The following is a 72,089-nucleotide window of genomic DNA, read 5'->3' on the forward strand; positions in this document are numbered from 1 at the left end:
GTCAACAACTCTCGCAAGGTAAACAACATCCTCAAGGATCATTAATCTCACAATGTTGCTCTCCTCAATTAATTCATGAACATTCTCACCTTCCTTCGTTCCTTCCTTGTGCTTGCATGAAGATTAAGACAAGCAAATCAATGTATACCACTAGAAAACAATCAAAGATGTCCTTTAATACCAACTGCTCCCCCAGTGACACTTTTCCTAGTAGTCAAATCAAATATGTATGACCATGACCAAATGAACGTGAGGATCCTCCTCCTTAATTAAACAACTCCCACGCAAATCCCCAGGAAATAATTATACATTTATTATTGATCACAATCACTTTTTGATAGGAAAATATGCAGACAAACTTTTTGAAAATAAAGCTTTCTCTCTGTGGTGTGACGATAATCTGTTGCTTTGTTTTTGTCATTTTCATAACTTTCTGAAAAATTTTAACTGACATGCTTTCTCTTGCTTTTGCTAGACTCTTTCCATTTTTTTTCCCAATCACTTGCAGAGATATGATTAACTTGCAGAGAAAGTGCAGAGATATGATTAACTTATTAATCACGGCATGCTTTTCTGTGGCACAATGTTTTACTATAGCATGTCTTCTTTTAAGGACGCAACCTGACAAGATTGTTTATTTCTCATGACTGTTGGATTCGTTAATCTTTTGATAATTTAATCAGTTAGCTCTAAAGGAAATTTCCATCAATTAGCAAATGCCAATTGTCAATTGTCACTTAACCCAAAAACAATTTTTTAGCAAATTAATCTAAGAAATGGCAATTGATATTTGTGAGAAACAAATTCCTTGCTGACATGGGACAGAACAGATGTACACTATCCTGTGACCTTGGAATTTTTTAAACCATCATCTTTACGTTTGAAGAAATTAAGGTGCATATGAAATTTATGAAAAGGGTGAATTAAAATAGTGAATTAATAGAAATTCGTGTGCATAATTCTGTTTTTTCTTTTTCAATACAAGGCTTTTCTTTGAAGTCAGTGGATATTTCGAATTGACGGGGAATCTAAACCTTACACAGGAAAGGGGGAAATGGAAGGATTTAAAAGTCAAATCAGGAATCTCGTGATAACTTGATTAACATCCCAATCGATTGGTCTAGATCTTTAAGACAAATTAGTGGATACTTCACCAATATAAATTGGAAGATTTCAAATTTTACAAAGTTAAATTTTGAAAAGAAATAAATTCATAACGGATATTCTTAAGGCACTCATTAATACATCTAATATTACAAATTATTGGATACTTTTTTACCACGTGGACAAATGCCACTGACCACTTCCTAATGAATATTCTTAAGGCACTCGTTAATATATCTAATATTTACCTAATCTACTATATATATATATATATATATATATATATATATATATATATATATATGTACATACACTTCTTAGAGTTTCTACAGATGTATACAAAACAACCCATCATTTTGGGGGAAAAATGCATTAGTGACCCGTGCAACTAATATTGAAACTTGCAGAAGACAGTGGATTTGGTCTCTCCTTAAGGATATGAGAGTTTAACACTAGGAGCATAAATGGCATTATTTGCACAGGTTGGGTCTAAAAAGCATCTGTATTGGGAGGGAGCAATTAGTAGGATTTCGACCTTAGGAATAAGGGTGTCTAATTATGAGACAGACGTAGACGTTGAACTGTTATAGATCTTCCTATGTGAACCACGTGGCCATGAAAACTATAAATTCTGGAACAATTTCTACGTGCATACATCTGTAATTCACTTCATGAAATAGAGTGATGTAGAAACAAGAAAAAAAGTAATGGCTGAATTTTTGTTTACTTGAGTTGAAATTAACCATTAATCAGTCCCCACATCCCACTGTAACCTTTTGAGCATCTTCTTTTGAAGAAAGATCAAGAACAAGAGCCCAAGGTAAACGGCCAGAACATTACGCTGATAAGCAAAATCTCAAACTAAAGTCATTGAAAAGAAATCAAGAAATGATTTACAATTTGAAGTAATTAATGGTGTATACAAGGTAAACTCATAATTGCACAAGTAATTTTTGCCAAGACAAAGTAGTAGGTAACTATTAAGAATTTACTATATGATGAACAAGAAAATAATTACCTTTGCTATACTGTGTATATATATATATTCTTCTTCTTGTCAAATTTGAGTTTTTAAATCCATTACCAATTGGGTTGGTGAAACTTAATTTTGTATAAATTTCTTCAGTTTTCGTTTTGTCAAAATATAGAGCTTCCTTGTGGTTGTTTTGTTGTATTTGTTTTACTTTGATTGAAAAGATTGTCACCAAAAAATTAAATTAAGATGCCTGCTGTTGATTGCAATATACTCTTGTTTGATCAACAAACCCTAGTTAGGGTTAAAAAAGATTAACCTTCTTAAATTCCCTCCCCTACTTGAGGGGAAAAATATTAACCTTCTTAAATTCCACCACTTCTCCACGAGGACCCCCAAAAAAAAATTGATTCATCTTTTTAATTCCCACCCTTCTTGCATGAAAAGAAACTATTGTCGCTGTTAAATCATACTAGTATGTATCCAGAAAATATTGTACTAGGAATGTAGCAGTATATTTAAAGATGAAGAATGTGCGTGAAATTTTCGAAAAAGGTGAAATAAGATAGTGATTAATAGAAATATGTTTGCATATAATTTATTTTTTTCAATAAAAAAATTAAATTGACATCAGCGGATACATTGATTTGATGGAGAATCCGACCCGTATGAACCTGAACGTCAAATTAAGAATTTAATGTCTGTCCTAGATAAATTAGATTATGATGACAAATCGTTATTTAAGCAGTTACAAAATTAAAGATTTATTAGAGTTCAACACGTTTTCCACGAGGATAAATGTACTATTCTTGACTAATTGGGCGCTAAAAAGCATCTTTATGAGTATGGAGTAATCAGTAAAACTCAGTCTAATTGTAAGACAGACATAGACATTGAAGCTATTGAGAATCTTTCTCCTGTGAAGCATGGCAAGATATTAAATTCTGGAATATGCATTTCACTTTCCAAAAATGATATATATTTGAATTCTAGAAAAATTTGGATATGCAATGCATTTGTAATTTACTTCTTAAAAGGCCAAAATTGCCTGATGTAGAAACAAGTGGAGAACTTAAAGAGTTGGAAAATTTATTTAGTTCTGTTGAAATGAACCATTAATCAATCCCTATGTCCCGGGGAAGGTTAGGTTGGGTTGAATGGTGGTAAGGTTCGGGGGTGGGGGGGGGGGGGGAATGCACTTTTTATCCCCAATGTTTGGAGTGTTGAACAATTTCGTTCCTAAAATTTTAGGCAAAACATATTTTATTCTCGTAGTTTTATAATTTGGATCAATTTCAATCTTGAAATTTCATGCAAATACATTTCATTCTCATAGTTTCATAAATTTGATCAACTAAGGACAATTGAATGATTGCTAACCAATTTGGACGGAATATCATCACATCACTAGCATGTCCCATTAATATTTGTATTGCTAATAATTAATTCGGTTATCGAATTAATTACATAAATAATAATGAGTTGTTTGGATAGGAGATTTTTTTTTTAAAATTCATGATATGATATATGTGAGATAAAAAAAATAGATTTGATAAAAGATAAACTATTTGAAAAAACATGTATATGATGCAAAAATACAAAATTTTGCAAATAAATGAAAATCAAAACAATTCTTTTTTCAAATTAATTTTTTTCTCCAATTGGTAGCAATGGGATTGTTTCATATTTTTTTCTCCAATTGGCTATAATGGGTTGTTTCTTCTTCACAACTTCGTTTCTTCTTAATCTTTTTGTTCAATTTGTCATTAAAAAGAGAGTAACTTTAGTTTTTTTAAAGAAAGGAGACAGTAAATTAAAATATGATTTTTGAGTTTTTTGTTAATCCAATTCTTTTTAACTAATGAGCATGTCGTGGTCAAATGATGATATTCCATTCAAATTAATTGGCAATCCATTAATTGTTCTCAATTAGTCAAATTTATAAAAATATGAAGATGAAATGCATTTGCATGAAACTTTAGGGACGAAATTGGTTGAAATTATAAAATTAAGAGGATGAAATGTGTTTTAACTGAAATTTTAGGGATGAAATTTTCTCATGCCCCAAACAATAGGGATGAAAATTGTATTTTTCTCTAATAAAATGGAACAGATTGTAAGTAAAAAATCATGAATCGAGGACCTTCCACTAGAGAAAAATATGCGTATCCCACTCTGCCTTTTGAGCATATTCTTCTGAATATAAAATCAAGAATTTAAAGAACCTAAGTTAAACGCCCAAAACCGTACGCTAAAATGAGAAACCACAAACTTAGAGACGTCCCCATGGAATTGTCACGATTCTCGGAGCGCGTTGACCTAGACTCAATTTTTTGTGGCTCAAATTGAAGTCCTTGGAAAGACATAAAAAACTAGCATACAATTTAAATTAAGTCATATACAAGGTATAATTATAATTATTTTGTAAGTAATTTGTGTTGGCTCAAATTAAAGCCGTTGAAAAGACATAAAAAAATGGCGTATAATTTGAAGGAGATCTTGTACAAGATATAGCCATAATTATACAATTAATTTGTGTCAAGATAAATTAGTATCCTTACAATTAAATGCTTACTACGACAAAGAAGTTAATAATCATTACAAAGACTACCTTTTTTTCTTAATAACAAGAACAAAAATTCATTAATTAGAAACAGAAGGAGTCGATCAAACTTAATATTTAGGATAAGTTTCTTCATATATATATATATATATATATATACTTCAAGAACACATTAATTTTTTGTTTAAATTTTCTCTTGTTGAACAAATATCAACAAAAACTTTGTAAAATAAGGTCTTGTTTGGATTGCATTTTTTGGAGTTTTTATAGAAAATGTACTGTAACGATTTGATATATGTGAGGTAAAAAAATTATTAAGAAATGTATTCACGAAAAATGTAAAAAAATTTTGGTGAAAATTGACTTTCTAAACAAACCTAGATAAAAAAAAAAAAAGAAAGAAGAAGAGTTAACTATGACCTTGTAGTATTTTAATTCACATGCATGCAACAGAACATTCTAAAGAAAAAAACATCAGAAGCTTCACAGCCACGTCCAGGGGACATAGACTCTTCAAGGGTAAAGCAGATATGGCCCATTGGTTTTTCGTGTGAATTTCACCTGCAAGAGAAGTACAAGTTTGACCATTGACCAATGACCAATCCATTGGGTGTACAAGAACCTTCAATGAGCACAATGACGTACATTTTTAACACACAGAAAAACACACACTAAACGTGATGATTTTAAAAATCAAAATGACCAATTAGAATTGCAAATTTGACCCGTCATATTAATTATCCTAAGCAAGCAATGGCTGCTGCTAAAGCTAGGGAATCCTAATTGAATAAATAGGATGAAAAGTATTCTTCAAAATTAAAATGGCATTTTACCACTTTTAAGTTGGAAAGGTATTCAAAGAATCTTGGCAAATCCATTCATCATTGACCCATATTAGTAGAAAACAAAATGATATAAAGTGACATATGCCCATTTTTATATATATATATATATAATATATGATCTTCTTTAAGGATGTTTGATTTGATGTGTTGATTGTCGTCATTAGTGACAAAATACATTGCAATATCATGAATTCTATAAAGAAGATGATTAGACTTTGTAGAGTATGGTACCTAATTATTTGACTGGTGATTGACATTAACTTAAGCACAATTTATTACAAGGATATCCATTAGTCACTTCTGTTAGTGAAAGATTTTTATAATTGCCCAGAATCAGACAATTGTTTGGATAGAGTATTATTTGGAATAATTACTGTAACACTTTTTACGATGTGATGTATGTGAGATAAAAAAGTGATTGAAAATATAAAATATGAGTTGAAAAATATGTTTAGAATGCAAGCAAAATATTATTTGAGATATTTTTGCTATTTAAACACGCCACTGATCACATAGGTAACAAGCATGTCCATTTGGGCAACTTTTAATGTACTGATCTATTTGCACCAGTGTGATTGAAGAATAATGGTGAAAGCTAAAAACCAAGAAATCTTGCGACATCACTGATAATGGACCTTCAAAACATTTGGAACTTCTATAATAGTTAGAGATAAGCAAAGGCTTAATCTATTGTTTTCAGAAAAGGGAAAAATGTCACTTCAGCCTCTTCAGCAAGTTTTGGATGGTTTTCCTTTATAAGATTACAATTATTCCGTAATTTAAGAAAATTACCTTGTTTTGGATTGCTTTAAATACATCTAAAACAAAGGTGTGAAGGGCGTAAAATAATTACCAAAAAATTATTTATTTGTATCATAAACACATTTTTTAATATATTTTTTTATTTTTTAATCACTTTTTTTGTCTCACATATATCACATCACAAATATATTACAGTAATTATTTTAAATAGTGTCCAAACACACCTGCCTGGCAAACAAACAAACACATCGTACAACAAAATTTTTCCCATGAAGGCAATTTGATAATTACAGTTACATCTATTATATTCTCAGTAATTGTTCGTAAAAAACGAAAAGTTCTACGAGGGTCGAAATTGTTTTATACAAATAACCATTTTTAATGTTTTAAAATTTTTTTTTTAAATCAAGTGAAAAGACCATTCAGCCTATCACTTGCTAAAACGTACATGTTGACATCTGAAGCTATAACTGGAGTACCAATCAAGTCATTCCATTTAAGACCAAAAATCCATTTTCGTGACCAAATGAACAAAATCCATTTTCATGACCAAATGAACCAAACATGACTTGTCGATGACGAAGCACAAAACCATCTTTGCTTTTGTCATTTGTCCCTTCCTAATTTTGCCTAGCCGGTTGTTGGGAAGGGGAACATTTCTAGTACAATCATATGTTTTCTTGCTCGGATCCTTATTTTTCACACTAAAGGAAAAGAAATGTCGGAGATAGCAAACATGAGAATCGACATAATTTCGAATTTTTCAAAGTTTGGTCTCAGGCATCGGATAGTTTTTTCTTTTTCACCTCTTAAATGAAGTTTCTGGATGGGTTATTAGTTTAAAAGATATCCATATTTTTCAAATAAAGCAAAACTTACTTTTAAGCGTCCGGTGCCTGTTGAACAATCATTAAGATGTAATTCAGGTATTAGATTTTTTGAAAGGTAATATTAATTGAGGATAGTGTATTAATATAAGGGCGGGTAGTAAGTGCTAGTGTGGGTGTATCTATGATAGGTTAGATGAGATTTTATGTGTAATAATGAGCATTCAATGTGCACTTGTTAAAAAAACTTATTTTTAATATGATGTGGAATACATCCACATCTACAGCAAATAGACCAACTTTATCATTAATTCTTCTTGTTCAATATGCCTAGTTAAAATATCAATTAATCTTTCCTACACTGATAGTGTATACATTATTATAATTTTGGATGAATGACAACTATATAAAATTTGAATTTGAAATCCAATATGTGCACATGCGTCATAATGATGATAGTATATACACTGTCAATGTATATAAAATTTATTCTTAAAATATCTCGTTGAAATCCCGCCATCTGTGATAGTTTATAATATGAGCTTATGGCATAGATGGGTCATTAAGCACTTCATTGCTTATATGTGGTAATATTTTACTTTGTATGTTTTAACGATAGTTTTTTCCTAATCGGTACCCTTTGAATATTGTGTAATTAATTGATGGATTTATTTTCTATACACTGATGTTGTATACACTTTTACTATTAGATACATAACACATAATTTGAATTTAAATTTGAAACGAAAATTTTGCATATGAGTCAAGTATCCAACAGTAATAGTATATACACTATCTGTATATATAAGATTAACTCTTAATTCATACCAAAATTGTAAAATGCTTGTGCACACTTATATTTATTGTCCACTTTTGTACTTATATACTTTTCCTATAATATTTTAATTTTCTACCACCTATTGCCAACGTCCCTTAAAGAATGCCCAATCGTTAAACAAAACCTCTACAATCAATATGTGATATAGCATCAAAAAAGGGAAAAATAAAAAATGAAAAAGCAAAAAAAGAAAACCCAATGTGGTACAACTCACATAAAGTTAGGTTGTGAATTATAAGAAGCATAATTCTCGAAGGTTGGATCTCGAAATATTTTGTTTCTTAAAATTCTTGATGTATAACTTTTTAGCTTTAATTGTGATTTATATGTCTTGGACATCTACTGTCTTAATTTTGACTTAAGTGTAGAATTTTACTTAAGCAAAAAAAGAAGCTAGGGAGAAAATTAGGCATAATAAATCTTTCTTGCACCAAAAAAAATAAAGAGGAAAATATAATTTCCTTCAAACTCTAGGCCACTTTGATCTGCAACTTCACATTACCCAATCTTATCTTATATTAAAGAAAGATCTTACAACTCAGAGGGAAGTGAAATTGTGGTGCACGTACTTACAGTAACATGAGAGATTAAATAATTAAAGCCCATTTAATTAGATTAATTCAAGGGATATTTGGGTTAATTTCGATTTTGTTGCAACTAAGCCACACACAAAGCACAGAAAAACGTGTCATATTCAGACAATATTTTTAGCTTAAGCAGGAGTACGTTCATAGGTAACTAAAGATAAGTGATGAAATTAATAAACAATTTAGTTTAGTTTTGATTAAGGATGCGTTTGATAAAATTGAAATATGAAATCTGAATTTATTAAGTTATTAAATTATTAAGTATTAAATTTGATACATTTGAGTGTAATTAAATGATAAATGGATAGTCTATTACTTATTTTTGGACACAAGTTTAATCTAGGAAATTTAGTGCTATTAATTCAAATATTTAATTTTTTATTATCAAACACGTCTGAACATGTTAAGATCTAAATCGATTAAATTTAAATATTAAATTGAATTATCAAACATGACTAAGATAATAACAATCTAATTTACGTAAGACAATTTCTTAAAAGTAAAAAAACAGAAAAAAGAAAAGAAAAGAAAAGAAAAGAAAGGACAAGACAATATAGTCACGGTCAACTTCGGAACTGGATGTTAATATTCGTGTCCGGAACTGGATTTTAGTATTCCAAGACCATTTGAGACCGCCGCCGTTGCAGTCGGGGCGTTTAGCGTGGGATGCACAATGTTTGTATATTTTGACCATATTATCCACATACATCAAGACATGATAATTGTCAAAACAAAAAAAAGTAATAAAGTTAAGGTTTTTTTTTTATCAATTTATACCTACAAGATAATTGCACCAAATAAAAAAAGTTACTCTGAGCCTATAGGATAGAAGAACCCCCAAATTATGAGAAAATCAAAATTAGGATGCTAGAATTGCACATGAAGTGGTTGGATGTGCTTTTCTGCTTTTTTTTTTTTTTTCCAAGAGTTATTGTGACATGTGCCCTCTAATTGAACTTGTATTGTGAATTTTTTTTTTTGGTTTTTTGAATTTTTAAAAAAAAATTTATATTTTTCGTGAATATATTTTTAAATTATTTTTTTACCTCACATACATTAAATTGTTACAGCACATTTTTTTTATTATAAAAATTTCAAAAAATAGCCATCCAAACGGGCTTCATTTGATAACTGCCAAACATTTGCTTGATTTGATGGATCACAAGTGGAAGGTCCCATATTTGGTTATTTCTAAAAAATAACTTGAAGTTCGTTAAAACACAACTTTGAGGAACCCAAACTTAACTATCAGATGGGTGTGGCACCAATTTCCTGAAGTACTGTTGGTCTCAATCGACTTCAAACTTCATATCATTTGCAAGAAGATATCAACAAGTTTTCTTTAAAAGGTAAGTAAGGCAAAGGCAGTAAAAATAATCCATAAGATCCTATTTAGTTCTCAAATAATAAAAAGATATTCACCAAGCTTCTAAGGTTTTTCAGGTAGTCTAATTGGCTTTTGCCAAACCTCTAAACCAACTTGTCTAGACATGTAACTTCGAAAGGTTTGCAAGAAATCCAATTGAGATAATCCTTCTTGAAGCTGTTGACAATTTGATTGATTGTGAATATTACTCGATTTTGCACCAATACCGTCAAATGAAGGGTACTTGTAAAAGCAAAATAGCTCACTCTTAAGAAATCCAGTTGGACTTTTGGCCAAATATGCTGTGGCAAAACTCCCAGATGAATCAGAATCAGTAGATCAGCCATTTGGGCATTTGGCATATAAAATCATGGCTCTGTCTGTATACATATTTCAGGTATTCTATTTTTTTGAAAATATAAAATTAATTAGAGAAAGTAAATAAATGTAAGGGAGGATGAATAAGATTAAATAGAAAAAGTATATAATTGTAAGGGAACGTAATAATTATTAGTACATATATATATATGGGGTAAATTAGGTAAATCTTAGGTGTATAAATGAGTGCTTAACGGGCATCCATTAGAAAAATCCTAATATCATGACAATCATAATATGCCACCAAATTAACCATATTATTTGCCAAGCCTTAAAGAATTAATACGTGCTTTAAACTTGACAAATCTTTAAATTGCCCAATTGGTCCGATTTCCTCAAATCAAACTCCCTTTCGTAATTAAAGTGTCAAACTGATAATTCTTGCAACAATTAGCAAAGCAAGGATGTCATTATAGCTCCTTGGCCATTGGCTATTATAGTAAATGGACAATATGTTGTTCTTCTTCATCTATTGATCCATCTTTGTGCATATTTTGATTGAGTTTCATGTGATTTGAGCTTCTATTCTCTTTCGTCAACCCCATATGCCAAAACTAATGAAGCAAACATTGAAAGAAGAAACCATGACATGATAAGATCAAGACTGATTAGTGGGAATAAGATAATGCAAGAACAAAGTCCATTCACAAATTCTAAGTCATTACCACAAAGATTGGCCCTCTTCATTCTAGAATATAAAATTGCCACCTCATCACATAGGTAAGAGCCAAAGAAGTGAAGAGAGTCCTTGGTCAACTCTTCCTTGCTTAATCTTACTCTCCAAGCCATTAAACTGCAGTCACAAAACAATCTCAAATTGTTCAAAATTTTCAACCCATCTTAAAAGTAGAACCCTCTAGACCTCCAAGACCTTCAAGAAATTTCATATAATTCAAAACCCTTCCTCTCTTTATAAACCCCCTTCCCATCCAATTTTCCATCCAAATCCCACCTTGTATATTTGTTTGCCTCTCTCCCTCGCTAACCATCCCAGTCCATTCCTTTTCTCCCACACTTTTTTACCCTCCTTATTTCTCTCTTTCCAAGGACAAAACACCCAAGCCAAGCAAAGCAAGAAACCTCAAGCAAGCAGCTCACAAAGCAGGCTAAGCTAGAGCAGGTCCAGCAGGATAACAAGATGGGCACTATGGTGGGACATGTGGCACCTGGATTTGGCTTCTTCCTAATTGGGCTCTGGCATTTAATCAACCATGTCAGGCTTCACTCTCTCCATCCAAAATCCTACACATCTTTGCCATGGTTTCCCACTTCAAAAATCAGGTACTTGGAACATTTCTTGATCATGGGAGGCTGCCTTGCCTCAATATCCATGGAGCTCTTCATTGGTCCACACAGGCACCAACCATTGGACACTGATGGCACCATCCCATCATACCACCTTCACAACTTTGAGCACTCAAACATATCCTTGACTTTCTTTGTCTATTCACTTTTCTCCATCATTCTTGACAAAATCCAGCCCCCAGCCCATTATAGCCTAACTCTAATGCTAGGAGCCATTGCTTTTGGCCAGCAATTTCTCCTCTTCCACCTCCACTCCGCTGATCACATGGGTGTGGAAGGGCAATACCACTGGCTTCTGCAAATTGTCATTTTTGTCTCACTTTTGACCACCCTTTTAGGCATAGGTTACCCCAAGAGTTTCTTGAACAGTTTCATAAGGTCTCTCAGCATCTTGTTCCAAGGAATTTGGCTGATGGTCATGGGAATCATGCTTTGGACACCAGAGTATATTCCCAAAGGGTGTTTCATAAACGAAGAGGGTCATAAAGTTGTCAGATGCCAAAATCATGAAGCCCTTGAAAGAGCCAAGTCACTAGTGAATATTGAGTTCAGCTGGTACCTGGTTGGAGTCACAATTTTTGGCATGTGTGTTTACTTGGCACTCTACAGAATGTTCCCTGAGAAAGTTGAGTACCAATCTTTAACAAAATTTGAGGATCAAGAACTGGAAGATGATGATTTGGAGGCTCAAAAAAGGAACAAAGTTGGAGGGACCAAGGCAAGTTTTCTTCCTCTGGGAAAGTCATTGGAACTAACTGATATGGAAAGGTAGTAGAAGTAGAGGGGAAACAGGGGAAGAAAAGGAAAGGGGAGAAGAGGGGAAATTTGATTGTTAAAGAGTTGTAAAAAGATTAGTAGATTAGTTGGTGTGTGTCCACTTTGTTTAGTTAAGCCTACAATAATATTGGCTTAGTAAAACCCAGAGTTTGAGGGACCAAAAAAGGGAAAAGGGGAGGAAAAAGTTTGTGGTGTGATATTATTGTTTGGTTTGCTTTGATGCCTTTTAGTTGAGACTAAATTTGGTGTCTTCTATTTGTTGTAAAGTACAAAGGAGGAAAAAAAAAACAGAGAGTTGTTTATAGGAGAAAATTTATTACTTTAATATTTTGCTAAACATTTTTAGTCAAATTTGTAAATGTCTATATATATATATATATATCCAATTCTGGATAACCTTTTCTCAAATCAAAGTCTCTGTTCAATTAATATGGTCCGTGCAGATCTTTTCCTGCAAAGGTTGTTACTTGTTGGGACCATTACCAACTGTAACTTTGAATTTTGAATGTTGAATCTTGATCAGGATTGTCCTGGTTTATTTATTGGCAGAGTAGATAATATCTCACCTCTGCTATGATCTTCCTCAATCCTTCCAAGTTCCAGCATTCGGGCATGGCATTTGTACTTTTGTTGATTTGACAACTCACATAAGAATAATTTTGGACATTCAATCTGTAAAATAATTTCAAGAATTAAAAATTGTTTACAAAGACACGTTTGAAAAAACAAAAGAAAACAAGAAAGCAAATTTCAGAGATGCATGGAATATTCATTATGAGCTTATCCAAGCTTCTCGCCAAAGTCACACCAGAAGCAGCAGCAACTTCTATGAACTTTAGAAAGCAATATGAAGAAATTTCTGAGCAATTTGAAACTTGAAAATGACCAATTCTATTCTATTCAGTGCCTGCACTGCTAATGTCAATTATAATGATACTAATGAATGGCCCTCTGATAAAGTGATGAGTTAGTGTCAAGCCCCCAACAGGCTTGAAATTAGGATTAGATACTCTAATGTAGGCCAATGGGCTGCCTATTTAATTGTGTTTGTAATAAGCAATTATTTGATGCAACCTTTCTCAACTTTCCTTACTGCATCTTGCTCCCACATTTTCAGTTGATAAAGCATGCAAAACAATTGTCATTTTAACTGCTAGATTAATGAGTAGATGTTTGGAAAATTATGTCAAAAAGCTACCTGTAAGTCATATTATTAGTAGTCAAAATCAGTCGGATAAGATTTAACAGTTTTGTAGGCAACTTTTGGTTTAAAATAGCTTGTGTTGTTATTATTCCATTTTAAAAGAATTCAAGTAGTTATCAGCTATATAGTCTAACATGGTGGTGGATGAAATTTTGAAGGATTTCCTAATGGTTAACTATAGCAAAATGTTACACGTACCCTTGTTTGGATTTCAATTTTTCAACGAAAAATTTTGACGTTTTTCATGATCATATTTGTCAATCACCTTTTAATCTTACATATATCGAATCGTTATAATATATTTTTTCTATAAAGCTCCAGAAAAAAAAATTTTAAACGAGAGTAAAATAGCAAAGATGCGTGGTTATCAAATTGGATGTGCAGATATCATTTCCCTACGGCCATGAATTCATGCATTGAAGGAAGCCTAATTTCTCAATAATTTGGATTAATCCGGTTGTTTAACCGTTTAAAAACCATAATTTTAAGCTCTTGAAGCTCATTTTATTTTTTGGGCTTGAAGCCAGTCTAATTAGGCGTGACTTTGTGATGCATTAACTTTTATTTGCTTATCTGATTGATTTCTCAATTCTCGTATTTACAAGTAAACTAAATGGTTTCACTTTTAGCTACTAATACATTGAGTGCATCCAAATGAACAGAAGAAATTGGATTGACAATTTTTCTGATTTTTTAAATATTAATCTTCTATATACTGACCGTGTATACACTTTCACCATTAAATACATGATATATAAATATGAATTTGAATTTAAAATTCAAATTTTGCATATATGTTATACATTCAACCGTGACAGTGTGTACACTGTTAATGTATAGAAAATTAACTTTTTTTTTTATTCTATCATCACCACAATTTTTAATCATCATTCTCTTTTTTCTATCAACTTTTTATCTCACATTCTAAAAAATTCTAAAGAATTTTTCAAATAATCCGCTACCCAAACAATATGTTTCTCTTTTCATAAATGAGCATGAAAACTCAAAAGTGGGGAAGCGACTAATAGCATTACCATTTCGGTTCCAGAAACTTAGGTGGAATATAAATATTGCAAGGAACAACGTAGAAAGAAACAACGTATAAAGAATGTCAGAACTCAACTATTTCGTGCCCATATCGGTTATAGTCAAAAAAGACTTTGTTCCTTGTACTCAATCCTTTCCCACAGTTTTCTTCAATTCCTTGTACTCAATTAATTATTATTTTGTTGAAAGTGCTATTTTATAGAAGTTTAAAATCAGGACTGAAAGAACAAGTGTTGTAGCTTCTGATTTTGGTTTTTTCTTTTTCTTTAGAAATAACAAAGGCAAATGACTTTTTCTATATATAAAAAAAAAAACCAGTTTAAAGTATCAATTGACAAAAATTTCAAAATCAAAAGCTAAAACTAGGTCCCAAAAAAAAATCAGTTGAGAATAGGTTCTATATCTCGTCTAGACTTTACTCTATATCCAAAAATTTATTTTTGAGTGTAATTTCTTTCTTTTTGGTTTATCTTTTCAAAAAAAAAATAACTCCAATTTAAAGAAGATTTTTTTCGGCACACTATCATATATAGCATCCTTTTTTCCCCTTAATTTAATCAGGATACAAGCTGAAAGGAATCGTCATTAATTCATACATGTACATCAAAGCCAAATGCTGTAATAAATTGCTAACATAAATACTCATACGTACAGTGACGAAACCAGAAAATTTAATATGAGGAGACGAAATGCATCCATATTTAAACTTTGAAGTAGACCATAAAATTTTTTGAAAACTTTATTTTGGGACAAATAGTTATATATATATATATATATATATATATATATTAATTTTCTATACATTGACAGTGTATATATTTTTACTATTGAATGTATGACACATAATCTAAATTTTAATTTTAATATATATATGAATTAATCTTCCATACACTGACAGTGTATATATTTTTACCATTCGATGCATGATGCATAATCTGAATTTGAACATATGTGTTGTGCATTTAATCGCGATAGTGTATACACTGTCATTATATATAAGATTTAGTATGTGTGTATATACATAAATATCTATATTTATGAGAAACTTTAAAAAATTTAAAGAAAGAAAACATGAATTTGTAAAAGTTGGGATGGTGACCCCTCCCTTTAGTTGCGTCCTTCATTATGTATACACAATAGAAGACTTCGAGTGAAATGTACAAATGCATTGGTCGCTTGAAAGCCACAAAGTAGTTGTAAATGAGTAAGAAGATGCCACCAAAAACTTGATGGAGAATGAGTTAAAGACTTAATAAGTCTATATGACATGACCCAAGAAAGCTACATATGTATTGCGAACCACGAATCCCATAAAATAAATGGGTATTGTGTAGTAGTAGTAGTAAACTGTCATTCTCTGCCGTAATATCTAATCCATTAATTCTTTTGAACTTTGATTCTTCTTTTTGGGATAAATTAAGATATCTGATCTTGACCAGCAAGCATCAATTAGGTGTGTTTCACAAATTGTGCCCCAATGACGACTTCTAAAAGGGGATATTAAATTTATCCCTCCTTCACCAACAAGGCAAGCAAAAAAAAACAAAAAAAGATAAAGATTCCAAATCAATTTTCTTCTGCCTTTTACAATACTCTACATGTTTATACATTCCATGCTTGACCATTTGATTGGAAAGTGTAGCTACTGAAGTTACTAGATATTCAAAGGAAAAGCAATAAGAATAGTTTTGATTTAGTTGTTGAAACTCAATATAAAACCCCAGATTTTTTTTTCTTCAGCAACAAAAATCAATCAAGATCAGTCTAACTTATGCTCTACTAGTAGTCCAAAAGTGTCTTTTTGGTTAGCATACTTTGCCAAAAGTTTTTCTAAATATTTAGTTTGCATTATAAACACAATTTCCAACCATCATTTTATCATATATACATTACATCATAAAAAGTGCTAAAGCGTTAATCCTAACCTCTTTTTTCAGATAAATCTCCTACCCAAACACACAATATTCATCACCGAAATTGAGAATCTTGAATCTCATCCAAGTTCTGATTATGATTTTTTCCGTCCATATAAGTTGAATCATGATTTTTTCGGTTCAGTTTGCTCGAGTTATTAATACATCAATATACGTGGCAACTATATAAACGCAAGACAGATAGGACAGAAAATAATTTCGGGATAGAGGGTTTGAAACAGAATACAGAGAAACTTATTGGACATCTCTCACAAAAGCAAGATTGCTGAACCTTTACTTTTTCCAGTTTTCTTCATTTTAGGCTATTCTTGTTTCAAACTTTATTTGCACAGAATAGAATTCCGTAACGAGTCAAACTAATTATTAATATCATAAAAATTTTTAAATGCTGGAAAAGGCATTCACCTACAGCCAACATATATTTTTTGGCCATCAACAAGTTTTATATCAAAGATTAAGATGAAAAACAAATCAACAAAAAAAAAAAAAGTAAAATTAAGTGTGCCATATTGGAATTCCATTTTAAATAAGGAGCATAAATGCATAATTAGCTGTATTGCTTTCGTAGAAGCTTCACTAACTATATATTATACGTATAAAGTTTATTCTAGCCAAATATCAATATATAATTTAATTTGTTTAGATTGTGATTTTTTGCAGGAAAACATTTCCCATGAACACATTTTATAATCATCTTTTTACCTTACATACATCAAATAGTTACAGTATGTTTTTCTACAAAAATTCCTGAAAATAGCAATTCAAATGGGCCGAATTTATGTGGATAGTCATTGAAAAAACGTGTGCAATGAAATAAATTCGTTATCTCTAGTATTTGCTGGTCCAGTCCCTTTCTCCCTCTTTTGCCTTTTAATTTCCCTTTTTCTTTCATAATTTTTAATGAAATATGTAGCTGCTTTTAGTCTCCAATCGTTTTGATGACGGCTTCCTTCTATTATGGCAGCTGGGAAATGGGATATTTTTTTATTTTTTCCATTAGTTTTCGAACCCCAAAAATAAAAAATAAACATAGAAATTAAATTCATGTTTCTTCGGCTGGACGAAACTACTCATGCATAACAGTTTAGTTTGACAAGTTATGCTGACCTCTTAATAATATGTAATTATAATATCCACAAAGATTATGTGAAAGACCTCCTAAATTTCCTCGCTGGCAAGAATATCCAATTGGAATTACCATTCATAAATTTGCTATAGGCCATTTTTTCAACAAAAAAAAAATTGTTATAGGGCATATTCTCATGTTATTATATGATTTTTGAAGTGCTAGTTTTGGAAAAGTTCAAAATCAGAATTGAATGAACAATTGTTGTAGTTTCTGAATTTGGTTTTTTTTCCGTTAGCTATGGAAGAAAGCCAAATGACTAAAAAAAATAGCAGTTTAGAATATAAAAATAAAATTTTTTCCAAAATCAAAAGCCAAAAATGGGTTCAAGAAGAATCAGTAGAGAATGGTTTCTATATAATTCCTTTTTTCTTGAAGTGTGGATTTCTTTCTTTTGGTTTAGCTTTTCAACAAATTAGCTCCAAATTAAAGAAGATTTCTTTTGGCAGACTAGCATATATATAATCTATTATGTTTTCTTCTACTTTATTAAAGGATAAAAGATGAAAAAAGTGATAACCTAATAGTCATAATTAAGTATCTAAAAAGGAAGCCACAAAACGTGTATAAATACAGTCGTCCTTTAAAATCTAATAAAAAGAACGAGTTATAAGGATTAATTTCAAAAACCTCCCCTGAGGTTTCTAACAATTGCACTAACCTCCCTCAAGATTTCAATAAAAATCTAAAGACCTTCCCTGTCAAAAAATTGGATTCAAATGCTTGCATCAGCTGCAGTGAAATGAGTGTAGTAGCATTACAACTTACAAGGCATTTGGCAATTACGTGGAGTTAGTCAATTAAATCAGTAGTTAGCTGAATTAATAGAAATAATCACAATTTAAAACTAAAAAAAAAAATAATTGGCCACGAGAGAAGGGCTCCAATTTGAAGATTCACTATGAAGGCTTGAAGAGGCCATAATTTGTGACTGTGGTTCATGGTTGAACTGATTTGATTTCATGCTATATCACAGTGATTCCACTCCAATTCTTGAATTTAAATCCTTTGGAATTTGCTCTCCAATTGTTTATTGTAACTGTTATATAAGTTGCTCTTGGATGTAGCTGTTATAAAAAGCCGTTGCAAATAGTTGCAGAAGTCTGAAATTGATGACTTGCATTTGTCACTTTTTGCGCTTACACCTCCTGATCTTTGACTGTGTTAAAGTAACAATTTATGCTTTTCTACTAGATTAACTAACCAATGTAATATGGAAGCGTTTTTGGAATCACATTGTCTTCTTTCTCTTAAATTTAAATTTTTATTTTTATTCTTGAAATAGGTGTTTCAGGCAAGGTTTTGCAAAATTTCAAATCTCAAGAGAGGCTAGTGCAATTGTCAAAAATCTTGAAGGATGTTTCTGAAATTAACCCATTTTTTTTTATCATATTTATACAAGTAGACATGGCCACGCCATGGTTTCAAAACCGTCGGTTTTGGTTTAAAAATTGAGGGTTATATATATATTTTTTAAAAGTGGAACTTAAATGGACCCTTATTGGGACAATTACAGTTACGTTTCTTAAACCTCTAGTTTCGGTCTTGTTTTGATTCCTATTTTATTCTAGTCATGGTTCCAATTTCTTTTGGTTATGGTTCCGATTAGTTATGCTTAAGTTGTTGTAAAATTGATTCTACAAAGATATGATAAATGTAGGGAAAAAATAAGAACTTTATTGTATTATTATGTGGAAGAAAAAAAAGAAAAGATGATGCAAATCTTATGAAAAATACCTCATTATTGATTAGATTAAATTGGTCTTTGATTTAGATTAGTTATGGGATCTAACTTACTAATAGGATGAGACAGTGGGTTGTTAGATTAGAATTGAAATTGTTGGTGTTGGGTTAGGATTGAAACTATTGGTGTTGCGTACTGACTATTAATATTGAATTCTAAACTTATCAAATAGGTTTAGATAACAAGTGTTTTTTCTAAACGATTTGAACCGGTCCTAAACCGTCTGTTCTGGTTCCGATTTCAGTTCAAATTTTTGGTGAAGTTGAATCTGAACTTTTAGTCATGACTATGATTTCGATTTTCAAAATTCAGTTTCCGTTTTGGTTTAACAAATTGCCCGTCTATTCCGGTCCAATTACAATTAAAAGTTGAACCGGGCTTGGGATCCTCTGTCTACTATTTCTGTCTAACTTCTCTAATTAAGAATGGACGACATCGTTAGCTTATGCTATTGATATCGGTTTTTAACTTCACCATGCTGCCTTTAAAAGCCACGGGTCACTTCTTCTAAAATCTCAAACTTTCACCTCTTCTTTCTCCATGCTCTATTTTCTCATTGAAATTAGAAATCTTTTATAGTCTCCATGTCCTTTTTATTTATATTTGTTCACCAGTAGATCGACAAGTCTTATTCGAAAATAAGCAAACCTTAAACACTTTTGATAGACAATCAAACATTTCTTGGGACAAATTACAATTATTTAGACACAAAATCTTTTGTTTATCATTAAAGAACCGTGACCGAAAATTTCCCCTAAAAAAGAGTTCAGATTTAGTGACTTGTTTAATACCAACGATGTATTTGTTTACCTTAATAGATTGACAAGATCTGAAGAGCAAAGAGGGATGGTGATAGCAGCAATTGAAAGTAAAGAATGAACAGGTTTGTTTGGATAGGGTATTATTTAAAATATTATTTAAAATAATTACTGTAACACTTTTTGTGATGTGATGTATGTGAGATAAAAAAGTGATTGAGAATATAAAAAGGTGGGTTGGAAAATGTGTTTATGATGCAAGCGAAATATTATTTGGGATAAGTTTTGTATCCAAACACTCCCGTAACAAGATCTACACCGGAAAAATTGATGAAACCCCCCACATCCCAAAAAAAAAAAAAAAATTAGATGACATGGCGTGAATTTTGGGCCAAACGATGTCACTTCGTATTAGACAGAGGATTTTAGACTGAGAACTTAGGCAGGGGATCCGGACCAGTTGAACCGCGGCTACTCCTAAGTCCTAACGAGTTAATAAATGAGAGAAACAGTTTCCACAGGGAATTCAATGGAGTATAAGTTAAAGTCATGACATGACCAAAGAAAGCTACATTTGCCTTGCGGACCACGAGTACCATAAAATAAGTGGATAATGCGTAGTAGCAGCAGGCATCTGTGCCGTCGTATAGCATCCATCATTCTTTTGAACTTTTATGCTTCTTTTGCGGATAAATTTAAGATAGCTGATCTAAACCAGGAAGCATCAATTATGAGTTTTTCACTAGTTGTGTCACAGTGGCGACTTCTAAAAGGGTATATTGATGTGTCCCCCCCCCCCCTCCTCTCCTTCAACAAGGCAAGCTAAAGATAAATAATAAATAAATAAGAGATAAAGATCCCAAATCAGCAATGATCTTCAATTAATAGTACGTGGAGAATTAGGTTGTCAATTGTTGGGACCATTTCCAACTTTATCTGTGAATTTTGAATCTTGAAAAGGATTGTCTTGTTTTTCTCACGGGTAGAGTACATTGCATATCAGCAATGATCTTCCTCAATCCTTCCAACCTTGGAGCATGGCCTTTGTACTTTTGCTCGTTTGACAAGTCGCAGAAGATCAAACGTTTGGATATTGATGTGTGAATTTAACTGTTGATAAAGGTAAGTTATGTTGTAAATACAGGAGCGTTTCAAAAGATTTTGTCTCACGTTGAAAAATTAAAGAGACTTCTCATCATTTTATAACGCTTAGTTTTTTATTAGGTTTGTGTTAGATTGGTAACTAGTGTGGGTTCACACGCATGAGAGAGAAATTAAGTTGGGCCGTTTCAGTACAAACTGACAGATTTGCACCCCCTGCGCGTGATTCAAACACTGCCCAAGATACGTTCGTGGGTTTTATTCTGGTCAAATGTTAGTTTTCATCCCAGGATATGTGTATTATTGGTTGTATTATTGCTGAATTATCATTTGTCTTTGTTGATCTTACCATTGTGGATTATCTCCAAGTATATATATCAAAAACAAAAGACGTTTGAAATTAGAAAACTAATTTCGGAAAGCATAAGACATATATTATGTGCTTACCCTAACTGTTTCACCAAATTCACATCAGAAGCAGCACTTTTCTGAAGTCCAGAAAGCAATGTGCTTGAATGGTATCTCCAAAGCCGCCTTGCCTTCAACTCCAATATGAATAAAAATCTAATTGATTTGAAACCTGACAATGACCAAATTTTTTTTCTATTCATAGCCAGTAATGCTGATGCCAATTATTATGATATTAATGGCCTCTGACTAACTGATGAGTTAGTGTCAAGCCTATTGTAAACAATTATATATTTTAATGGAGGCCAATGTGCTGCCCATGTCATTATGTTTGCAGCTAGTAATTATTTGATTTTTCAGTTAATAAAGCATGCTAAACAATTGTCATTTCCAACAATCAGATCAAGTGTTTGGAGTGGATATTATGCGTAAACATTATATGACTCACATTATGAACACGTTTTTTAATAATATTTTTATTTCGCATATATCACATCATAAAAGTAATACAGTATTTCTATATACTGACGCACGTTCAACTTGGAACATATTGTTGGGCGAATGGGTCCAAAAACTGCCTGTAAGCCATGTGATTAACAATCAATGAGTTTAACAGTTTTTTAGGGCAATTTCAGGTTTACATTACACATCTTGTTATTATTTCTTCTTAACATGACACTGCCCATATTAATCCAGCAGGTGGTGGGTGAAATTTTGAAGTATTTTTTTTTAAGTATTAATTATATGGAAATGAGATATTTGCACAACACCCCTATTTGATATCTACACATCCTTTAATATTTAATTCTTTATTACATTCTAAACCAATTTTAAGATAGTGAGCAAGCGTGAATATCAAATAGGGGCTTCCCTATGAGACTCGTTTGCCATAATTTGGATTAATCTGATTAGTTAACTTTTTCACGACCAGATATTATGCTCTGGAACTTCTTTTCAGTGTTCGGATTGCAGCTAAACTAATCAGGTTTAGCAATCTTTTTCTTTTTTCTTTTTCACGATCATTAATTTTAGGGGTTCTGGCTTGTATTTTATGTGCAAACAGAGAAGCAACCTGATTATTTGATTATTGTACACACTAATAGTTGAGATTGTGTTCTAAATGTGACAAACCTGGTAAGGTGCTACTGTTGCTATTCGTTATGATTCTTTAAAATCTCTTTAATATGTAGTTTTAGCAATATAAATTCAGTTTACGAGAATAACTCAAGCTTTTACTGCCAATTCATTTTTAGCCCATACGTGATGAGGCAGCGGATGCGTGAATATTAGATTTGTTTCACGAATGAAATCCATAGAAGAACAAAGAGTGAATTATGTTTAAACCCATGAATATGAATCAAAGATTCGATGATAACAAGAGAAAATTCTCAACAATTGGAATAACCAATCAAAGTTTCATTGATATTTGATAAAAGAGGAAAGGGTGAATTATGTTTAAACCCCTGAACACAAATCAAAGATTCGATGATAACAAGAGAAAACTCTCAACAATTGGGATAACCAATCAAAGTTTCATTGATGTTTGATAAAAGAGGAATCGATTACAAAAGTCTTAATCATGCCTGTTTATAGGTTACAATGAGTTTTACTCTAAAAAGAAAACAAAACATACATAAAACCCTAAACGAACAAAACTATGTTCTGACCGTGCTGAACGTGAGAAGTGGACAACTTGAGGTGTGACAAATTCATTAAACTGCCAAAGTCTTCCCACCCTTGTACTTTGTGTATGTTCTAGAAGTCACATTAAAGAACAAAGTTTGCACTTTGAAATCAATTTGATTTTTGACAAAGAGTTTCAGGCTAGAGAAGTAGAACTATCTGAATTGTCAATTGGTCATAATTCTATTGTACCTACCAGTTCCTGGATTCTATTGTACCTACCAGTTCCTGGATGCTACAGATTGCAACTTATTTTCTTTTAATTCATTCCATTTCCAGTCAAAATTGTTTAGGTCCTCATAATTCCTAAGCTGCCAATGAAAACTGAATTGGCCCGAATTTGGTCAAACTTATTCGCTGGATAAATTTTTGACTTGAATACTTAGAAAATTCATACTCCAGCTTGTAACAGCTAACAAGGTATGCTCGACTTTATGACTATCTTGTTTATTTTGTCATGAAGATGCTTATCGAATATGTCAGAAAGATTATTCTTGATATTCAATGGTATAATTACTGCACTTATCGAAGTTTCTAACCAGGTGTACGCATTAGTTTGGCTGTTTTCATTGGTTTATGTTGTCTAATATTAACTTCTTAATGGTTTAATACCTTTATAGTTTCAACTTCTTTTTAATCTCTTCTTACGGTAATCTTCAATCAAATTTTTACAGTAAAAAAGGGGCAACGAAGGGATCAATACACTGCCTAAAAATACAAAAATAGAACGACCATTTGGATTATTATTTTTAGGAGTTTTTGTAGAAAAATATACAGTAATGATTTGATGTTGTGAGGTAAAAAAGTGATTGGAAAATGTGTTTAAACGTAAAAATTTTTCTGCAAAAAATCACAGCATTCTAAACTAAACGATAGACACAAGCATGAAAATTCCTAGACTCAAGGAAGTGGCTTATCATTTAGTTTGTTCCTGTTGCTTAATTATATGTTGCTTCATATGGAATTTCCCTTTTAATTGGAACAAATTACTCCGCGAGCTAGCTCTTTTTCCTATTTCTAGTACAATTCACAATGAGAAAAAAAAAATTACTTTCACTATGTCTTGTTAAATTAAACATTTATGAAGACATGATGACCTCTGTAGAAACCGATATGTTATCCAATTCATTGGGAAAAAACAAAAGAGAAAAATTGAAAAAAACTATTATAGCTTGTTTTGTTTTAATTAGAGGTATGGAATAATCACGGGATAATATCATTACAAGTACTGCTAAGTTTTGATTTGGCATATCTTTACCACCTATATATAGAATATGAAACTTCAAGAATAAAGCATTCATAGTTGATAATGGGTTCATCCTATGATATTCAATTATCAAATATTCAAAATTTGTTAATTTTGCAAACAATATATTCGCTTTTATAATATTCATAGGTAAATTATTAGAGCGTGTTCGGATACAAGTTTTTCTTTTCTAGATATTATTTTACTTACGTCATAAATACATTTTCTTGAATAAGTGGAGTCCCTCCACGAAAATTGAATATAAAGTGAGGTGAAGTAATTTCATTTCATGGAAAGAGAGTTGGAGTGGAGATTTGAGACTCCATTGGATGCATTAAAGTGGCTAGAGGTAACGTGGGAATGTTTCTTATTGCTGCAAGCAACACAATCACATGTATGTCACGTTTTAGTCACAAATCGTGACAAAGGATAATTTCCATCTGTTTGACACTTTAAGTCAAACCACTAGGGGTTATGTATAATTTTTAAATCATACTGGAGTTATGCGAGTAAGTGAAAAATCACAGGGACAAAGTATATTTTGCCCACTAGGGGAAGGACCCAATTGATAAAGGGCACAAAATATTTTTGTCAAAAGTGTAAATTTAGCATTCTCTAACCATGTATTAACTATTAAAACTTAGGGATAATTTCACAAACCTTCCCTAAGGTTTGCCTTAATATCACGTTACACTTTAGTAGTTTCAAAAATTTCTCTTTCCACCAATTGATTTACATGTGTTATAAAATTGTCAATCCCTACACATTAAAAATTCATAAAAAGGAAAGATAACAATTTACTTCTATTTGTCTTGTCCTTTATATAAATATTAGAGCAGCAATTAAAACTAAAATAAATCTAATAGGTAAAAGACAAATTGGGAGAGATACAAGTGCAATAAAGAGAAATTGTGGCAGATAAGTAGTTTTACAACTGTGCAATAACTAATATTTCAACTCTAGGGCAATAATGGTAGCAAAAGGATCAGCTTAAAGATGAATTTAATAGAATTTAATATGTCAACTCAAGTTTAGCATCAAAAGGATCAATTTAAAGATGAATTTAATAGAATTTATTGTACCAAATCATAACAAGTTTTAATATTAGAAAGTACTGTTATAATTCACCAACATTATTTGTATAAGGAATCGATATTATAGTTACAATACAAAGGCAACAATCAAAATTCAGAGAGCGAAAGAAATCCAAATAAACAATATTTGCTTTTAATGTCCATTTGTTGTGCTTCTGATGTGTTAGGTAATAGTAGTGTTAAAAATTCCTTATTTTGTATTGCTACAGCTAGAAAAAGTTGCTATTATAAATGACAGTTTTGTTAATTTTTTGTCCTAATCTTTTTTACTTTCCAAATTCATTTTTTATGCTAATTTTATATAATCAATTAGCAGTTTTCTGTAGGGTAATATTATTAATTTACTATCTATAATAGAGATATCTTGTCAATCTAATAGGAGATGTAAGAGAGATTTTTGAAATTATGGGGTACTAAGTAACATTAAGAAAACTTTAGGGGAGGTTTGTGAAATTATCCCTAAAACTTACTTGTTTGCAATCTTTTTCAGTTTTTTCTCCCCCTTCTTCCCCAGATGTCCACAGTCAAGACACGGAGACTTTCCTCTCTCCAGTAATTTCAATTCTCACAGCAGGTTGAAAAGCTTTCTGATGTGAAAAGCTTTCAATTCTCAGGAAAATCGTGAAAAATGGAGGATAAGGAGCCCGAAGAACCGCAGAAGAAGCGGCCACGCTCTGACTCTGATAACTCGAAACGGGTAATAATCTTCATTCGCACTCTATAAATTTCTGTATGGAAAAGAGTAAGAAATAGAGCAAATTTTCTTATTTATTATATGCATTTAATTTGGATATTTGAAAAGTGCATATTCAGTTGAGTAGTCTACATGCAAATAATTTTTCTTTTTCGTGCAGTAATTGATTAATATATCTGTAGTCCAGTTGTACTTCGAAAGTAGGGTTTTTTTTTCATGGCACGCGAAGAATTAAATTGGTCATATCTGCTTGGATGTTTTGATTTGCACTCGGCAATTGTGAAGAAAGTTGATAAACAGTTTTTTTTGTTTTTTTTTTTCTTTTTGGGACAAAAATGAAGACTTTGGAAAATTCTTTGGTTTATTGATTGGTGTAAGACAAGAAATGGTGTAATTGGTGTTGGAATGTGATAACCAGTTGGATTCTACAGACTGGAAAATGTTGCTAACATTATGAGTTATTGACTTGAAGGCATTGGATACTTCGCAGATGGAATTTCAGGAGAACTGTATGATAGACAATTATGTGGTTTCAGTACAGCTGTTTTGAAATTTGATTCCAAGGCCGGTGGTCTTGTAATAGGATTTGGGGTTCACAGTGTTTTATTCATATGTTCTACCAGCTAGGAGCTGAAAATTAGTCAAAGTTTGAGTCTTTTTGTATATATATATTGAGTTAGTTGTGGAAATGGCCTTGAAGTTGTTGGTAAAATTTTGTACTCTTTTTTTAGAGAAGATTTGGGGTGGGCTTCAGTAAAAACCATAAGTAACGTTTATTACCATACCACATAAACTAAAGGATTAGTGACCTCGACTTTCTGTAGCCTGTACAAGAAGTGAAAAGGGTGTTCTAGTCCAAATACCTTTTAGATATGAATAAAAATTAATCATGCAGTAATGTCATGGTTTTCTTGTAGACAGCATTTACTTGCTTTTCCATGATCTTGAGACTCGATATTTCCACCAAAAACTCTTTAGACATTGTTTCTGTAAAGAGAAAAAGGGAAAAGTTTTAATCTTTGGTTCTCAATGTCTAAATGCCTGAACAAGTTTTGTTGTTGGGGAGAGAAAGAGGATATTAAAAACTTACAAGGTTCTGTTGTTTGTTAAGATTGATGCTGCACTTCTCCAGTATCAGAATCAGAGACTTGTTCAGCAATTAGACTTGCAGAAGCAGGAGTTGCTTGATCTGGAAGTCAAAATGAAAGAGCTGAGAGATAAACAAGCCTCTTATGATTCAGTGTTGATTACAATTAATAGACTCTGGAATCAGGTAACTGTTTTTCACATGCACTCATATATGATTTGTAGCTCTTTTCTGCACGATATGCATTAATAATGGTTTTCTGGATGTATTTCATGTAGTTAGATGGTGAACTAATCCTTCTGGGAGTACGAGCTGGGGCTGGTAAAACAGCTCTGCACAGTTCTGATCAAGTTGATCGATTACAAGGTTGCCTTTACAATATAGAGAAAAAAAAAAAAAGAAAATGTATTCTTTGCAGCTTTTTTAAACTCATTGAGCAGGGATAAAGCTCTTTTGTAATGCAACTTTGAACTGTGCTTCCACTATTAGGTCCAATGCCATCATGTCGTGCAGAAGATATTTTTCTTTGCAGGCTACTGCAAACAAATGCAATTGAAAGCACCGGAAGTGATGGAGCTAATGGATATATCAAAGAAGGCCTAGCTCGGCGTCAGGCTTCTACAAGGGCATTGATGAAATTGTTGGAAGATGCTATTGAAGCTCAGAGAGCTAAAATAGAGAACATATCGCAGGCTTTTCATGGAAAATCATCTGCAGAAGGTCAGTAGACCTTAATAAATGGTCCATTTAGTTAGAATAATTTCTTTGTACGCTTTATTTTGTCATCTCCTATTCCTATTTTTTTAGTCATTTATTCATATCACCATTTTCGGCTATCAGATTTTGTGCTCATACTGGGAAAGATTGATGCTTTAATGAAAGAGGAAGTTGATAATCTGCACAAGGTGATGGATATCCTTCATGTGAAGCATAAAGAATATTCTGATGAGATCCAGACCTGTATTGAGAACAACTCAGTTGATCAATCAGAGATAAAGAGACTTAATGGTATGTTAAATTTTAGTACACCATTACCTGCTTGTGTGTTTGAAATTACAGACAAAGGTTCTAGTTTCAGCTGATAGATATTTTTTTTGGGTCAAAGGATCTCTCCTTTTTGTGCTTTTCTTCCACATAATGTAATTTTGGTTATTTCTTTTTGTTATAAAGAAAATGGCAAGCTTGTGAACCTTATTTAAGACAGGTGGTGTACTGCATTTTTATAGTTATAGGTCAGTTGTGTATGATGTGGTCATCATCTTTCAGGTGAGCTGGAAGAAAGCATGGCAGAACTTGAGGAGAGTAGAAGAAAGCTTGTGAATCTGAGAATGCAGAAAGAGGGGCCTTCTGCAGTACAATCCCCCATATCAGTTGTTGCAAATGGAACTGCATCTCCTGAAAAACCTGCAGACAGGGCCAAACGTTTACGAGGACTGAAGGATTCGATTGAGGAGACAAAGGTGTTGCTCTCTTTCTCTGTGATTGTGCGTCTCAGTGAGTTTTTGCCTGTTGTTCCATCTCTGTCTCTGTGTCTCATGTTGTACTTGTATTTTTGCATGGGTTACTTATTAGATATTACATGGTGTAGGTGTCCTTCTAAGCAAAGCATAATATGATGTAGGTACTTGCAGATGATCGTCTTGCCGAGGTTCAAGAGATGCAGGAAGACAATCTCAGCTTGTTAAAGCAGTTGCAGGACCTTCAGGTTCTAAATTTGTATTCCCTAAGTTGAAAGTAACCGGTCATATGCTACCAAGCATTTTCAAGACTTCTTGTTTGCAAATCTAATTCGATTTTTAAGTAGCCAAACTGTCTTTTTTGTTGATGAAATTTGTTACTTGATTTTTCTTTGTGCAGAATGAACTGAAGGATGATAAATGTGTGTATTCTTCTCGTCCTTACACCTTACTGAATGATCAGCTCCAGCACTTGAATTCTGAAGCCGATCGGTACAAAGTGCTTGCAGAGTCAGTGCAGGTCAATGAAATGAATAACAGAATTGTTTCGAGAAGTGCTATCCATTTTTGGCATCAAACTTTTTGTATTAACTCTGCAATTGATTAGCAGGCTGAGAGATCTTTGATAATCCGAAGGGAGAAGGAACTTTCTGTAAAAGCAGAATCTGCGGAGGCTGCAAGAAAGGGGGTTGAGAACTTAGAAGCCAAGATTGAGGAGTTAGAGAATCAACTTCATAAGTCGATTGTTGAGAAAAATGAGCTGGAGGTTAAGATGGAAGAAGCTTTGCAGGATACAGGTTGAATCAACTGCGACTTGTACTACTTTCAGTTTTCTGGTGGTTTTATATCACATTCTCAATAGTCCTGGCTTTTCCAGGTAGAAAAGATGTTAAAGAAGAGTTTCAGATTATGGCTTCTGCTTTATCAAAGGAAATGGGAATGATGGAAGCTCAATTGAATCGGTGGAAGGAGACAGCCGAAGAGTCCCTTTCCTTGCACGAAGAAGTCCAGTCGCTGAAAGCTTTGGTGGACAGTAAGGTTTGATTTTGCATATGTGATGGTTTTTTCAAACTAGATGTTCCATTTTACTGTTGCCAAAGGGTAATTTGTTCTTGCCTTCAGCAGAAGCTTAAAGTTTGATGTTTTCTCTTTAATTTTTTTTTTCCGTTTTAGAACCAAGCATTACTTGGTTAGGCTATTTGCAGTTAATTTTATTTGAAAAAGTTTATGAAGAAGTTCAAAACACGTGATATATCTATAATTTCGATTTCCTAGAGCAACCCGCATAATGTTGTGGGAATGCCTATTGCTTAACATTTTAAGAGGCAATGGGAAGTCAAATATAACCACGAATCTCCTTTAGGCTATGTCCATCTCACTGAACATGTAAAATTGACAATGACAATGTTCGAAGCTGTTATGTTCAAATTCACTGTATGGAGTGAAATTGCTTTGCTTTCAATTAATAGAGCACCTGGTTTTGCTTCACATAGAAAGTCCTTCAGTGATGGTGCAGCTAATTGTTTATGTTTAGGTGAATTTTAGCTTTTCAATTCAGAAGATTGAGTTAGAGGCTTGGTTCTGTTTGTAGCTTACCTTGCATGTTTCTAGGTAGTGACACTTGTTCTTTCCTTCTCAAGACCATCAACTTGGTTAAGATCCATGCTGGATTTGATTTTGAGATATGACATTGTTATCTCAGGCAGCATACATTTATTTAAATTTGTTGTGTTGTTGCTCCTTTGTGTGGACATGCGGTATCTTTGCTTTTCAGTTGTGGATATTTTGGAATTTTTGGTTGTTTTACCTTCTTTTAATTTGTAGACTACTGAAGAGAAAGACTTGGCTGATAGATGTGCACATCAAATGGGAGTGATCAAGTCTTTGAAGGCATACGTAAGTCTGTGGATGTTTATATGATCTGCACATCTACCACATTTAAGCAGTGTGCTTGCTTCTTTATAAGAATGCAGATACTGAAAATTTGGATGAATGATATTGACCTATGAATATGAAACCTTCGCAGATTGAGAAGATGCAGAAGGAAAAAGAAGAGCTACAAATATTTGTGGACATGCTTGGTCAGCAAATATATGACAATAGGTGAACCATTATATGTTGCTTTTGTGGATTTGTTAGATAAGCATTTCAATCATTTCTTGGCACAAGCAAATTTGATGAGCCAACTCCCAGTGCTCATCCTTGAAAGTGCGCATATTTTAAATGCAGAGTATGATTTGGTGTATATTGAACTTTGGAATGCTGATTACAGTACTCTATTGCAAGAGGAGGTGTTGAAGAATGAACCAATTTTTCTTGTTTGTTACAGTTGAATTCTGAGCACTCTTTTTCTCTGAAAATATAAGATCATGAGGGCTGAATCGTCAATATTGCGTGTGAAAGGCTCTTTCCCTTTTTTACTGATTTTTTAAAACTTAGTAATGGGTATTGTAGAGTTATCAGGTGAATAAAAAGCTTGGAGCCTTGGAATGATTTTAGAAGTATAATATGTTGAGTGGGGTTTCGGTGGTATGTATGCAGTGGTTTAGGTGGTAGAAATCTTTCTAAGTAAATGAAAAACGAAAAAATACAATTGCACATGGAGTCAATCAATTGCTACACTAATTGGGATGCACGCCCCTCTATTTTATACTGATCTACTCTATGCAAAAGCTTGAAAGTTAAAGTGGTTGGACCTTTGAAGTTGGGTGACTTAGCAAAAGATCAGCTTGTATTTCACAAAAGATGATGCTAATGCAAGATAAACTCTGTTCAAAACACCAGAATCAACTCTCATATGTAAAACCTTTGGATGAAGCCTTTACTCAGCAAGTTGTCACACCTTTTGCATGAGAACAGACCTCAGGGTCTTGGGATGGTAGGCACCTCTATTGTATACTGATTTACTATATGCAAAACCTTGAAAATTAATGTGGTAGGACCTTTGAAGTCAGGTGTCTTCACAAATGATCAGCTTTTGTTTCACAAAAGGTGATGCTAATGTAAGTTAAACTCTGGGCAAGATGCCGGTACCATCTCTCTACGTAAAACCTTTAAATGGCATCTTACATAGCCAGATTGTAGCAAGCCTTGCATGAGAACAGACTTCAGTATCTTTGATGTTTCTTCTGCTCTCGTCATGCACGCATTTCCTTTTCCTTCAAGTTTGTAGGACATTAAAAACTGTTTATACTATGATATTTATGGAAGTAATAAGGGGTGGTTTGCAGAGATGGGTTCATGGTTTTCACTTTCTGTGGTTTGTAACTTGAGCTCATTGTTTAAATTATCCAAATAGCTTGTATTCTTGATGTAGCTGTAGTTTTTATTAAAAAAAAAAAAAGAATTGGCAAATGTTAATTGCACTCCACTTTTTTATAATGGCACTCCCACTATCATTTGTATCAATGTGGTTTGAATTGTTGTGCGACCTGGTCATGGTTGTTTTAGAATGTTATACAGGCTAATCTGCAGCTTAAAGTTTCTTGAAAGCCAAAAAAAAAAGCATTCTTTCTTTCTAATTCATGTTGTATGCATCTTGACAAAGTTGTCTAGATGTTTCAAACCCTTTGCAAGTCACATATAATGGAAATGATGGAACCCTATTTGGAAACTGGTATATTTTGGAAAAAGTTGCTCAAGTGAATTCAACTTTCATTGTTCATGATCTAGTTGAGATTGGGATTGCCTGACTTTCCAGTTGAAGTTTACAGGTCACACAATATTGAGCTAGGTGCAGACCTTCAGGTTCTTGCTGCCATTTTTTTTCTAGTTTTTTGTGGTTGGATATGTCAATGGTTGCATTTTGTTATGCCTGATGTCTTGAGTTGTCTTTTTGTGAAAATATACTTCTCAACTTTGAAGATTGTTTTATTATTCCCACCTTTGCTGGAAAGGAATCTAGAAATACACTTCTGCAAGTGGCAAATAGGATGATCCACTGATTGGCTGAAGAGGAAGTATAATGTTTTGGCAGAGATTGGAATCTGCTTTAACCTTTTTTTTGTTTGGTAGGGTTGGGTGGGAAACTATCGATTAACTGAACATCAATGGGATGAGCCTATTTTTATCCTATGTCCTTTCCCCGTGTCTTGTGCATGCTATATCCAGTTTCAGAAACAAATATTGAAGGGCCTTGAATGAATGTTATGTGTTAATATTTCAACGTGAAATCCTTACCGTCAGAGCACCATCTACAGCCTGTGTCAACATTAAAGTCTGGAAAGCTGTAGAGGACATGCACTCCCCATTTTAAATATGTTCACGAATTTCAGAGTGCTGTATTTCTTAATTCTGGGATTGTTTGTTTTTTTTAATAATATTGCAGATCTTAATTCAATTTTAAGCATATCCTCATTTGGTGCTTGTTGGGTTCTATCTGCAACTAAATACTAATACATTCGTTAATTTGATGGGCTTTGACTTCACCAAATTTTGTTTATTTATGCCAGAGATGTGAAGGAAATTAAAGAGTCGGAGCAAAGAGCGCATGCTCAAGCTAAAATTTTGAGAAATACTTTAGATGAACACGGCCTTGAATTGAGAGTGAAGGCTGCTAAGGAAGCTGAGGCAGCTTGTGAGGAAAGGCTTGCCGCTGCTGAAGCCGAGAAAGCTTCTTTGAGGGATGAAGTAGATGCCTGTGACAGGTCATTCTTCTTGTCATGTTGAATTCTTGGGCACCCTTACTTCTTGATCTTCTTGGTGCTGCTTTTTGTTGGTTTATCTTCGCTGCTGTATTCTCAATCTGTCTTTAAGAATCAGAATCTATTAAATATTGAATCCTTGCTGTTCATGCAACGCTTTTCCTAAGCAATCTTGTACCTTAGGTATATGTATCAAAAACTTTGTCTAGAGCATTGAAGTGGGCATCATGTCTGCCACTTCTACAAGCAGCTTATTATGTGTCAAAGAAGATGGGAACTGATTTAATGATTTGAAAGTTACCTCTATTTTACTGTTACCAGGGCAGGAACAGGTATTGGAAGTTAGTGATGAAAAATTGGAGCTTTACATGCTGAAGCAAGGAATTTTACAATGTTAGGGTTTTATGGCATGTTTATGGAACAGGTTTAGAGTTATGGAGCATATATGAATGTCAAACATGTATGTTTTACATATTTTCCAGATTCCCATAGCTTTCCTGAACTTGGTTATCGTCAATGGCTACCAATCTTGTGTGTGGTGATGATGTTTCCGTGGGGATTTGGTGTATTGCTACAGCTGTATCAGAAAAGCCCAGTTGCATGAACAGACTAATGCAGTTTTACTTTGCCACAGGGATGTTTTAAAGCTTCAAGAGGCTATCAAACTAAAAGAAGCTGAGGCAGAAGCATATATTTCTGAAATTGAGGTATTTACTTACACTTGGACCCTGAGAGATATTTCAGGTAATCTTCTTTATTGCCATGGACATTTCTTGTAAGATCTTGTTTGACCATATATTTCTGATTTACTTTTATGTTCAGACTATTGGTCAAGCATATGAAGATATGCAGATGCAGAACCAGCGTCTCTTACAGCAGGTGACTGAAAGGGATGATTACAATATTAAGGTCTGTCTTTAAGTACCTTCTCCGGGTTTCTGTTTTTAATCTCCTTGTGCCATCTAGGTGAAGTAGCAGGACTGATTCTTGGTTTTTGTTTTGCAGCTGGTATCTGAGAGCGTGAACGCAAAGCAGGCACACAATTTGTTATTGTCTGAGAAGCAAGCATTAAGCAAGCAACTTCATCGAGCTAACGCAATGCTGGACTCTCTGAAATTGAGAATTTCTCAATGTGAAGAGCAGGTGGGATTTCTTTTGGGTAGTTCAATTTGATCGATAATTCTCCTTTTACAGAGATGGAAATTTGCAGGTCAAAGTTCATCTGATGGAAGCTTCAAGGTACATAGAAGAAGATAGACAGCTTGCAGCAGACCTAGAAACTTCAAAAAGGGAACTAGTGGATGCTGAGAAGGAAGTTAAATGGCTGAAATCTGCTGTTGCATCATCTGAAAAGGAAAATGAGCAGATTGAACGAAAGAAGGCTGAACTTCTATTGGAATTGGAGAGTGAGAGGTGATTTTTTAAGTGAAGGCTTTTTTTTTTTTGAGTGCATTTAATACTAGATCTTCTCCCTCAAAACTCTTTCTCCTTAACACTCAGGGAAAATTTGATGTACCTTAAAAACTCTTTACTAAAAACAAATACAGGCATGAAGTTGCAATACTGGGACAGAGTGACTTGATATAATTGCATAGCATTCTTGCAACAAAATAGAATTAATGTATCACTTATCAAGCAGAAATGACATAATTTTTCACCTTAACTACATTATTGATAGAAACTACCATGAAATTCTTGAGTTTTGGTTGCCAATCGCATATGCAAAATTGATGGTTCCTAGCTTAGTGGACAATCTGTTGAGAAGAGGTTTCCTTAGCTTATTAATCATGTTACATGCTTGCCCAAACTTGTCTTGACTTATTGCAGTGTCCTTGGAACTGTGTAATGCTTATGGGAACTGCATAACGTGGGAGACTGCTGCTTTATCGTGCTATATTCAACTAGCTGGGTTTTGTCACGGATTGAGATTATATGCCATTGGTTGATTATATTCATGGTCATGCTTTTAACAATGTTGTTGGCCTTGAATAACAGTTTACAAGGAGGAGACTGTCATGCAGCAAGCTCAATTTTTCTTGGATTTAGATACAAGTTTACTACAATATTTCACTCGTGCTTGTAGAATCTTACTGCTTTTGCAATTGTTTCTGTTTATGATGTGACAAGTCTTTCATGCATCTATGTACAATTTCGTTAGGTGTTGTGTATGTTTAGTCTGACTAACACTTTATGAGAGCAGAGAAGCAAGGAAGAAGATTCAGGAAGAGATTGCCACATGGAACAAATCTATCGATGAGATGACTTCTGAGAATGAGGAAGCTGAAATTCTGAGACTTCAGGACGAAATTAAGGAGTGCAAAGCTATTCTCAAGTGCGGGGTGTGTTTTGATCGTCCTAAGGAGGTTTGTGCACATGACATCTTTGGATCAAAGCTGTTCCTCATAATTCTGTTGAAATTTGTCCTCTCTGCAATAATTGTGCTCCTCTGGTATTTTTGGGAGCTATGTAGTTACTCCCATGAATTTGTTTCTACGAGACATTGTCCCTGAGGCACTATAGATTTGGTGAATTCTTCAGCTAAGTAGTGCCCATAACCTGGTTTCCGTTTCATGGCAGGTTCTTATTGCCAAGTGTTATCATCTATTTTGCAATCCATGCATCCAAAGAAATCTAGAGATCCGCCATCGAAAGTGTCCAGCTTGTGGAATGGCATTTGGGCAAAGCGATGTTAAATTTGTAAAGATTTGAAGGCACGTAGTTAAGATGTCTAAAATAGAACTCAGTTTTCAAGTGGAAACCTTGAGATAATATGTAATTTTGTGGAGGACTGCATCCCCAGGAGAAGCTATTTAGATTACAGAAACTCTCGGTCTAAATTCTCTCCCTCTCTCTCTCTCTCGGTTTTTTCTTTTCTGCTTTTAAATGCCCTAGATGCAGCGTTCCTTTGAAGAGTGCTTTTAGGTGGAATTATCTGCTGTTGGGGATGCTTTGCTTTGTTTCTCTCTGTGGTAAGTCCTTTTCCTTTTGGCTCAAGAAGCCTTTGTCAGCTGTTATTTAATCAACTCTGACTCGTTGATATTTTTAGGAAGTGGATAAGGTTTAGGGATTGACTGAAACAATTGTATAAAGATAACCTGTCGCTCTACAGTCTCGAAAATATCAACAGGTCTTGGCAAGGTTGGGGGACCAAGACAGGGATGGGAGCAAGGAGGATGGTGAGAAATGGTCAAGTAGCCTTTACGTTTTTCCCTTGCAAGTAAACGGGAGGATAAATAAATTAGTGCACACTTTTAAACAAGAAAAATTATGCTTAAGCTACACCAATCAGCAATGGCATATGGTTTGCAGGGGTACTCAAAAACCTTTGACCTCGTGGAAGCACTATGAAAGGTTGATCTACACATAATTAACACACACAAACATGGAGGTGTGCGTGGGGGGCAACAATTACCTATTTTCGCATGATGACAAACTTGATTGAAGAGTCTTTAAGTTACTCCTTGACCAAACCAATAAATAGTACTAATGTACTATTTTGTAAGAGGTCATTCCATTTACTTCTTTTTTTTCTTTTTGCTTTTTCCTACTAATAATTTAAAATGTAATTCCTCCTAACACTACTTTTTAATAGAGTTGTAAATGAATTGAATCGAATTGAATCGAATTGAACTTTTTCACAGTTTGAGCTCGATTCGAAATTTTGATTTTAAACTTGAATTTCAACTTGAATCCTATACAAGTTTAAACTTTAAGCTCGTGCTCGATTTGATTTAATATTCGATAGGTTGAAGCTAGAAAATTTATTTAATTCTTCACTTTTGATATTAAATCATCACTAATGCATATATAATATCTATATAATAAAATAATAAGTATATGATTTTATATAAAATTATTAACAAATATTTTAAATAAAAATATTAAAATTTATTCGAATCGAATTAAGTCTTAATGAGTTGAATTTTTACGAGTTTGAACTCGATTCGATACTATAAATCAATCCTAATTCCTATTTAAATTCGAATTCGAGTTCCTTAAAAATCAAACTCGAATCTATTTCTTAATAAATGGAATCCGAACTATTCATATAGATTTGACTAGATCAATAGATTCTCTGACATTTGCTTTGAATTTTTTTCACTCCAGATGCAGTTTGAAACCTCAACTACTGGTTCTACTTTTTTATTTCTTGTACTCCTAATGATTAAAAAAAGGGATAATTGCAGAAACCTCCCCTGAGTTTTATGGTAATAGCATTGACCTCCCCTATGAGTTTTGAAATAGCAATCACCTCCCTAAAAAAAGGTGGACACAATTTAATAGATTCTTCATGGTCAATTTACTAAAATACCCTCACTGAAATTTAATTTTACCAAAGAATGTGATGACTTAAACCCAATAAAACGTTTGTCATTTTGATAATTGTAGTTTACACTAAATTAACTATTTATGCATAGTTTAACTAAATAACTAATAATCTAATTAATTAATTAACTAATTATCTGTTGACATAAATAGATAATTAACTAATTAACTTTAGATGCTTAACTAATTATGTAACTAGTTAATTAACTTCTTAATTAACTAACTAACTAACTCAAGCTGCAGTCTCCGTCCAGCTTTGATTAAGAGTATGCTTTACTGTGAGACTAGTATTAGAGGGAAGAACAGGGCGGCAATTGCATAATAACACTGAAACCCGCAAGCGGGATTCTGTGTTTTTTCTATTTCAAGGTTAGCTCGCATGCGGGTTAATGTTATATTTGAGCGCGAGAAGAAAAAATTGGTAATTAGGCTCTTTGGGCATTATAAGTAAATATTTAAATTAATGGCAGTTTTATTACACCAATATTATTGTATTATCATTATTATGATTATTGTATTATTTCTTATGCAAATATAACATTTAATTATTTAAATTTGATTTTATTTTTACAATTTATAAAATTTTTATCACTTATATAATATTTTTAAAACCCTAATACATCTAAATTTGATTTTATTTTTCAAATTTATAAGATTTTTATTTAAAAAAATGGGATACGGATAAGATATCCGGTTGGTTCGATTTGCATAGGTGCATATGAGAATATCCGAATACTCTTTAAACCCGCATGCGGGTTTAAGGAGATTATGGCAACTCTCTGACACACTAGTTCCCTAGCTCTTAAAAAAGGAAAAAAAAAAAAATTGAGAAGAGCTCGCATTCCACGAATGCGAGCTCAATAACCAGAGCTCGCATTCCACGAATGCGAGCTCTTGTAAGCTCGCATTTCACACATGCGAAGACCCCCCTGACGGAAATTAAACCTAAAATCACCCTTTTTGTAGAATTTTTTTAAAATTCATCACAAAGTTGGAAATTTCTCTTGTTTTGTATTGTGAAGGATGTAGGAGAGTTCCATGATGTTCTCCTGTGGCTGGAAGAAGCCATTTTTTGATTTCTGCAATATGACTTGAAACTGCCAAATTGAGTATCAAGCAAGCTGTGTTTTGAGCTAGAAAATTGCTGCTGCATACATGAGTCCAGATTCTGGTATTCATTTTGCTACTGACCATCGTTTATAAGCTAGTGCCTTAGTTACATCAATTAGCCGTTAAGTAGCCGTTGGTTTCTCAGCAAATGAAGTTGTTGCAGGTCATCATCTGGAAGCATGTTGTTGCATTTATACCCCCTGAACTTCCTTGTGCTTAATGAAAAAGCCCCTCCCTTGTTAATACTACTTGTCAACTAACATCAGGGCAAATTTGGAACAAATTTTTTATCTCACTTGTACAGCTAATTTTTTAATGGGAATTGAAGCTGCCTGGACTGATTTTGCAACTTAATGTTCCTGTTGAGGGGTGCTATCTGCCATTTCAGAACTTAGAGGGGAGCTCAGTGCAACTGTCAGTAGTTTCAGGGGAGGTTTCTGCAATTTTCCCTTAAAAAAAATGTCATATCTTGTCTCTACCACCCATTATTTTGTTGAATATATCAATGTCACTTTATTAGTGTTTGTCTCTTTATTGTAGTCTATTTTAACACTCCTATTCAGCATTTCAATCAGCCATATCCAGAGAAGCAGTAACCAACAGACACCGTTTGATACGCGATCATCGTCACAGTATCTTCCAAGTCTGAAGTGCCTATATAGGATTCTTTACTACTACACTGTTCTCTAGTAACTTTTGATAGATTTGGATGCCCTTATAGCTTTTTTTGAGAATTTCAAAGCAATGCTTCTCCAAACAATCACAACTAGTAGCCCTTTAAATCTGAGCAACTCTCCTAACTTTTGCTATTGTTCTTCTTGTTTCAAGAATCAGAGCCAAAAGACTCCATCTTTACTGCCCAAGACCCTGTTTCTCCCAAGTCTTGATTCTAAATTTTACTACCATTTGAGTGATAAAACCAAAAGGGGCTCATTTTTTTCGAGTGGGAATGGCTGTGGAGCTAATTCCATTCAAACAAGAACAGCATATGCTACTTTGCTTGAGACCCCTGTTCTGTGGGCTGGTAGAGTTTGCATCTTTTATGTCCTCTTGAAGGCTGGCTTAGCTGGATCTCCTGCTAACCCTCTTATCTCTTCGGGTATGAACATAGTCTACGATGATTATTTGCCGTATTTATGCCAAAAATAAAGTGTTTGTCTGAATGCTGATTTCGTTTCTTGATAGATTTGGAAACTAGTTCTGATGATTTGGGGTTCTCTAAGTGGTTTGAGAAGTTTCAAGGAAATCCAGGTTTGTGAATTTTCTTGCTAATTATTATTGTTATTATTATTATATTTTGCAAGCGTTGAGTTGTAAATGCTTGAGTTTGGTAGTTTCTAATACTGGTTTATGGAAATTATGCTAGGGGAGAATCATATTTGAGTTAAGGCAATTTAATAATTACAGACTAGTAATAAGGTGAAACTTTGGAATGAGGAAAGTAGCTCTGCTTGTTGAGTGTATCTCAAACTTTGCATCATTAGTGTAGTGTTCTATGATATGATCATGTGGAATGCCATCTATTCTTTCTAATTTTGTGACACCACATACATTTTTTTTAGCTTGATTTAATTTTTAAGCAAAGGCTTACAACTACCTTGAAGGCTAATAGTGTCATCAGCGAAACTTGAAGTGGTTATTGGGAGCCTGTAATAAAATTCCCAGTGGTGCTAATTTTATTCCCTTGTGTGCTTTTGAGAGAGCTGTGAAGGACATTAAGACAGAGTGTAAGGATAAGACTAAGAGGGGATTGCCTGGACTGGTTTTTTATTGAGAATAACTTGTTCTCAAAACTGTGTGTTCTTTCTTCCTGTTTCCATTCAAATTGACCTAAATATACTGTACAATTTGCACATTGCATATAGCAGAATGAATCCTAGGGGAAATGCATGTTTGCCTAGCAACTGTTCCATGAAATTCCACTGTAGATAGTCCTAGACTTATGGAAGCAAGATTAGGGAAAAAGTACCAACTTGGCATGGGACTTCTTCATGAAATCGATCATCTGAACTAAAGCAAGTGTTGACAGAACAGCCTTCTGTAAGTATTAGATGATATTGGTAATATTAGGTATCTGTCATCTGGTTCTACTTGTTAACTGATTCTTTTTGTGAAATTAACCTATCTGGTAAGCGAAACATTAACCCATTTTGTAGGTGATATGATTCTGAGACCATGTGTGTTTTGTTCATCTCATTTAGAAGATATTTGGATAAAAGAACTTATTACAATATTAATAATTGGCTCCTTTAATAGGCTGATTTTTGCAAGTATTTATTGAGTTTGATGCTAAATTGGCACAGGAAATTGTCATATCATGACCCTCTGCTTAAGTTGTTTTGGCAGTAACATGTATTAAAAGACTTCCTTTGTCTGATCATTAGACATGAATTTGGAGAAGAAAGATGAAAGAGGAAAAGCTAAGAAATAGGGAAACAACTAACAAATGTGTAGCATTAACGCTTTTCAAACTTTATGCCTAAGGATCACATGTGAGGAGTATTTATAGGAGATCTTTCGCACTAGATAGCAAAATTGACTAGCTTGACGTTAGGCGATTTCTTGCTCTTAAGTACTTTTGTTTGACAGTACCAAGTCATGCAACAATCAGTAGACTGCTTCTCACATCATTCTCTACACAGGACTTGTTAATTTATTGAATCAAGAAAGATGAGTACTCCTAAATAGATGAAACTTCCAGAACTGTAGCATGAGTATGCTTATTGATCAAGATGTCTCCAATAGATTGAATTGTCAATAGTCCTAAAATTTCCTTAGATGGTATTGGATAATTTGCAAGTGGTCTGCTGGGTAGATCTCATTATGCTTATCTTTTGTCTCAGGATTAAAAGAGTTAATCTGAATGTTATGATACATGAATTGATTTCATTAAAATAAAAAAAAAATGTGATAGTTTTTGGGAGGTGATGACATTTTTCGTTTATTTTTTTAAGGAGTCTTTCATTTCTCATGTATTGACTTATTTAGTAAGTGGTCCTATGTGATGAAATGTCAAATATGATGTCACTTGGTACTGCAATAACCAAAATTTAGTCCAAGTTACCTAACTTGGAACTTGTAAAGAAGTTGCTTAACATGAAGTTATCTAACTTGTTGCCTAACTTGAAGTTCATCAAATTTACCATCCAGGGCAAGGAACTCCAATGAATACTCAGTCTAACATTCTGGAATAGAATCTGGATAGCATTAATATTTTATATTCTAGTTGCCAACTTTTTCTCTTAGCTTTTCCTTTCTCATTTTCTTCCTCCAAAAGGTCAGAAGAACTTAAAAATTCTTAAAGACTTTTCTCACTCATTTTGATATCTTTTGCGTTGGAGCATAAACCTAATCACTATGAGAGTTTGAAATCCAGGAATGAAGTTGGTTCTCTGTTTGCTTTGAGCATTTAATGGGCTAGTCTTATTATTGTCTAGTAGTTCAGTGGCTCCAGCCCATATAATTCTACCTGCACGTATGAGGGACTGCTTGTGTGGATCTTTCTTTCAGTTTTATTTAATTATTTTTATTGGGGGGAGGATGCCTGTAGAGGTTAACTAAGGAAAATAGCTTGAGAAGAATGTTTCAAATGGGTTCTGCAAAGCTGCTATAGTCTGAGAATTGTTAACTAAAAGTTTGTTTGGTCATGGTAAAATCCATGGGAAGGAAGGAAATAGAGGTGTAGAGATTGATGACTTCACATGGCTGATGAGGAACGGAGAAGGGTGGTAATTGTGTATCAAATAAAATCAAGAACCGCACCCTTGGGTTTTTATTAGCTTTGGAGTTACAGGTGTTGATGAAGATTAGGAACTTAGAACAGATATGACCCACTATTATCAGTCTAAAATCTTGGTATTAAGGTGAATGGTAAAGTGTGCTTGAAATATTGGAAAGGTAAAGGTAGTAGAAGTGACTTTCTCTGTGTAAACATACTTTTTGCCCATTTCCCTTCCTGTTCTTCCTTCTTAATGCCAATTACTTACAAGATTAAACCTGTACAATGGGTAAATAACTTCTCCATTTGCTCTTACAGATATAACGTGCTTTATATGAGAGCTTGTGGTGCCTTGTTTGCTCTTAGTTTTTAGATACAAGGATCCTTCCTGCTTGCTTTAATTTTTGTTTGTTTAAAATGGAAGCTGTCTTCTTCAAGCAGATAAGGAAGCAACTGATAGAAGGAAACTAGTCAGCAAATGGCATCCAACAACCAAGGGTACCCTTAAGCGCAACTACAGGGTCCCATCAAAATCTGAAGGGCGCCGTCTTCTGAAAGCCATTGCTTCTTTGTTATCAGATGATGATCACTTCAGAGATGCCTCTTCTCACAAGGTATATCTGCTTCCTGCCTAAGAGTTCACTTCCATTTTTCGTGGATGATGATTTGATTGTCAGCCTTGTAACTCAAGCTCTTTGGCCTTTTTCCTAGGGTTGTCAAATTAGAAGGCAGAATGCTCATGGAGAAAGTGTTTGCTGTAACAATGTTAGAGCTTTGTTTGATGAGCTTCCTACTCCACACCTGGTGGTGGAAATTACAGCTTTTCCTGCTGGTCCTCTCAACGAAAATGATTATTTAAAAGCTGAGAAATTAGAAAGGGTTCTGAGATCTGCTCCTTCTGCTTGATTAACTTGGCTATGTTGGTACTCTAGAATTTCTGAAAGCTAGAGGGGTGGTTTTCTCTAGTGACAAACCAATTTGACGATGTTGAAATACTTGAGCCTCTAGCAGATGCCAATAGGCCCTTCGTTGTTTTTGTATGTATCTGATCTGCTTGTAAATATTGATGGCATGGCTTCAACATCTTGCGTCTGAACTCTGTGAGTTTGTGAGTACACTTCCAACATGGGACCAGATTCCTTTGATCAATCTTTAGTCAAAGGAAAATCCTTAAAAAATAATAAAAAAAAGTTTGGCCTCTTTGACCATATTATTTTGCGAGGTTTTAATAAATTTTGTAGCTAAAAACTTTTTTTTTTTTTTTTTTTTTTTTTGCTTTTTCGCTATATTTTGTCAATCAACAAAACCACCAAAAGAAAGCTTGACAATAAGCATAACCATATGTAGCAATCAGTATTATGATGGTTTGTTATTTACTACAATATTTCAAATTAGTTGAAATGTTTTGGCAAACTAATATCTTTCTTATTTCTCTTTTAATAAAATCAAATTTCATTCATGAAGAGACTTTGTTACATATATTTAAACATCTTGAATGAGGTCTCATGCTACGCATGAAAGTGCACAGATATATGGTTTGATTTGATTTGATTTTCTGTTCATGGGAGATAAACACAAAGCTGTATAAAATACTAGACGATATTGACCATCACAAAAGATAGAGCATCCAAGCTAGTTTGATGATATAGAAATGCTGGAAACTTTTGGTGGAGATTCAAGTCAAATTTGTAAGGTAGTTGAAATATGTGGGAAGAAAATTTGTAAGCAAAAATTTGAGTGCATTATGGCAATATTTGATACATTTGGGATAAAGTTATTGTGTATGAATAATATATTTCAGATATTGAGTGGGACAATATGGTGTACATTGAACTGCAACAAATATATAAACTGGAACAACATCATATGTATTGGTATTGTTTACAAATTATCAAGAAATTAGGGCAATTGATGATAAGATTAGTAGGCCTATAAATCCAACCTCCTTCTTATTGGTTTATTTACAACTAGTTATTCACTGGTACATTTGTACGAGCCTTTTTAATATCTTCAAGAAGAAAATCTTTATATATAAAATAATCACTTCTATAAAATTTAATATGCCAAATACAAAAAACATGTCCACTAAATGTGCTACTATACGTGACGTGTTTTTTTTGTCCTTATTATTAATTGACTACTAATAAGGACAAAAAAAAAAGTGTCTACTTTTTTTTTAGTTTTCTGAATTGGAAAATAGATATCTTAAATAGAATAGAATTTTGATGATGTTGGAGTTCAAGGCAAGGCAAGTTTTGGAGATGCAATACAACCTTTTTAGACTTCAAAGAAAAGTTGTGCTACCGCTGCTGATTTGAGTTTGGCTACAGCTACCAGCAGATGAAATATTCAATCATTGTCTATCACTTTATCATACGAATTATCCAATGAACAAAACTGGGAAAGCCAAGTCTAAACAGTTAATTCCACTTTACACCCTTCAACTATTTCTGAACTTCCACATTGATCCCTAGATTTTAAAGTGGGAAACTTTAGTTCCTAAAATATAAAATGTATTCCAAAATATATCCTACTTATGTAAACTTTGTCCCACTGTAATTTTTAAATTATAAATATTTGAAGATTCCATACTTTATCAACTAAAAATGAAGAAATTTTATTTAGAGATAGTAGATTTTATACTTAAAGGGGTAAAGTGTCACATTTTAAAGTTTAAGATTTAAAATAAATATTTGAATATTGTTGAACGTGTAAAGTGGAATTAAACCATGTCTAAATGTTTGCAAGGGATTAAGGAACACCAGAGTTGAGATGTAATGTACTATATGCTCTGGTTTCAAATCCTTAGTCCCCAAACTCCCCCTGTCCCATATCCCACTTTCTGCCACGTGTCTATTATCGATTTATTTGAGTTTGGGTTAACAAAAAACTAGAAACACGTGGCAGCTGTACAAATAAGGGATAGAGGGGACAGAAACTATTTTGGGGACGGAGGATTTGAAGCCCTATTACATTAAATAATGTTTTATGGTTTCTTCTATCTTGCTCATAGACTAACAGAAATAGGTAAATCATTCTCAGCCTTGCAGACCAGGATGGCCCTATACTAGCAGCATGGATGAATTTCCTTGTCTTTGATCTTAAAAAATTAAATGGATTTGATGTGTACTATGTACATCATCAATAGATAAGTATGCTCAATCAATCATTTAGGCATTTTTCTATATTACCTTAAATATAACTGGGAAATCAAAATTAACACCATATCAGATTTTTTACCAATGAGAAAAATAGGATAATCATTTTTAAGATTCAAGAATCAAAGTTAGAGTTGATAATTGTCCATCAAGTAACAAACCTAGCAGCAAAAGATCTAGAGTTACTATTCATTAAACACAGAGTATAAAACTTAGGGAGTTCCTAAACTATCATTGTTATTCATTTTTGGCCCCCTAATCTATTTTTCGTCTTTGACTGGCCCTTAAACAATTAAAAGTGTATAGTTCAAGGACTTTTGCGCATTTTAGACATAACTCCAGTTGGAATCAAAGCATTTTTGTCCAACCTTAATCAAAAGCATTAGAAGCAATCACAGGCCAACATTCAAGTTAGGAGCAACAGCAGCTACAGGCTAGGTAGTCTAGTCAGCAGCATCAGAAGTAGAAACCACCCAAGAATCAGGCCTTTAAAGCAAGGAAATAGGCTTCATTGACTGATGTTGAAAAGGGGTGGATAACCTCCAACTATGCGTATCTTTGAAAGCAGCCTCCTTTTACAGTTGGAAGGTGGAAAGAAAGATAGGATAGAAGTAGAGCTAGTGAAAATAGCAATGAAAACCAAAGTGAAGGTGCTGGAGCAAGAGGAAGAGGAAATGGGAGAGGTAGGGGAAATAAGTGTCTGCTCCTGATGCTTTTGATTAAGGTTGGACAAAATTCAATTCCAGCTAGACTTATGTCTAAAATGGCTACAAATACTTAAACTATGCATTTTTAATTGTTCAATGGTAAGTCAGAGATAAAAATAGATTAGGGGCCAAAAGTGGATAATGGTGATAGTTTAGGGGCACTTCAAGTTTTTTTTTTTTTTTTTTTTTTTTACTTTAAACACAAGTGAATCTTAAAATGCAGACTGTTATCTAGAATTAGATATAAAAAACTTTTACAATATGTGAAGAATTTTAACTAAAGATTATAGTAATTTCTATAGTAATTTCTTCGAATAAACATTTTTTATTTTCTCCTCTGCACATTAAAACAAACGGACGAGTGAAAGTAACTTGTGTAATCTTTAACTTTTTTCTTTTTTAGTGTAATCTTTAACTTTGTTAATACTTAATGCAACTTCAACATTTTATTAGGGGATAATTTTAGAAACCTCCCTTGAGATTTTTTACAATTCTCCTAGTACTCGAGAGATTTTCAATATTACATTTACCTCTTTTGGTCCTATAAATGACCATAATAATCTTAATATATTAATATTTTTTCATACAATTAAACAATCTGCTCCTAATCTTATGCCTAAGAATGCATTTCACACAATTAGACATTAAATGGAAGCAAAAATAAGATTCACCTATGGAATAACCAATTATGTACTAAACATAATTTTAACATATTACAAATTAATTTTAGCTTTGTTTGGAGGTTCTGGAGATGAATAGAAGAAAATGTAGGCTGAAAGTTTAAGAAGAATGGGTTTGTTTCTGGTTTTCCAACATTTGAGGGATAGGGTGTTATATTAATGCAATTGGTAAAATTTTTTGACCTTAACGGTGCTTTTTTTTTTTTTTTGTTGGTTTGGATTGAGGTTTTAGAAATTAGGGATTGATTGTGGTAATGGTCATGGAAATAGTGATACTGATTTGAGATGTGAAAATATGAAAGGTTTAGAATAGTAGAAATGAGGGTTAGAAAGTGAGTTTGTAATGTTGTTGATGTTTCAAAATTTTTAAAGAATTTTATGGGAAGTAAAATGAATTTCACAATTTCAAGAGGGCATTTTGGGTAATTCATTCAAAATTTTAACCATTGAATAGTTTTTATTAGTAAAATTTACATGAATTAGGGAAGGAGGTATGCGTAATTTTTAAAACTTAAAAAAAAAAACTAGGTGCATTTTTTAAAAACATCAAGAGAGTTTTCCGAAATTATCCCTTTTATTAATAAGTAGTGCATCATATGGAACTGTTAGTAAAAACAGAAATCAACTAAATTATTTCTGCTAAATATATATGTTTCTTTTTTTTATTATTATTATAATTCATACTTTTATAAGACCTAATAGTATACGTCGTTAAGTGTGACAAGAACCTCTTCTCATTACTCTTTTATTAAGTTAGAAACATAAGGGGCGAATTGCTACCAACCCCTTTATTAAGGGGTCGATCTGTAATTAAGTCTAGCTGGAGTTTCTATGGAGTAGCAAAATGCTATTTGATAATTTTGGAATTCAAGTTTCTAACAGGTAACTTAGAAGCACTATTTCTACATGATTACTTATGGGACAAAATTAAGTGTCAGATCGCTTACGATTTGATCATGATGGAGTTCAAGGCAAGCATATGCTACTTTATTATTTGGAAACATGCTTGAGTACACAGAAATTTCCCAATTCTTGGTTCTTTTTTTGCCACATAAACCGAGCAAGCAGAGCATAGAACCAAATGCAAATCAAAGCAGGGCAACAAGATGGGCGGTTTATGGGGACATGTGGTACACGGATTAGCCTTCGTTCTATTTGGGATCTGGCATTTACTTAGCCATATGAGATATCATTTTCTACATCCAAAATCCTATACATCTTTGCCATGGTTTCCAACTTCAAAATTCAGGTATTTGGAGCTTTTTCTAATCATGGGAGGAAGCGTTGCCTCAATATCCTTGGAACTCTTCATTTCTCCAAGCAAGCACCAACCCTTGGACCCTGATGGAACCATCCCATCAAGCCATCTTCACAACTTTGAGCACTCAAACATATCCTTGACCTTCTTTGTTTATGCACTTTTTGCAATCATTCTCGACAAGATTCAGCCACCAGCTCAATATGGCCTTACCCAAATGCTTGGAGGCATTGCTTTTGGCCAACAATTTCTCCTCTTGCATCTCCACTCTACCGATCACATGGGAGTGGAAGGCCAATACCACTGGCTTCTACAAATTGTCATACTTGTCTCATTTTTCACTACCTTCCTAAGCATAGGGTATCCCAAGAGTTTCTTGAATAGTTTTATAAGGTCTCTTAGCATCTTGTTCCAAGGGATTTGGCTGATGATAATGGGAATCATGCTCTGGACACCAGAGTATATTCCCAAAGGCTGTTTTATTAAGTTGCAAGAGGGTCATTATGTTGTCAGATGCCATGATCATGAAGCCCTTGAAAGAGCTAAAGCATTGGTGAATATTCAATTTAGCTGGTACTTAACTGGAGCTACACTTTTTGGGCTGTGTCTTTATTTGGTACTCTACAAAATGTTCCTTGGAAAAGTTGAGTATCAATCTTTAACAAGCTCTGAGGATGATGATGATATTGAGACTCAGAAAACGAACAAAGAGACTTTTTCAAGGACAAAAGAGTGAAGGACGCCGGGGGGGGGGGGGGGGGAATGTTTGTGGTGTGATATTGTTTGGTTTGCCTTGATGGCGTTTGGTATCGGAAAGAATTGATGTTCTTCTATTTGTTATAATGTAGAAAGGAGATAATAAATAGTTGTTTATAGGAGGAATTGACTTCAATCTTTAGTTCAAAATTAATTCTTGTGTAGGTAAATGATTTTTTGTTAAACTTTTTGTCTATTACTCTCTTGTTATATTACCTGTCCGATTGACTGTGTCTCATATAGTAATGGATTGGGCAAACATATTTTAGATAGAGCTGTAAATGAACCGAAACGAACCGAGTATCTCATGTTTGAACTCTATTCGTTAAGCGATTCGAACTCCGTTCGTGTTCGTTCGTTAACTTTCGAACTCTAAACCTGTGTTCGTGTTTAGTTCGTTAAGTAAAGTTCGTGTTCGTGTTCGTGTTCGACTCGTTTAACATAAACGAGCCGTTCGCGAACACGCTCGAAAAGTTCGAATCCAGATTACTCTAGGCCTTAAATATGCCACACAAATCATTAATCATCCTAAAAAATAATTAAAATACTAAATGACTAAATTTCATTATTCAATAACTGCATAACCAACATTAACATAAAAACAACAAATAAAACAAAGTAATTTGTCCTTCAAATATAAAAATTCAGCCATAAGACAAGTACAAATTTTCAGCAGCGGCCAACGGGGAAGGAAAACAAAAGTAAGGTTGGAAAGGGAAGGGGAAAGTTTTAGAATTTCTTATGAGTAACCCTAAAATTTGTCAAATGACAATTATGTCCTTGTTCGCGAATGCTCGTTAAAATTCGCGAACATGTTCGTGTTCGCTCGATTATTAAACGAACACAAAAATTCGTTCGTATTCGTTCGTTTAAGGCTTTCGAACGAGCCTTTAATGAACACGAACCGAGCTAACGAACAGCTCGGTTCGTTTAATAGCTCTAATTTTAGATCACTTGTTAATTTAACATGGTGTAACTAGAAAATGTGTAACAGAAGACATCAAACCATCAATTTATATCCAATGTTGAGAATGAAGTTTAGGTTTTGTTGTTGAGTAATAAGAGAAAAGTAAGAAAACGCGAGAAAAAAATGTTGTGCCCTAATTCATCGACCTTTCTTGTTCAAACTAAAACTAATCGCTAATAAAAGTCATCTTATCACTTATCTCTGGAATTTTCAACCGTTTCAAATTTTAATAAAGAATTCTATCTCAACCAAACACTTTAGAATTCAAAACCAAAAAAAAGTTTATCTTTTTTTTTAAAATTTTGGGTTAAAATCACCAAACGTCCTACTCATTTGAACTTTTCCCGTAACATTATTTTTTGCTGCAATTTTCTATTTTAATTATCAGTCCAACACTAGTACGGGCATAGATGCGAATTAAGCAACTAGTTTGGGAGTTATGATTCCATATCGGACACATAAATACTTGACCTACTTATAAGCCTAGTCCAATGGTTCAATAAAATAACATTAATGACCTCACAAATATAAAATAGGGTTAAACTACTTTAAAAAAAGATCTAGATTTCTTTTCCTTGGGAAGATGTTAATAAAAAATAAGATCCAACAGCTAAACAAAAAAATCACATGCACACATGTAATCTATTGTGTATGACATATCCATCTCAAATGTATGAGAGATGTTTTACCATATTGTATGTCACTTCTACTCATTGATGACAATTTGTGGAGTAATATTTTTTTTATTATAATATCATTTTGAATTGAATTAACAAGTTGATATTTTCAAAAAACAAAAAAGAAAATTTTTGGGACTTAGATTGTCATTTTTCAAAATATTTTTAACAAAAATATATTTTAGCAATTGTTGTTATTGACAATTAATTGTCTAGACCAACTTTTGTCAGCAAAAAAAATAGTGTTATTAAGAATAATTGAAGTTCTGATAGTAATACTCTATTCAAATGTAAATATTCAACCTAAGTAACAAAATAAATGATAACCAAAAAAATGAAATATGAGCTCAATTGATCTTGTTCAAACTACACATTCTGTTAATGGATAATTAGTATATACTAAATTGTATTTCCATTTGTAGAAAAATAATATGCAATGTATATCGACCAACAAATAAATTACTGATGTTTTAAACAAATCATACCTTAACTAATGATGTGCTGCTACATATGTAGTTGCTCACCTTTATATTTATGCCATCCTCCTCTCTTTCCATTTGTTTTTTAATAGTGCAAAATTCTTTTGTTTATACTGGTGAAAAAAATAACATATTTTACAAATTATTCCAATTTATTTAGAAAATGTTACTAATTTCAGGAGAAATTATGTATTGCAAAAATCTTTTAGTAATTTTCTACTAAACATAACTACTGCATACAAAAGGAAAGCTATTTGATTTTGTTTTATGTTGATTAGAAGAACTTGTATCAGTAATAATAGAAATAGTGACAGTGGTGCAAATTTCAAATCAATAATCAACATACACATGATTATAGTATTTTTTTAGTCGATCAGACTAATATATGCCATATGATAGTAAGATTTAGTAATTTGTGAATCGACAATTTTAGCAGTTTACATACCATTCACCTATAAAAAATTATGATATTTTATAATAATTTACGTACCATTTGCCAATAAAAAATGAGTTTGATTAAAAAAATGCAAACAAATCGATAATGTAAATGATACAAAGTATATTTGAAAGTTACAGAACTTAATATATGGGCAAATTTACTATGATTTTAAAAGATTATGCTACGTTAATACAACATTAACTTTCATACTTGTGACCCAGAAAATAAATTTATTAAAACTTTACCATTTTATTATACTCATAGGTATTAATATATCAAAATTGTGATGTATAGATAAGTGCTATTCTATATATAACTCGAAAGATTTGTTGTTATTATCATCCAAACTTTCTAACCTTTCACAAATTCAAAAATAATTCAGAATTTATAATATGACAAATAATTCTTACATATTTTATAAAGTCATGTGAAAAAATAGTTTTCATAGTATATTTAAAATGCTTTAAACACATCATATTTATAAATGATACATACAATCATGTATCATACATTTACATTTCAAGAAATTACTAAATATAATAGTAAGTATCAATCATTAATAAAAAATCTTAGCATTATTTCAAATCAACTTTCTAATACTTGTTTCATATAAGTCTTTTAAGTAATATAGTAAATTTATGCCATAAACTAGTAAGTTTTGACCATTAACCGAATTCACTGTTCTATCAATAAGATTTACTATTAATCTATAAAAACTTACTATTACTTGAACTAAATTTACGCTCCAAAAGGTAAGTTTCAAATATAGAGTAGTAATTTATTTTTTTAAAAAAGTAAATTTCATATTTATTCCAATTTACTTTTTGAGACATAAAAGTTACTAATTTATCAAGTTAACTTACTATTTTTTATGCAAAACTTACTAACCAAATTTTTACGTATTATCTTATTTATGTGACTGGTCCAATAGGTAATCAAATGATCACTAAAAGTATTTAAAAAACAGTTTCGTTACCATAATAATCTTTACTTCAGACTTTTCCTAAATTTTAATGCAAAAAAATCAGTAACTATGTAATTTTGGTTCTGTCTATAGGTGGCAAACAATCATATTTAGCTAAATTTACCCATACCCATCCATGAATAGATGGGTATGGGTAACTTAAATTTTTGCATACGAGTATAAATGAGTTGTTCAATAATATCCATTTATTGGGTATGGGTATTATTGGATAACCCTGTCAAATCTAATGAACCCATTTAAAATTGTCTTTCCCCAAGTCTCCTCTCTTCCCTCACCCATTTTTTTTTCAGATTTTTTATTTTGTCATGATGTTAACTACCTTTGTGTCATTGTTATTATTATTTGTTCGTTTTATCTTATCATTTTATTTTATTTTAGTTTATTAACTTGCTCATTTTTCAGTATTACCAATTTATGATAAGTTTTAGCCTCTTTTCCTACCTTTCCATAATGAAATTTTAAATTTACACACGGAAAAAATGATAGGGGTTCAAAATTTTTGGATTAAGTTTATATGTTAACTTTTATTGTATTTAGTTCAAAATTTTATATTCTTATTGTTTAATTATTAAATACTATATAATTTTGCGACATAATGTACAGATAGAAAAAAAATTGGTAATTAGGCTTATTGAGTATTATAAGTAAATATTTAAAACTAATGATAGGTGCAAAGGGTGGTATAAATTGATAACTTGTTTGCAAAAATGAATTTAAATGAGTTTACAAAAAGTTAAAATAAATGGGTTTAGTTTGCAAAAATGAATTTAAATGAGTTTACAAAAACAAAAAGTTAAAATAAATGGGTTATAAATTGGTGTTTTGGTTATCCAATTCATTTTTTGACTTACCCATTTATACCCATCTAATTAAATGGGTATAAATGAGTTGACTGATTTATACCCATTATTCATTTTAATGAAACCAAATCCGTTCAAATCACCCATTTTGACACCTCAAAATTCTATCCTTCTACTTTTCCTTTCGGATTTTTTCTTCTAATTATTTTCTTTTTGGATTAATCTTTTATATTATTACACTATCAGTGTAAAATATTACATACATGAGCGAGCTCAATTTGCACAGCATGTTTGATATTAACTTACATAATCTAGAATTGTTCATGTAAAACTTTTGTTAGCACTGATGGATTAATCATTTTCTCAATTAATTGTGTAGTCAGAAGTGCATACAAGATTAAATTGTGTTATGAAATGTTTTGGGCTATAAGTGTATGTCTATTACTCTGGCAACTTGAGTGTTTATAAGCTGACTGGATTAGCTTTCAAGAAGGCAACCCAAAGCTTGTGAATTAGAATGTTGAATCTAATAGAACTTGTGATGCATTCCAATTCCAAGACCAAAATGAATCAACTTTGCTTCAAGGGTAACTTGGCTCTTCGACCAAAACTAAAGCAAATAAAAAGTTGCCTAATCCAAGATTATATTATTGTTATTATGAGTCAAACTACTATTTTTTTATTGCGGGGAATGGATTGCAAACCAATTTTTAGAATGCTTCGCGGCATCCGTTGGGACCAATACAATTGCATTTCCCAGCAGAACTCTTTAACATGCTTTGGGTGTAACACTCCCGACAAGATGGAAAGGTAAATTTGTAATGGAAGTGGGAAATGGCCTCAAGGTTGAAAGCTGTAAAATCAGAAGAATTGGGAAAAGTTTCATGTTTTTCTCATTGCCATCTGCACTATATATACAAGTACAATGTGCACCCCAGGCTCCCGTGACTTCAGCCCCAATTTACCTAATTATGTGCAATTACCAAAACTACCAAATATAGATAGATACTAATAGACACAAGATAGTCGAAACTTCAGCCCAGCCACCAAGTATACACACTAATACCCCCCTCAAGTTGGAGCATGAAGATTGGAAATGCCCAACTTGCAAAGAATGTCATCAAACGAACGTTTGCCGAGAGCCTTGGTAAGGATATCAGCTAGTTGGTGAGACGAGGATACAAATTGAGGAAGAATGATACCACGACGAATCTCATCACGAACAAAGTGACAATCAACCTCGATGTACTTGGTGCGTTCATGAAACACAGGGTTGTGAGTAAGGTGAAGAGCGGACTAGCTATCACAATAAATTCGCATAGGAGATGAGTGAGGGACGCTAAGAGAAGCTAACAAACCCTTGAGCAATTTCAATTCACAAGTCGTAGAGGCCAAAGATCGATACTCTGCCTCAGCCGAAGATCGAGATACAGTATGCTGTTTTTTCGTTTTCCAGGAAATTGGAGAATCCCTAAGAAAGACAAAATATGCCGTCAAAGAACGTCGAGTCAAGGGGCAACTCGCCCAATCCACATCACAATAAGCTGTAAGATGAAGAGAGGAATCAGAGCGTAGCAAAAGACCTTGCCCAGGATGAAGTTTTAAGAAACGAACAACACGAAGGGCCACTTCCCAATGACTATGCCGTGGCTCCTACAGAAATTGTGCCAAGATATATACACAGTAAGACGATTCAGGGCGAGTAATCGTCAGGTAGATAAGACGACCAATAAGATGCCGATAAGGCATAGGATCAGGAAGGGTCTCGTCCTTAGCTAAAGCGAGGTGATGATTTTGCTCCATTGGTGTGCCGGCAGGTTTAGTACCTAACAAACCGGTCTCAGAAATAATATCGAGAGCATACTTTCTCTGACAAAGAAAAATCCCAGTCGAATTTCGCGTTACTTCAAGACCAAGGAAGTACTTCAATTTACCAAGGTCTTTCATGTGGAAACAATCATTCAAGTAAGTTTTAAACGCATGAATGGCATCACTATCAGTCCCACCTATCACTAGATCATCCACATAGACCAAAATGGTCAACTGAACTTCGCCACGCCGAAACGTGAACAAAGAATAGTCTGAGCCAGATTGCTGAAATCCATATTGAACCAGAGCCGCAGCCAGCTTGGCAAACCAACACCGCGGTGCCTGTCGCAGCCCGTAGAGAGACTTCCGCAGATGACACACTTTATCCGCTCCGGGTGCCGTAAAACCTGGTGGAAAACGCATATAAACTTCCTCCTCAAGATCGCCATGCAAAAATGCATTGTGCACATCCATCTGATGCAATTCCTACGCACGGATCGCTGCTACTGCCAAGAAGGTACGAACCGTGACTATTTTTGCAGTAGGTGCGAACGTCTCAGTATAATCAAGACCCTCGATCTGGTAATTCCCGAAAACAACCAAGCGTGCCTTGTATCGCTCGATTGTTCCGTCTGTATGATACTTGATTTTGTAGACCCATTTACTACCAAGAGCCTTCTTTCCCATAGGCAAAGTAGCAACTGTCCATATCCCATTATCCTCTAGAGCCTCAACCTCCTTTCTCATTGCCTCACGCCAATATGAATGCTGCATTGCCTCTTTAAAACTGGTTGGTTCAATCCCTGTAGTTACTGCAGCCACGAATCGACGATGCGACAGAGAAAATTTAGCACAATTCATATAGTTTGTGATGGGGTAGGGCGTACTTGAGGATGCCAAGGAAGAGGAAGGAGAGCTCGAGGAACTGAGGGCGGCTGTATACAACACATAATCATGCAAACGAACTGAAGGCTGTCGCGCTCGTTTGCCGCGACCAAGATCGTCCGCTGCACCTATAACCTCTGCAACTTCAGGTATTGGTACGATCCCATCTGTTGTCGTACCCTCTTCCACGGACTATCCATCATATTCAGAGGCTGGCGGAGGTGCCTCAATCTCAGGCACATCCTCCAATATAGTAGGCTCAATGACAGTAGGCAGAGGATCTGGAGTTGCCGACCTTGCGGAGTCCGTATGGGCAAAAGGAAACACGTGCTCAACAAACTCAACATCTCGACTTTCAAAACAAACCTTCCTATCTAGATCATACACCCTCCACCCCTTTTACCATAAGAATAACCCATGAATATGCACTTATGACTTCGACTTGCAAACTTATCCTTCTTCCGATTAATGTTCTTAGCATAGCATAGGCATCCAAATACTCTAAGATGAGAAATAGATGGAGGGCTTCCAAACAAAATTTCATATGGAGTTTTTCCACCCAAAATCAATGATGGAGTATGATTGATTAAATATCCTGCAGTGAGAATGCATTCTCCCCAAAATTGAATAGGTAAGTTAGCCTGAAAACGAAGCGCTCTACCAACATTCAAAATGTGTCGATGTTTCTTCTCAACTCTTCCATTTTGTTGAGGTGTCCCCAACCATGGAAGTCTAATGAATAATGCCGCATTCCTTAAAATAATCAGCTAAACAAGTAAACTCTGTACCATTGTTACTGCGTATAATTTTGACTTCTTTATTGAATTGTCTCTCGGTCATAGCCAAAAAATTCTTAACAACACATGGGACCTCATGTTTCCCTTTTAACAAATAAACCCATACACCACGAGAACAATCATCAACAATAGTTAGAAAATAGGTAGCACCACAAAAACTAGCCTCTCGATAAGCTCCCCACAAATCACAATGAATTAATTCAAATATATCACTAGCTTTATGGTCACTAATAGGAAAAGGAATACGGGTTTGTTTTGCTCGGAAACAAACGTCACAAGGTTCATGAGCACCTTTATTTATCTCGATACTACCGTCTATTGTAGGGATCTTTTCTATGACTCGCATAGAGGGATGTCCCAACCTTTTATGCTACAAACCCATATTCTTGACTGCAGCGGCTCCATGAGCATTGACCAGAGGCTCCCTTCGTGCGACATATAGCCCCTCAAGCTCTTCACCCACTCCAATCAGCATCCTCGAAGTGCGGTCCTGGACAACACATAAACGATCAGTGAATTTCAAAATATGAACTTTGTCACTGGCTAATTTTGAAACAGATATCAAATTGCATCGTATTTCAGGGACATATAAAACACCCTTGAGAGATAATTTTCCTACAAGAACTGTTCCTTCTCCTGTTGCCATAACGTATTCACCGTTTGGCATTTTCACGGGACAAGGAGGTATTCCTTGAAGCTCTACAAATGCAGTTTCCTCTCTCGTCATATGATGCGAAGCACCTGTGTCAAACAACCATTGTAAATATGCCTTACCATTAAGCCTTGGCTGAGCAACTGATGTATTATTCATGTGAGTGTTCCAGAGAGACTTCAAAGTCTCCCAATCAGCTTTGCTCAAGTTCTCCAATCCAGCTTTATCAGAATCATCAAGTAGTCTCCCATGGGAAACATTAGCAGCCGCCCCTACTGCCCCTTGTGCAACATGAGCCCGTGCTACTCCACCACGACCACGCCCCTGGTTACCACGTCTTTTGCCTCTTCCTTAAGTCGAATTTCCTGGCCACCAGTCGGGATAGCCATGAAGATGAAAGCATGTGTCCATGCTATGTCCCGGTTTCTGGTAGTGAGAGCAAACTACTCCATCGTCTTTTCGGTCCCCCTTGAATTCCGAGGGCTTGGGCTGGCTATCATGGCAAAGCTCACTGGATCAGACCGATTGGGAGCTACTCGAGTCATTACCTGCACTTGTTCTTACTCCGTAACTTGAGAATAAATCCTGAAGCGATGATGTTGGAACGGACATTACTATAAGATGATTCATCAAGCCCTATGAGGAATTGATGCACCCACTCTTCCTCTTGACCTTGTTGAAGCCGTGTAACGAAGTTACACTTGCATCCATTACAAGAACAAGTAGGCATAGGATCATAATCATTCAAATCATCCTACAGTTTCTGATAGCATCATGGTACGTGGGCAGGCCAACAATGGCTCGAGTAATCGAGGAGTTGAGGATCACGTGCACGCCCCAAATGGACCCATTACTAAGGCTCGCGCAAAGAAACTTCGTGAGTAACTCAATGTACTTATTCAGGCCATACACAAGTCCTTTGAAGGATTCATACACTCAAGTGAAGGTGGTCGCGGTCCGATAATGAGCATTGAAGCTACACCTGAGGAGTAGGGTTTTGCCAAACCCTAATTTCCGTTTTAGCATCATAGTTAGTTATTTCCACATTAGTTGATTAGATTGAATAATTGGCTAAGTGCATATTGCACGTAGAATCGCCAAGGGTAGGATTGCTAATTTACTCATTATTATTTACTAGAGTGGGCTGCCTAGGAAGGAAAGGCCACATGAGTCCCAACCCGTCGGGGATTAAGCCTCCCTTATTAGGGCCCATATCCACTGCACCCTTAGTCCATTTTCTACTAGATTAGGGTTTTCACTTGTAGCCTATATAAGGCACCATATTACATCAATAAAAGGGGGACACTTTTATGATAAAAATATTGAGAGAGTTTTCTCCATAGCTTTCGAGCAAACCTTGAACAACTTAGAGTTATACTCTAGTGTTCTTGTTCGGCTTATCAATTCAAGAATCGCACTTGAATTGTGGCGCCTTCTACACTTGCCTGAGGTTCACTAATTCGTTTGGTTACGGGTTGAGATAATATCAATAAGTTCGTAGTCACGGGGATTAGAGGGGTCGTAGGGTTTCCGCTGCTACCGTTCTTGCGTTCGAAGTCAAATCCAACAAGTGATCTTGGGTCGCGAATCTTCTCACCAACGAGATTCGTATCAGCTGGCATCAGAGCTAGCTTGTTGGTAACATCATTTTTTATCCCTCTTTTCGTGTCTTTTGTATCTATCTCGTTAGAAAAAAAAAAAGAAGAAAAAATCTATTCATTCCTTCTTGCTGAGTTTCGATAGTTTCCAAAATCTGTTCGTCTTTCTTGTTGAGTTTTAGTTGTTTCCAAATCTGTTTATGTCGTTTTTCTTGAGTTGCTTATCATCTAGGAAAGTATTGGTACCTTGTTCTTGAAATTCTTGCGTCAAATTTGCTGGTTTCACGAAGATCTTGAAGGGATTCTGGATATTCTTGAAATCTGGAAATTAGCCTTGATATTCTTGAAGTTATTTGCTGGAAATTGTGGTTTGATCTTGAATTATTGAAATTTTCTTATGCGTGACATTGAAACATACCTGAACTTTGAGCTCTAATTGTTGGGAACCAAGAATCACAACTTGCCCAAACATTAAAATCACCAAAACAGGCCGCACCAAAGCTGCAACCAAACCTGGAAATTTGTGTGTTTGAGCCGAACCCATAGTTCATCTTTTGGCTGTATAAACAAAAAAAAAAAAAAAAATTGTTGCAGCAGCCAATTTGATCTTGAAAGGAACAAAATAAACTGCCCATCTTGTTCCACAACCAAGTAAGGGGAATCGGGTAACACCAAGCAAGAAAAAAAAAAAAAGGCAGCTTCCTAATCTCCAAAACCCGAAAGATTTCTAAAAGCCAAAGACTTCCAAAACTGATAGGCTAACTTTTAGCCGCATCTTGTTCCCTATTTTATAGCTGCATAGTGCCTAAACTCCTGCCTATCTGTTAGCTATATCACTTGCTATATTTTGGCAAACGGCCCAGAGAAAAAAAAAAATTCCAGCAAAGCAAAAGGACCATTTTCCTTGTCGGTTAGAGTTTTTAGTGTCGTTCTTAATTTTTTTTAGCTTTTGTGTCAATTCCTTTTCCAGTTTTTAGTCTTGAATATATTCTACCACTCCATTCTTAGTGTCCTAATTTTGTTTTCCAAGAAAATCTCTACTCTTACGAACCTCAAATTCTAGCGTGAACTTGTTTTTTGGGCTACACTTGAGCACTTGAGGAGTTCTACTTTCTTCAAGGTTTGCAAGGGGTTGTGAGAAATTTTGGTGAGCTCATTAGAGTGATCTGAGTGACCATACACGAGTGTGAGAGTATACACTTAGGGAGTGAAGTAAAAAAAAAAAAAAAAGAAGAGGGGAGACAAACGTTTCTTTCTCCTTTTTCCCTTTCTTTGCTACTAACCCTTGCAGGTACACTTGAGACTTCATGTCTAGCGGCAACGAAGGAGTATCTCGTCCCATGGACTTTGAACAAATGATGGAGCAAATGGAGAGACGTTTCCAAGGCATGCTAGTAGCCATTCAAGATGAGTTGCTGCAACTCCAAGTTTCTGGAACACAAAAAACCACTAAGTCCATGCGAAGGCGAAGGGAAGTGGAGGAGTCGTCCGATGGTTCCAATAACAATGATGATGATGACGAGGAACCTCCCTTTCGGGCAAGACGAAGGAACCCGACTGGACCCGCTGATGTATTCAAGGGGATCAAAATGAAAATCCCTGAATTCAGAGGACGGTCCGATCCCGAGACCTTTCTCGAATGGTTATCCAAGATTGAAATGGTCTTTTCTTGCCAAAACTACTCCGAGGTGCAAAAGGTCCAATTGGCAATCATGGAATTCACTGAGTACGCTGTGGTTTGGTGGGACCAAATCAAGAAGTCTAGAAGGAGAAATGGACTCCCTGAGCTCGTTCCATGGCCCGAACTTCGAGCCATGATGCGCACCCGCTTTGTACCTGGACACTATACTAGGGATTTGTACCACCGACTACAAACCCTAATTCAGGGCAACCGGAGTGTGGATGAGTACCATAAGGAGATGGAGATCCTGATGCTTAGAGCGGATGTACAGGAGGATCCTGAAGCCACCATGGCGAGATTCTTGAGCGGGTTACGACCCGATATTGCTGAACGAGTGGAACTTCAACATTATATGGAGTTGCATGAGCTTGTTGACAAGGCCGTTAAGGTCGAGCAGAGGCTCAAGAGAAGGGGTACTACTCGACCGACTTTCGGTAACACCACCTACTCTACCAACCGCCCATTCCAACCACGGAATGACTCCCGGCCTTCACCAAATGCTCCTACACCAAAATCGAGATTCGAAAGAGGTAAGGTGGGCAACCCTAGTGTTGGCAAACCACCCTCTTCTACTCCAAAATTCGAGGAGCCTAGGGCACAAACTAGGGCTCGTGATACTCGATGCTTCAAATGCCAAGGTAGAGGCCATATTGCTAGTCAATGTCCCAATCAAATGACTATGATTATGATGCAAAATGGTGAGATCGTGAGTGAGGACGAAACCGAGTACGAAGGCATGCCACCCCTTGAAGGAGGTAGTGATGGTGAATCACCGAATGAAGAGGAGTTTAGTGCACCCGAGGGTCATTTTGGGACTGCATTGGTTGCAAGGAGAGCATTAACTGCACGTGTTAAGGAGGACGAGCTTCAACGGGAGAACATCTTCTACACCAGGTGCTTCGTCAACCAAGCACTTTGTAGTGTGATTATTGATAGTGGGAGCTGCACAAATGTAGCTAGTTCACTCATGGTGGACAACTTGAAGTTGCCTACAAGGGATCACCCGCGACCCTACAAACTCCAATGGCTCAACAACTCTGGGGAGGTTCGAGTAACCAAGCAGGTTCTTATATCCTTCCAAATCCATAAATATTCTGATGAAGTACTATGTGATGTAGTTCCTATGCAGGCTAGTCACATTATACTAGGTAGGCCTTGGCAGTTTGACAGACAGGTGACTTTTGATGGTGTGACTAATAAGTATAGTTTCTTGTACAACAGTAAGAAAGTCACTCTAGCTCCCCTTTCCCCCAAACAAGTGCATGAGAACCAATTAAAATTGCAACAAGAGTTTGAGAAGTATAGTGCAAAAAGAAAAGAAAATGAGAGAGCCGAGGCAAAAAAAGAGAGAAAAAAGGCTATAGATAGCTCGGCAAGTGAGGTAAAACCTGAGGGAAAACAAATGCTCCTGATAAAAGCCAAGAAAGTGAGGAAGTTAATGAGAGATGAGCAGCCACTTCTTATGCTTGTTAGCAAAGAAGTAGCTCTGAATGTGCATGAACTTGATATTGACATGCCTCTCGAGGTTAAGTCTCTTTTACAGGAGTATGCTGATGTCTTCCCCGAGGATGTGCCAAATGGATTGCCACCACTTAGAGGCATTGAGCATCAAATTGATTTCATACCTGGGGCTTCATTGCCAAATCGACCAGCTTACAAGAGCAACCCGGAGGAGACTAAGGAGTTGCAAAGGCAAGTGGATGAGTTGCTTGGCAAAGGATGGGCACGTGAGAGCTTAAGCCCGTGTGCTGTTCCAGTCATTCTGGTGCCCAAGAAAGATGGTACGTGGAGAATGTGCACCGATTGTAGAGCCGTAAATGCCATCACGGTAAAGTATCGCCACCCTATACCTCGCTTAGATGACATGCTTGATGAGTTACATGGGGCTGTGTTCTTTACCAAAATTGATCTCAAAAGTGGGTACCATCAAATTAGGATTAAGGAGGGAGATGAATGGAAAACTGCCTTCAAAACTAAGTATGGATTGTATGAATGGTTAGTGATGCCTTTTGGGCTGACTAATGCACCTAGTACCTTCATGAGATTAATGAACCATGTTCTACGTCCATTCTTAGGGAAATTTGTGGTAGTTTATTTTGACGATATCCTAATTTATAGCAAATCTTATGATGAACACCTAGAGCATATTGGGGCTGTTATGGATGTACTTCGAAGAGAAAAGCTCTATGCCAATCTCAAGAAGTGCAATTTTTGCACTAATGAGCTTGTGTTTCTAGGGTTTGTTATAAGTGCGCAGGGAATGAAGGTGGATGATCAAAAGGTGAAAGTTATTCAAGAGTGGCCAACACCAAGGTCTGTGGGCGATGTTCGAAGCTTCCATGGCCTTGCGGGTTTCTATAGGAGATTCGTGAGGGACTTTAGCACTATTGCTGCACCCTTGACCGAGTTGATTAAGAAGAATGAGAACTTCCATTGGGGAGATTCTCAAGAACAAGCCTTTCGCGCTTTAAAGCACAAACTCACACATGCACATGTACTTGCTTTACCTGACTTTTCTAAGACATTTGAGATTGATTGTGATGCTTCAGGTATTGGAGTTGGAGCTGTGTTGAATCAAGGAGGAAAACCTATTGCCTACTTTAGTGAGAAACTCAATGGGGCTGCACTGAACTACTCAACTTATGATAAAGAGTTGTACGCCCTCATTCGAGCACTACAAGTTTGGCAGCACTACTTAAGGCCTAAGGAATTCGTGATACACACTGATCATGAGTCCCTTAAATACCTTAAGGCCCAGCACACCTTGAGCAAAAAGCATGCAAGGTGGATTGCATTCGTGGAGTCCTTTCCGTATGTAATTAAATATAAGGCTGGTAAGTCTAATGTGGTTGCGGATGCACTCTCACGAAGGTACTCTCTACTCACTTCCTTAGATGCTAAGTTGTTAGGGTTTGAATTGATTAAAGACATCTATGCACAAGATAGTGATTTCGGTGAACTTTACCCTTCTTGCAAACACACTGGGCAAGGTAAGTTCTTCATTTCCGATGGTTACTTGTTTTATGCCAATCGGCTTTGCATCCCACATGGATCCATCCGCGAACTTTTGGTACGAGAATCCCATTCGGGTGGCCTTATGGGACATTTTGGGGTTGATAAGACTCTTGCCATGCTGTAGGAGCACTTCTATTGGCCGCACATGAGGAGAGATGTTGCACGGGTGGTAGAGCGATGCTTAGCTTGTAAGAAAGCTAAATCCAAGATACACCCGTATGGCCTTTACACCCCGTTACCTATTTCTAGTGCACCGTGGGTTGACATTTCTATGGATTTTATACTTGGTTTGCCTAGATCCAAGTATGGCCATGACTCCATTTATGTGGTTGTTGATAGATTCTCTAAAATGGCACACTTCATTGCTTGTCATAAAACGGATGATGCATCTCATATTGCTAACTTGTTCTTTAAAGAGATTGTGCGATTGCATGGCATTCCTAGGACCATTGTATCTGATAGAGATGTTAAATTCCTGAGCTATTTTTGGAAGACACTCTGGTCTAAGTTAGGCACCAAACTGCTATTCTCTACTGCGAGCCACCCCCAAACTGATGGTCAAACTGAGGTGGTCAATCGTACCTTAGGTACCTTGTTGCGTGCCATCATCAAAAAGAACTTAAAATCTTGGGAGGAGTGTTTACCTCATGTTGAGTTTGCTTATAATAGGGCTATCCATTCTACTACTGGTTTCTCTCCATTTGAATGTGTTTATGGTTTTAATCCGCTAACACCACTTGATCTAGTGCCATTACCTAGTAATGAGCGCGCACATTTGGATGGTAAGAAACGTGCAGAGTTTGTTAAGCAACTGCATGAGAAAGTCAGGGCTAACATTGAGAGGAGAACTGCTCAATATGTCAAGCAAGCTAACAAAGGTCGTCAAAAGTTGATTTTTGAGCCTGACGATTGGGTGTGGTTGCACATGCGCAAAGAACGCTTTCCTGTTCAAAGGAGGAACAAATTACAACCACGGGGTGATGGACCTTTTCAAGTGTTGGAGCGCATCAATGACAACGCCTACAAACTTGACCTTCCTGATGAGTATGGAGTTAGTGCTACATTTAATGTCTCTGACTTAGCTCCGTTTGATACAGATGATGCGTTTGATTTGAGGGCAAATCCTTCTCAAGAGGAGGGGAATGATAGCATCATGGTACGTGGGCAGGCCAACAATGGCTCGAGTAATCGAGGAGTTGAGGATCACGTGCACGCCCCAAATGGACCCATTACTAAGGCTCGCGCAAAGAAACTTCGTGAGTAACTCAATGTACTTATTCAGGCCATACACAAGTCCTTTGAAGGATTCATACACTCAAGTGAAGGTGGTCGCGGTCCGATAATGAGCATTGAAGCTACACCTGAGGATTAGGGTTTTGCCAAACCCTAATTTCCGTTTTAGCATCATAGTTAGTTATTTCCACATTAGTTGATTAGATTGAATAATTGGCTAAGTGCATATTGCACGTAGAATCGCCAAAGGTAGGATTGCTAATTTACTCATCAATTTCATCTGAGTTCTGGTTCGGCTCCTTAATGGTGCCATCAATGAAACCTTGTTTCTTCTTTGCCCTCAACGAAATCCTCATGGCCTCAGCCCATTCTTCATAGTTTGGTCCTTTGAATTGTGTCTGCGTAATTAAATTGCCTGGATTGTCATTCGCGCTCAATAAGAACGACGAGTTGGTCTTCAAACTTGAAGCATTTTGATCTGTCATCGTCCTAGGATTTATAGTTTAGGGGTTCGGTATTGTTTCAGAGCTAGAAGGCTCTGATACCATGTAAAATCAGAAGAATTGGAAAAAGTTTCATGTTTTTCTCATTGCCATCTGCTCTATATATACAAGTACAGTGTGCACCCCAGACTCCCGTGACTTCAGCCCCAATTTACCTAATTATGTGCAATTACCAAAACTACCAAATATAGATAGATACTAATAGACACAAGATAGCCGAAACTTCAGCCGAAACTTCAGCCCAGCCACCAAGTATACACACTAATAAAAGCTCTCTAAGGAGGTTAAGGATATGATGCAGTGGATGTGACAGCCTAATCTTGTTGTGCCAAATAGTTGATTCTGAAGTCTTTAAAGTTAAAGAGCTATGAAGGCTATCAAAGGATAGGGACCTAATGCGTCTTGCTCTCGACTAGTTTGGGGTAAACATTTGTCCACGGGTATGCTTTCATTTTTTGGTTATACTCAGCAAGTAAAAATTGAGTACTGTGGACAGACTGGACAGACTCAATTTGGTAAGGGTAGAACACGCCCTATGGTCAATCTGAGGTCCTGTAGAGTGGATCCAGAAGAATATGTGTTTTGTCTTAAGATGATCCAGAAGTGGACTGCAATTGTTTTAAACACAATTTACTTTGCGATTCTCACATTGGGGATAGCTTAAACATCAATTAGTTAACTAGAAAGTTAAACAACTTGAACTGAATACATCAACTAGAATCTGAAATCCATAATGCCAATAGTCTTGGTTGTTACTTCAAATTCTAAGCATTATGTAATTTGTGGGTGAATAATTTGCACTTCTATGTAAAAGTCTCCATCAACTTTTCTCTTAAACTCACAAATGCAAGTGTCTTCATATCCAACAATGTTGATCCTGCAGAGGCTTGCCCATCCTTCATAGTACCAAAGTCTGCCTTCCTTCCAATGATTAAGAGTTGCAGTCCACTCTCGGCCTTGTTGGTCAACAAGGATAATCTCTTGTGGCAGTGTAAGATTGTGATCTCTCACAACATCAATCGGAACATACTGCATTGACTATCATCAGCAAAATTTTGTTCTAATCGATAAGCAATACTAGGAATTCCTGTGATGTGTTTGTAATGAAATAGGTGAAATATTAAAGGGAATAGATGAATACTAACATACCAGTTCATCTATTCTCTTTGCCTTTAATTTTGTAACAAAATAAGGATTTTTTGGCTGGGGAATGCGTCTAGACTTGAAAAGATCATGGCCATAATGGTCAACATTCCTTGTGGTACGACGTTTACCTTTAGCAGCTTTAGCTTCTGCACGATTAACCAAAATCAGAGGTCCAGCAAATGTGATGAAGTAAACAGGTTAATTCTATGAAAAATCATGCTTAAGAATAATGCAAATTTCACAATCTTGTACAATTAAAGCAATCTCTTGATGACAGTCCTGGTTTAAATAATTGATTGAGTTGTGAAACTGACGTTATTTAGTGCTTATTGTATAATCATAGAAGGATCAAGGATAGATCAAAGCCTTAGAAACTTACTATGATCGCCACCTTTGAACATTTTCAAGTCTTTGCAGGAATGCTTTGAGGCTATAGTGTCAACTGGTTTGTCTATTTTAGCTATTTCCCCTTCCCCTTTTTCTTCTTCTTTTGCGGTACTATTGTTTTCCTCTTCCATTATGCAATCAAAATCCGTGACCATTTCAGTTGCATCAGTGTAATTCTCTACCACTTCTTTCTCTTCTTTTTGAAGCTCATTAGCTCGATTCTCTTTCTTCCCTTCCTTTGTTTCAATCTCATTATCTTCCTCCTTTTCCTCTATCTCTACTGCTTTCCTTTCCTCTTCTTCTTTTTCAGCATACCTTCTGCTATGATTTTTGTTGTAGATATGTGATCTGATATTGTAGAAATCATAGATATATGATTTAATTTGATATTGTAAATATTAGGAAAGATTAGATCTTATTTGCTTTGATTATAGTATCAGATATTAGAAGATTTGATTAGATTATAGATTGATTTAGATTAGCGTGATTTTAGAATCTAAATCAACTTACACTTGTGTATATATTTGTGCATTATATAGTCTAAAAGAATAATGAAAAAGGGTGTTTTCTCTCCCTTCTTAGTTTACATGGTATCAGAACTTTAGGCTTTGTTATTAGTTTGTCTTTTGACGTAACCCTATTGAGTCACTTTTAGTTCTTTCTTGTGTGAATTATAATGGCGGATATCATAGGTAGTGGTAGAGAGATGAAAACAGTAATTTCTGATGTTATTCTTACAATATCAAAAGTTATTGAACACAAACTAAGTGGAATTTTTTTTTGAATTGGAGTAAATTATTCGGATATATCTGCGCAACATCGATAGAGATGATTATTTCACTGATGACCCATCTGTTAATGGGGAAGAAAAGAAGGTTTGGTTAAAAGAAGATGTAAAACTATTTTTGTAGATCCGAAACTCTATTGATAATGAGATAGCCAGTCTGGTTAATCATTGTGAGTTTATTAAAGATCTTATAGATTATTTGGCTTTCTTGTATTCTGATAAGGGTAATTTAAATCATATATATGACGTTTGTAAGGAATTTTACCGTCCAAAAAACTAGCAGAGATCCCTTACAGAATATTTTATGGATTTTAAATATGTATATGAGGAATTAAATTCTTCCCTTCCTTTTGGTACTGATGTAAAAACTCAACAGTTTCAACAGAAACAAATGGCTGTAATGAGTTTTCTTGCAAGATTACCAATTGAGTTTGATGCTACTCGAATATAAATTTTCTCTAACCCAGAGATTGTTTCCCTCCATGACACTTTCACACGAGTGTTAAGAACCAAAGAATATTTATCTACTTCTAATATTACTAGTGCTCTTGTGAGTCGAAGTAGAGTTGGTCGAAGAAATAATAGTAGAAACAGTAGTAAAAATGGGACTACTAGTCATGAAAAATACAACTCAAATCAACGAGTCTGTTATCACTGTAAGAAATCGACCATACCATACGTACATGTTGGGACCTTTGATGAGGAAGGTGCCATCCAAGTGGAGCAAGTGAAGGTGCCATTGGGGCCTATGACACGAACTCGCGCGAAAAGATTAAACGAGACACTATAAACATTGGTTCGTGCGGCCTGAGAGTCGAGTGGAGAGCCAAAGGTCATCGAGAGCCTCAACGAGGTTAGACTTGTTGTCCTAGTTTTGGCCATCACTGAAGATGAAAAGTCCATAAAACATTATTAGTTTAGTATAGTGTAATAAAGAGATCCAACTAACTTGTGGTCTGGACTTTCGTCGTTGTTAGTCCTTGAGTCAATGGGTTAGGCCATGTGGGCCACGTAGTTAGTCCCTATGCTGAGCTGTACGGGGGCCACGTAGTTATTTCTTCAGTTTTATTAGGTCTTAGTCTCGGCTATAAATAGCCTCAAATCGGATGTTACATTCACTTTTGGATGATTAATAAAAATTACATTGAGAGTTCTCTCAAAAGCTTTTTTGAAGCATCCATTGAATATCTTAGATTCATTCTTAGGTATTCAATCAACTTATCAATCTAAGACCGTGCTAGATTATGGCGTCCTCTACCAAGTACCGAGGTTCGTTGACCACGTGATTAACGAGTTTAGGTTATCCGCTGCGTTCGTCGTCCCCAACGTGGTTCATACCTTCTAGATCATTCCTGTCTGTATGGGTTGCATCACACGGTTGGTGCCGTTCGTATTAACCTTCATGGTAGACCTCAACAGCATCCCTCATTTGCAAATTTTGCAACCCAGGAGAACAATTATGTGCTTTTTGACAAATCCATACTCATCTCTGCTGATGAATTTGCCCGCTTTATTGGATTTCAGTTCTCACAAAAATCTGTTTACCCATCTTCTAGTACCGATCTTCCTTCTATTGATCACTCAGGTAAATCTACTACATATCTTGTGTCATCTTCTAACAAATGGGTCATCAATTCTGGTACAACAGATCATATGACCGGTAATAAAGGTATTCTCTCATCTTTTAATCCTAACAAAAATCATCCGAATGTTACTTTGACTGATGGATCATGTGCTTCAGTTGTAGATTCTGGTGTAGCAATCCCTATGTCATCTATCCCCTTATCTTCAATTTTATGCTTATCTAATTTTTCTTTTAATCTACTCTCAATCAGTAAAATTATAAAAGCAATCAAGTGTTTTGTTTCATTCTTTTCTGAATATTATATTTTTCGGGATCTTATGACGGAAAAAATTATTGATAAAGAATGTGAGTCTGGCGGTCTTTATACACTTAAAATCCCTTCAATGAAAGTACTGAAACCTGTTGCATGTTTATCCACCTTGAATTCTCTTGAAATTCACTGTCATTTGGGTCATCCATTTCTACCCACATTGAAGAAGTTGTTTCCAAATTTTCAGAATTTATTCTATTTAGATTGTGAGTCATGCCAATTTATCAAACATCATCATTTGGCTTATTTACCTAGAGTCAATAAACGGGTTGTATCGCCATTTGAATTAGTGTACTCTGATATGTGGGACTTTTGTCCAATAGTATCTAAATCTGATTTTAAATATTTTGTCACATTTGTTGATGACTATTCTCGTGTTACTTGGTAATATTTAATGAGAAGTCGTTCAGATTTATTTAGCATATTTTGTTCCTTTTGTACTGAAATAAAATCATAATTCAATGTGTATGTCCGCATTTCGAGAAGTGATAATGCAAAAGAGTACTTTTCTAAACCCTTTAATTCATATATGTCAGAAAATGGAATCCTTCACTAACTTTTATGTCCTATCACACCACCACAAAATGATGTTACTGAAAGGAAAAATAGGCACTTATTAGAAGTTGTTAGAGCCCTACTATTTCACATGAAGCTTCCTAAGTAATTTTGGGCAAATGCTATTTCAATAGCCTGTTTCTTAATTAATCGCATGCCATCTTCTGTGCTTGCTGATGAGATTTCTTATTCAATTTTGTTTTTAGCCCAATTTTTATTTTCCATTGAGCCACGTATATTTAGGTGTACTTATTTTATTTGTGATACCTGTCCCCAAGTGTCTAAATTAGATTTCAAATCTCTCAAATGTGTGTTTTTGAGTTATTCATGTCTTCAAAAAGGGTATAGATGTTATTCTTCAATTTTTGATCGTTATTTAGTCTCTATTGATTTTATATTTTTTGAAACTCATCCATTTTTTTTAGTCTAATGTCTACGGTAGTAAGAGAGAGGAAGATGATATTCTAGTCTACACTGTTACAATAACTATTCCTATAAGACTACCAATCACTCAAGTATATTCTCGTCGTTCTAAACACGTAAACTTACATCCTTCACAATATTCTCCGTCTACAAATTCGAGTCTTGATTCACCGTTTCCTCAGTCTCTATATTCTAGTCTTGATTTGCCTATTGCTTTAAAAAAGGTGAAAGACAGTGCACTTACCCAATTTCATCATTTGTTTTATATGACCATTTGTCTCCCTCCTTGCACTGTTTTACTGTTTCTTTAGATTCAATATCTTTTTCTCAACACTTATCTGAGACTTTGGAACATCTTGATTGGCGGGCTGCTATGGAGGAAGAAATGATGGCTTTAGACAATAATGGTAGTTGAGACTTGGTTCATCTATTAACAGGTAAGAAATCTATTGGTTGTAAATGGGTATTTGCTATTAAAGTCAATCTTGATGGTTTTGTTGCTCGTCTCAAAACTCATCTTGTTGCAAAAGGGTATGTTCAAACATATGAAGTAGATTACTCAGACACGTTTTCTCCCATAGAAAAACTCACATCTGTTCGATTATTTATTTCCCTTGTTGCTACTAATAATTGGCCTTTGTACCAGTTAGATGTTAAGAATGCATTCTTTCATGGAGATTTGCAAAAAGAGATTTATATGGAGCAACTATCTGAATTTGTTACTCATGGGGAGTTTGGTAAGGTTTGTAAATTTCGAAAGTCATTATATAGCTTAAAACAGAGTCCTCGTGCTTGGTTTGGGAGATTCAATAAGGTGGTTCAAGAATTTGACATGAAAAAGTGTAATTCTGATTATTCTGTCTTTTATCAATAATCTGAAATTGGTTTTATCCTACTTGTTGTTTATGTTAATGATATTGTTATTACTGGTAGTAACACTGCAAGTATTGCAACTTTTAAAAATTTTCTTCAATCGCACTTCTAGAGAAAGGATTTTGGTATGTTGAAATACTTTTTAGGCATTGAGTTACAAGATGTAAACAAAGTATCTTCTTATGCCAACGGAAGTATGTTCTTGATCTTTTGAAAGCAACAGAAAAGTTAGGTGTTAA

At 34.6% G+C, this 72,089-nt stretch overlaps 4 protein-coding genes and 1 pseudogene across 7 annotated transcripts; all 5 read left to right on the forward strand.

Annotated features, from left to right (window-relative positions):
- Positions 1 to 11,030: 11,030 nt before the first annotated feature.
- Positions 11,031 to 12,650, forward strand: LOC113698428 (uncharacterized). The gene has a single exon (XM_072044847.1). It carries the CDS (start codon positions 11,382 to 11,384, stop codon positions 12,318 to 12,320), a length of 939 nt encoding a protein of 312 aa, XP_071900948.1. The 5' UTR covers positions 11,031 to 11,381; the 3' UTR covers positions 12,321 to 12,650.
- A 13,519-nt stretch (positions 12,651 to 26,169) lies between these two features.
- On the forward strand, positions 26,170 to 36,375 carry LOC113698515 (E3 ubiquitin-protein ligase BRE1-like 2). 4 transcript variants are annotated; one of them, XM_027218466.2, is made up of 19 exons: positions 26,170 to 26,367; positions 27,476 to 27,637; positions 27,730 to 27,817; positions 27,941 to 28,171; positions 28,292 to 28,459; positions 28,718 to 28,911; positions 29,073 to 29,156; positions 29,309 to 29,428; positions 29,519 to 29,705; positions 29,786 to 29,946; positions 30,733 to 30,804; positions 30,935 to 31,011; positions 33,360 to 33,554; positions 34,186 to 34,258; positions 34,374 to 34,460; positions 34,557 to 34,694; positions 34,762 to 34,964; positions 35,752 to 35,914; positions 36,129 to 36,375. In XM_027218466.2, exons 1-19 carry the CDS (start codon positions 26,299 to 26,301, stop codon positions 36,258 to 36,260), a joined length of 2,604 nt encoding a protein of 867 aa, XP_027074267.2. In that variant the 5' UTR covers positions 26,170 to 26,298; the 3' UTR covers positions 36,261 to 36,375. The 4 variants fall into 4 exon arrangements, with proteins under 4 accessions (XP_027074267.2, XP_027074197.2, XP_027074340.1 ...); XM_027218396.2 differs by having other exon boundaries at positions 26,182 to 26,367; positions 28,718 to 28,945; positions 29,083 to 29,156; XM_027218539.2 differs by lacking the exons at positions 26,170 to 26,367; positions 27,476 to 27,637; positions 27,730 to 27,817; positions 27,941 to 28,171; positions 28,292 to 28,459 and having other exon boundaries at positions 28,771 to 28,911; positions 29,083 to 29,156.
- A 3,150-nt stretch (positions 36,376 to 39,525) lies between these two features.
- LOC113698706 (uncharacterized) lies at positions 39,526 to 43,913 on the forward strand. The gene is made up of 4 exons (XM_027218649.2): positions 39,526 to 40,086; positions 40,173 to 40,238; positions 43,147 to 43,319; positions 43,417 to 43,913. The coding sequence occupies exons 1-4, from the start codon at positions 39,732 to 39,734 to the stop codon at positions 43,609 to 43,611; spliced, it is 789 nt and encodes a 262-aa protein (XP_027074450.1). The 5' UTR covers positions 39,526 to 39,731; the 3' UTR covers positions 43,612 to 43,913.
- Positions 43,914 to 48,306: 4,393 nt separating this feature from the next.
- On the forward strand, positions 48,307 to 49,390 carry LOC113727764 (uncharacterized). Its single transcript, XM_027252477.2, has one exon. The coding sequence runs from the start codon at positions 48,357 to 48,359 to the stop codon at positions 49,242 to 49,244; it is 888 nt and encodes a 295-aa protein (XP_027108278.1). The 5' UTR covers positions 48,307 to 48,356; the 3' UTR covers positions 49,245 to 49,390.
- Positions 49,391 to 60,659: 11,269 nt separating this feature from the next.
- On the forward strand, positions 60,660 to 65,312 carry LOC140038323 (uncharacterized; annotated as a pseudogene).
- Positions 65,313 to 72,089: the final 6,777 nt, after the last annotated feature.

The sequence above is a fragment of the Coffea arabica genome, chromosome 1c, assembly GCF_036785885.1.
Source record: "Coffea arabica cultivar ET-39 chromosome 1c, Coffea Arabica ET-39 HiFi, whole genome shotgun sequence".
NCBI classification, from domain to species: Eukaryota; Viridiplantae; Streptophyta; class Magnoliopsida; order Gentianales; family Rubiaceae; genus Coffea; species Coffea arabica.

What these genes read in the sequence shown, in the direction of transcription:
- LOC113698515 (XM_027218396.2), top strand. Translation starts at nt 26,299, where the DNA reads ATGGAGGATAAGGAGCCCGAAGAACCGCAGAAGAAGCGGCCACGCTCT. An exon ending in TGCTTGCAGAGTCAGTGCAG is followed by an intron (nt 29,429 to 29,518) that starts GTCAATGAAATG and finishes ATTGATTAGCAG; the next exon opens with GCTGAGAGATCTTTGATAAT. An exon ending in AAGCTTTGGTGGACAGTAAG is followed by an intron (nt 29,947 to 30,732) that starts GTTTGATTTTGC and finishes TTTAATTTGTAG; the next exon opens with ACTACTGAAGAGAAAGACTT.
- LOC113698706 (XM_027218649.2), top strand. Translation starts at nt 39,732, where the DNA reads ATGCTTCTCCAAACAATCACAACTAGTAGCCCTTTAAATCTGAGCAAC. An exon ending in TAACCCTCTTATCTCTTCGG is followed by an intron (nt 40,087 to 40,172) that starts GTATGAACATAG and finishes GTTTCTTGATAG; the next exon opens with ATTTGGAAACTAGTTCTGAT. An exon ending in GAAGTTTCAAGGAAATCCAG is followed by an intron (nt 40,239 to 43,146) that starts GTTTGTGAATTT and finishes TTCTTCAAGCAG; the next exon opens with ATAAGGAAGCAACTGATAGA.
- LOC113727764 (XM_027252477.2), top strand. Translation starts at nt 48,357, where the DNA reads ATGGGCGGTTTATGGGGACATGTGGTACACGGATTAGCCTTCGTTCTA.
- LOC113698428 (XM_072044847.1), top strand. Translation starts at nt 11,382, where the DNA reads ATGGGCACTATGGTGGGACATGTGGCACCTGGATTTGGCTTCTTCCTA.